Source organism: Labrus mixtus, chromosome 24, assembly GCF_963584025.1.
Source record: "Labrus mixtus chromosome 24, fLabMix1.1, whole genome shotgun sequence".
NCBI lineage: Eukaryota > Metazoa > Chordata > Actinopteri > Labriformes > Labridae > Labrus > Labrus mixtus.
Window position 1 is genome coordinate 3,046,270 of NC_083635.1, and position 72,089 is coordinate 3,118,358.

Consider the following 72,089-nt stretch of genomic DNA (forward strand, 5'->3'; position numbering starts at 1 on the left):
TGTTTTCAAAGTTCAGTGTTTATTTCTGTCCATGCAGACTGAAGAAAAAAGGACTTAAATGTACAAAAACATGGAGGAGTTTGTTTTGGAGTTTGTTCAGTTTGGGGTGACAACACAGGAAGAGCAACGTGAGATGTGAGCATACATTTTCAGCTCTTTGGCAAACTTTAACCCTAAACTGTCATCGGGATTCATCTCTGATGACGAGCTCTGAAAGAGGACAGACGGGTCTCCATCAGAAACACACAGAGGTGGTAATCGGGGTCAGGAAGAGATCAATACAAGGACTGCACTGTGTTAATATCCTGCACGATACTCAGAGAGAGGCGACCCGTCTCGATTTAAAGGTGGTTAATGTCCAAACAACCAGAAGTAAAGAGGTGGAGGAGGGATGAAGGATCTATCCTCCCTTCTCCCCTCGGTCTCCGTCCTGCTCCCTCCGTCTCCTCTCTGCTCCACTGACCACACGGCTCCATCATCATCGCGTCTCCATTCCTATTTTTGTTGTAACAGCGATCAATCATTTCAGCTTTCATCTATTTGCTATTGATGAATGACCAATTATTTGTCTTCTAATTCGCTGAATGATGACCCAAAGAGCAAATCAGACTTTTTTCCCGCTTCTGTTTGATGTGACACGGGACAGCAGTGATTGATTGTGTCCTTAAACTGTTATTACATTTATAATGTGGCGCTCAAATCTGACATCTCACTTAGTCTGGGGTCCCCCCCCTTTAGATAAATAAGATGTTTTATCAGTTAGAGTGGAGGATAATGAAGACACCAGGATTATTCACAGCCTTCACATGAAAAAATTTAAATTAACAGCAGATAAATTCAAGACGGGTAAGGTGTATGGTTTTCTCTTACAGCCTCTCCTAACAGCACCCAACGTGAGCGGCAACTACGAAAACAGCTTGACTCTGTTGTTTTCTATAAGAGGGTCCTAACTGCCCGCGAGCAGTTTAAAAGTCATTTTAAAGTCTTTATTACAAGTTTTAAGAACTTCAATTCAGCTCTAAAAATAAACAAATCATGACTACAAAACACTTGCAGTCCACTTACACACACACAGCTGTCAAAGATAAGTTAGACCCTCTGGTTAAGCTTACTGTGTTCCTCAACGAGTCCACTGAGGCTGCCTCCAGAACATACGAACCAGGTCTTCAGAACTGCAATGGAAAATGTGCATTCAATAGTTTAATGATGTTTATCCTCTAAAATCGTTCTCTATCTTTGTTGGACTTTAACACATGTATTACTGCCACTAATATTTGATCCTTGTTTGCCATCAGAATGTACTTTCAGGTTATTTCTGAAATTCTACTGCTCATGCTCTACTGCTGCTGCTCAGGCGCTGCCTATCATCCTATCAATCAATGACATGTCATGACTTTAACATATTTTGTGTTGATTTAGCGTTCAGTTGCAGAGGAGCTGAACTATAAACCTGGAGGATAATAAAACTGCAAAGATGGCAGTCAGAGTCCAATGAAGAGATGAAACACTATATCCAATTAGGAAAATGTTAATCTTGTTTTTATACAACAGTCTTTATTCACACATACTTGATGTCAGGGGTTCCACATCATTTCATCCCGCAACCCCTGGAGGTGGTTAAGGTAACTTTGGAAACAGCCGATCCAAACACTGTAACACAGAAGAACATAATTTCATATAGTAAGTTATTGTAGGAAAGTCAGGAAGAATACAAGTAATGTCTATGTATAGACTTTAGCAGTGAGTGGACAATACTTGATAAACACACAGGTGTGGTGTGTTCAGGTGTGTGCATTAAAGTGAAGGAGATATATATACACTGTTGCTGCCATGTGTAAAAACTTACATTGATATGGCTTTAATTGAAATTCTACTTTTGTATACATTTTACAATACTATGCGTTTTAGTTTGTTGTTGTTGGTTTTTTTTTTTGTGGGGTCCCGACGACGACCCGACCCACACTTTGGGAACCACTGTTCGAAGCCATTAAACTCAGGGATAAAAACATGTATATTGTGACTGCAGCACGAAGGCCTTTTACTACTTTCAGGACTCATAATGTATAAATTATTATTTTAAAATAAAGTATTAAGTGTATTATGAAGTAATATTTATATGGCCTTTGAATTCAGGACTTGAAAAGTACCAAAGTTTAGCTACACTGTTGCTGCTAAATCGATGACCGTTATCCAAAGTGTAGCATAAGTAGCATTTTCTTTCTACACAAAAAAAACTCCTAAAAATCACATTAAAGAAACTCACCATACTCCATATCGTGTCAGGATCGATATGAATGTTCTTATTCGACGATACATCCCGATAAACTTCATAAAAATAGTACAGTAAATGAAAACAGTAAGTTCATATTTCATGACGCAGCTAATTGTTTGATATGAACAAGTGGTGCACGTTCCTAATACGGTGAGTTCACTGACCCGCATAAAAAACAGTGATGGTGACTACTAGTTCACCTAAATTAGCCTGACGTTTAAAAGATTAAACTGAAATATAAAGGCAAATCGTTTAAATGTATTATGTTTGTGAAGTTCTATGTTAGGACCTGTTATAAATTAAAACTCTCAGCAAGACGTTTTTAGAAACACATAATATTTTATGAAATGTACCGATCTCAAATGAGGAAAAAAAGGTTTTGGGGAAATACTGTCACCTCGTGGCCATATTGATATAACAATCAGCTGAAGGATGAAAGCAACACGGCTGTTTCAGGCATTATTTTAAATTTACATATAATCACTGCCTTCAAATTGCGTAATTACAGCAAGACAACAAAAGACGATAATTAACGTGCTGCAGCTCAGAAATACATTTATTTAAACATCAATAAAAGCCAAATATGAACAATATTTTAATAATGAAAAATAACATCGCGAAAATGTGTTTTTGTTACTATATGCGGAATTAAATACGTAATATTTTATGAAATTATTACTGAAAAAGTCATGCTGCATTAATCACTCAGCTGCTTGTTATATCAAATTTGGCCACGAGGTGGTGGTATTTCCCCAAAACCTTTTTTCCCTCATTTGAGATCAGTACATTTTATAAAACATTACGTATTTAATTCCGCATATAGTGACAAAAACATGTTCTCGCGATGTTATTTTTCATTGTTAAAAAATATTGTTCATATTTGGCTTTTATTGATGTTTAAATAAATGTATTTCTGAGCTGCAGCACCTTTATGTAATTACATCATGTAGCCACAAAATGGCAGTGATTATATATAAAGTAAAAATATTAACAGAAAAAGCCGTGTTGCTTTCATCGTTCAGCTCTCACTGTATGTGGAAATAAATAAGTAATATTTTATTAAATGTACCGGTCTCAAATGAGGAAAGAAGTTTGTGGGGAAATACCACCACCTCGTGGCCAAATTTGATATAACAAGCAGCTGAAGGATAGTTGCCTGCCTTGTACTGTGTGTGACATTGCGTTTACCTCAGCCAATCAGAGGGCGAATAACAGTCAAACCCGGAAGTTGTCATCGCTTGCAGAGCAGTATTCCCGCGAAGATTGAGACCTCATAGTGGATGATAGTGCTTTCTCTGGGTACGTTTCGTTATTTTAACTCTTGTATCCATCCACAGACACACCAGTATTAACTTTGATGTATGATATAAATATGTTTTAATCGCTAAGACAAATCGTGTTAGTTAGCGTGTCGTTCACTTCAGCGTGCAGAAAAAGTGACAACAACAAATGACTCTCTACCTTGTAGATTTATGTTAATGCACTGTATACTAAAACACTGTGACTGATTATGAATTAATACGAGCGGCTGCATGTTTCAGTTCAATGTTACTCCTTAAAGGAATATAACCATATTGAAGTAGTTTTCATTATCTTGGGATGTAATTAAGGACCCTTGAAGTCCTTGCGAAACATAAAATGTCACGTATCCTGACTAAAGCAGCATGTTTTGCGGTTTAGAGTCTCATCACCATGAGCAAGAGGAAAGTGAAGGATGCTCACATGCCAGTAGGAGAATGCATCACACAGGTTTGGCTTGTTTTCTTCCAGCTTGTTTATAGTGACTTAAGTATATGTGTTGATGCTTGTTATGTTGCTGTGATGTCATTTTATTTATAACCAGGTCCAGGAGGTTTTCAGGGAGCGGTTTTGCTGTCAGAAGCTACCTGAACGGCCGGAGGGAGTGGAATCTCAACACAAGTAGGTTTATCTCATCGCTGGTAGTTACAAAGCCTTCACTTTTGTACAGCATTTAATTGGCCTAAATATTTGGGTAAAAAATTAACAATGAAAGATGAACATAATATTTAAACATTGAAATAGACACTGTTGTATGAGCTGTCATCTGGAGTAAAGAGACAATCTGGGGCTAAATATAAGTTCTAGTGACCTAGTTTGGTCTTACCTGGCAGACAGCTCTGTCCCAGTTTGAGCCTGGAAATGCTCCCAGTTCCCAGCTGACTTGAACACAACACGAGCATCCCAGGTGTTGATCTCTTGCAGCAGGTTGTGAAATCCACATCTGACACTAGTTTTAACTGATTAGCTGGAGCTGTAAATCTCCCTTTTTGACATACAACTCATTATTTTACACATCTTGAGGTGCATTGTGGGTTTTGTAGTCAACATGCTGTCTTTTCAGGCACCTTCTGGAGCTGCTGAAGCGGACTGCTGTCCACGGGGAGAGTAACTCGGTGCTAATTGTCGGGCCCAGGGGAGCAGGAAAAACAATGGTGAGTCTCCACAGCTAACGCACACGCTGGAAATGTCCTTAAGGGTAAAAAGAATGACATAGAAGATGATGAATTGTGTTGAAGTGTTTTTAAATCCTGGGAGGCTTGACTTGTCGGATGGTGTTTGTGTTTTTGTGTGTGCAGCTCCTGAAGTGTGTGTTGAGAGACCTCCTGGAGGAAAAAGAAGTGCAGAAAAACCTGCTGCAAGTTCATCTCAACGGTACTGTTCCCCCACCAAACGTCATGTTATTTATGCATAATTTAATGACCTCAATAAATGAAGGAAAGAGTGCAAAAAAACATCAACAAGAAACTGGTTCACCAGGTTCATCTCATTGGTATGGATTCCCAACCAAACCTTATTTAATTTTGACATGATTTTATAATGTGTAAAGGACATTTTTGTCAAAAAAATAAATGGAAAAATCTGTCTCTATAATCTTCACAGAACCGTATCTTTAAGAAACAGTATGTAATTTTTGCTTCATTAAGGATCTAAATGAGTAAAGGGAAACAATGTGCAAAACATCTTTAGTTTAATCTCAATGGCACTGATTCCTAAACTAACCATATGTTCCTTTTTCATAATTGAAGGGCCTAAATACTGGATCTTATTTGTATGATTTCTGCTCGTAGGCCTCCTACAGACTGATGACAGAATAGCGCTGAAAGAAATAACACGGCAACTCAACTTGGAAAATGTAGTTGGTGACAAAGTGTTTGTAAGTCATTTTAAAGACATTTATCAAGAGTTTTGTCATCAATTAAGCGACATAACTGCTACTAAAATCTGCTTCGGTGTTATTTCAGGGCAGTTTTGCAGAGACCCTAGGCTTCCTGCTGGAGGCGCTAAAGAAAGGTGAGAGAATTGGGTGTGTGAAATGTAATCTTCTTAATTTGAGGCCATATTTGAGAGCTGTTTTTTTTTTTTGTTTTCTCATCAGGTGATCGCAGCAGCAGCCGCCCTGTTTTGTTCGTCCTCGATGAGTTCGACCTGTTCGCCCACCACAAGAACCAAACGCTTCTCTACAACCTGTTTGATGTCTCCCAGTCAGCCCAGGCTCCCATCGCTGTGGTGGGCGTCACCTGCAGACTGGTGCGCCTCAATCAATCCAAACCTTTCCTGATGAACTTTTCTTGTTCTGTTGTAGGAAATCTATTTGTGGTTTGTTTTCCATCTAGGATGTTCTGGAGCTGTTGGAGAAGAGAGTGAAGTCCCGGTTCTCGCATCGTCAGATCCACCTGCTCAGCAGTCTGACGTTTCCTCAGTATGCCGAGCGAGTTCGGACCCAGCTCAGCCTGCCGGACGACTTCCCTGACGACAAGTTCGCTCAGGACTGGAACGCTAGTGTGAAGGTGAAAAGAGGAGAAATGGAGCATGCAGTGTACCTAAAAGTCCATATTTGCAACACCTGTGGTCTGTTTTTATTTCTTAGATTGTGTTTTGGTTTCTCTCCTCAGAATTTGTGTGAAGATAAATCAGTTGAAGAAGTTTTGCAGAGACACTTCAACTCCAGCAAAGACTACCGTATGATGCACATGCTGCTGGTAAAAGTTCAACTTATAGTTTATACAATGACATTCATACTTTGTTAACAAGGAAACAACCTCATCAATGGGATCAGATTGTGTCCCTAGGAAATGTTCCTCTTTAAACCTTTTCCTCACCCTTTAACTGTAGCTTCTTTTTTGAACGATAAAGTTTAGGAGCATTAGTTGTTTATTCTGTGTTTGTTTTTTTTCTTAGATGTTGTGTCTGAGTCGTGTGTCCGTAGCCAAACCCAACATCAAACCTGCAGATGTGCTGGAGGCTAGCAAAATGTGTTTCACTGACGCCAAGGCGAACATGCTGCACGGTGAGGATCACATATGAAGAGAGAATTGCTTTTGCACTGTCTCTCCAAAACGTTAACATCTGTTAATGTCACTTTGTGTTTTCTCTGCTCACTCCAGGTTTGTCCATCTTGGAGCTGTGCCTCATCATCGCCATGAAGCACCTCAACGACGTCTACGAGGGAGAGCCGTTCAACCTGCAGATGGTTCACAATGGTACGGATGAGTGAATCAAATTTATTTTAGTAACTCAAAGGAGAAAACAAAAGAATAAAAACACCGGTAAGAGCTTTGAAAAGAAACGTGTAAAGAATGAAAGAGAGCTGTTAAACCCTAAAATAATGTGGAAAAATATACCTCTATAATTTTCAACCTCAAGAAATGCAGAAAAAACAGAAAGAAAAACAGCAGTTTTTTGGTGCTAAAAACCTCAGTTTGTAAAGGAGACAACAGAATAAGAACTATCTATCAACCAGAGAATAAAGTGATGCATTGATGCTCAAATAGTCAAATGTAAACCTTTTACATTTCACCTTCTTCTTTTTTCAGAGTTTAAAAAGTTTCTGCACAGAAAATCGAGCTCCATGTACAACTTCGAGCAGCCAGTCATCATGAAGGTTCGTATTTAGCTCCCATTTAACCCCATGATACTTTGGTTGCTTTTTATCAGAGAGAAAATATATATATATATATATATTTTTATCGATTTTAATTTTAAAATATCCACAATTAAAGACTGGACTGTGGTTTATTTACTCACGTGTCCGCAGGCCTTCGAGCACCTACAGCAGCTGGAGCTGATCCGACCCGTCGACAGCTCCTCGGCCAAAACTCAGAGGGAGTACCAGCTGATGAGACTCATGCTAGACCACAGTCAGATCATGGAGGCCCTGCAGAAGTACCCACAATGCCCCACTGACGTCAAGCAGTGGGCCATGTCGGCGTTCGGCTAGGACTGTGTGTGCACTGGGACTATTTACAAGTTTTGTCTGCTGTTTTCTTTGTCAGCGCTTCAACAACATCACTGGAACTTCAGTTTGTTGCAGAAAAACACAGACCATGTTGAGAAGTGGATCTACAACTACTGCTCGAATCAAGAGCCAAAACTAAACCTGTCTACAGTATGTCACTGTTAAATCTGAAATAGTGGTGTATTTGTTTCTCTCTAAGTTAACAGATTATAAAGACACTTGTGGAGTTGTAATGCAATAAAAATGAGTTTTGTACAACTGTGTGTCTCTTTTTTTTGTATTTCAAATTCACCCAAAAATGAGGCAAATAACAACAAAAAATGTAAAGCTAACATCATACATTTGCAGATAAAAAAGACCCATTTACAATATTCTAGAATATATTTACTAACTGGAACTTAATTTAATTAAAAAGGTCAATAAGCAATTGACTTAAAATGCAAAAAACAGCCATAATTAACTTTTCAAATGGTGATTTAAATACTGTAGACTTCAGAAAAGAAGAATACTGGAGTTACAGGCATGAGGCTGCTGAATGCTGCCATCTAGTGGTAGGACACTGCAATCATCCTCGGTGGAGAATGCAGAAAAGCCACATTGGATGCTGTTTCCATTCTGGATTCAGTTTTGTAATTGAGCAGGGACATCAACCTTTTGCTACTTTCATCATTCATGATGAATAACGCTGACATCAGTTATTTTAGTTCTGTAATATCCTGCACAAAACCCTGCACACATACTGAACATATATGCAGTTAACATACCTATTAATAACACACAGAGGTATCAGGACATTTTTAAGACTTTACAGGATACTTGTTTGTCCAACTTGAGTCCTGCAAAGACCTTCTGGCTTCTATTCATGCACAAGGCATGCAACAATAAATAAACTTCCTAAGACAGCAACAACAATTTTATCTTTGACTTCCAAGAAGGAGACATGTCCTTCAGGATGTTTTTTATGGTCTGCTTGCAAAAGGACACATTTTATCACCTACTTTCACCATGCCTTCCTAGCAAGAAAGTTTCCAATTTTTACCTGAGAAATAAAAGGCTACATAAAATATTCTCTGCTCAAACTCGTGAATTCATTACAAATACTATCCAGTAAAAAGGTACTTTAAAAGACATATGACTCGTCTATTTTAAGAGGATTTATTTGTTAATCTTTAAAATAAATTTAAATATTATAGCAGGTATAATTACTTAACCAATCAGAGTAAATTGCATGTTTTTTATTCCATATTATGTTTTATGTACTTTATCCTAATGGCATTTTATTTCCACACAATTCCCTGAAAAAGATTTCTCACAGGTATGCAATTTAAATATATGAAGTTTTATGTATTTAATTAATAATTATTTGTTATTTACCTGAGTATAAATTGAGTCCTTTATCTGCAAACTTACCAGATTTCCACAAAGTCTCAGCTCAAAGGTCTGTAGTCATAAAAAGAGATAGCCAACTGAAAAAAAGCCAGAAAAACATCAGAATTCACAATCTAAAAACACATTTATTTACATCACGTGGATCACTTCAGCTGATAAAAACCATTAGCAGAGTTGCAGCGCTGACAAGGGATCAGTGTTGTCTCCTCTGTGATAATGTACGCAGGATTTCTTCTGCTAAACTAATAATACTACTTGCTCAAAAAACTCCTGGTGGGATGCTTTTGTTGTAATTCCAGTTTGAAATTCCAGACCTCAGCGTCTTGTCCTATTTCACATTTATTGCCAGTAACACAAAGCATAAAGTCACATGTATCAGGAGTTAAAAACAGAACAAAAACAAGACATCTTTCCTCATTGTAGACACTTTTTTCATCCCACGTCTGCTTCGTGACCAAAAGTGATCTTCCAGCTTTGAAAACCACAAACCCCGCGAGCATCATTATCACGACAGACTGCGTTGGCAGATCCTGGATCAGCGCTGCAACTCAAGAGCCTCGAGAAATGTGGGGTCAAAAATGCTTGTAGTGTTTCTTTTTTTTAGTAGAAATTTCAGGCCTGGCAACCCGACTAATCCTGCTGCCAAGACAGACTTGGCGGGAGGTCATTAGAGTTCAATGTTTCCTCTAAAATTCTTGCCAACAGTTGGAAAAAACAGGAGATTGAGATGCTGGAATGAAATACCTGTAGTGGGTGATTGTTTTATCACATATGGAGTATTGCATGTGCTCTTAAAGAGCTTCAGGGAGTCTTTAAAATGCAACCGTAAGGGGACCTGGACAGGCTCCTTGTGGAATGCTGTGGGCCAAATGTCTGTCAATTTCTCTCTGCCAACACACCGTTAAGTGCTTTCTGGGATACCTTACAAAGTACTCCAATGAGCCTCTAGCTTTTAGCTTACACAAAGCTCAACTTAAAGTGAAGGACGATTTTTTATCTGCAGCTGAGCCAAGTTGAGCCCAGCTGCCGAGTCAAAACACAAGTAAAGTATAAATGAATGTAGAGGAAACACTGAAGTTCAACACGCACTTATAAAGATTCAGCTCAAGAGTATATAGTTGATACAGGTATTTATGTTCTCATGTCTGTACACATCCTAGACTGTTTAAAATAGTGGGGGCGGGGCAACAAGACACAAATGTTTCACTGGTAGTTTATATGCACAGCAATGTGAGGTGCTGGGCTGGAGGACGTCGGGTAGAAAACTGTAAAGCCTGCCTGCTGGAGAAACCCATTCATACACCTTTAAATAACAACGTTCACACTATTCCTGGACTTGAGTTGAGACCAAAAAGGTTGAAGATATTCAAAATCTTAGGGGAAGCTCATCTGTGATTGTTCTACAAAGTGGAGTACGAGATTGTCTCAAACTGCCTCAACTGTTGCAAAAATTCTGAGCAAGAAATTTATTTTAAATTGAGGATCTTAAGCAGAGTTTTTTCTTGGAAATTCAAGTGCTTTATCAAATTTGAAGAAAGGCCAAAAACAAATGAAAAGACTTGTCTTATTTTTTGTGCAACTGGGAACTAAATCTTCCAATTAATCATTAAAGTGCAAAATTTGTCTTAAAGCTCCTGTGAGGAGTTTTTCAACTGGCTGTGAAACTGTCTGATACCATTACTGACGTCTTTATATGTCCTACAATAGGGATCAAGATAATCAGAGATAAAACTGATTAATACTATGTAGTTATTTTTAACACTTGGCGGGGTAGGTGTCAGAAACAGACATTTTTTTTATATTGTTGAATTTCACATTAGACATTTAAAAATAAATAAGGATGAGATTTTCTGTCAGGAAATACTACTTACACATGTACAGGAAAAGATCATAAAACAGATAATACGGTTAGCCTGCTAGTTCATTGCCCTTAAAGTAGTTCAGGTCTTTCTTTCATACAAAGAGGTGTATGAATGGCTCTCCAAGTTTGTCGGTTTTACTGGTTTCTACGACGACAGGGCACAATCACACGAAACCAGCCAAACGCAAAGCCCTCTAAAGTTACACAGGGCCGGGCTCAATCCATCAAAGTACACACAATACTGGAATCCAGAAGTCTGAAGAACATTCATTCTCGGTCGTTTTTGTCCATAGACTGAATAGAAAGAAGCACGTTACAGTTTATATGTTTTCTTTTTGAATTAATGAAAGTATTTCCTGAATTACAACCAAAAACACCCCCCCCCCCCATTCCCTCCCCCCAAAAAAACAACAACAATCGTGCCAACTCTTACAACGTTATTCTGAGTTGCACCTGAGCTCTGATTCCCCAAAAACCTCAGGCCTGTAAATCAAAAAATAAATACAACATATCAATATGCAATATTTAAAAAACAAAATTAAAATGCTACAAGTTAATCGTGTGTGTTTGTGTATATTGAAAGTCACTCCTGCAGCTGATCCTACAGAAGTGTAGGGTAGTTTGCGGCACTGGTTGCATATAACTCGCGAGAACTTAGAAAAGCATAGTACTGAATCCCTGAATGGTATTTGTCGGTTTGGGACAGTTTCATGAGCGCCATTTAAACTCAAGCTGAACATCGATGTGGCTACCAACCAAACACTGGCAGTTTTGTTTCTTCTGTTGTTGTTGCTGTTTGGAGGCAGAATTTAAAAATCCACCTGACTGCAGAAATACTGTCAAGTTTTGCTTTTGAGGGCACAAAAATCAGATAACACTGGTGTTCTTTTTTACCTTTCTGCCTGTTTTTTATGTATTTAAAATTGAATGATCCTTTTCCTCCTTAAAATGAACAACTTTACAAATATTCAGGAAGGAAACAATACATCCAATACATTGGGAAAATGTTTAACTCTAACGAGAAATTACAGAATTGGGAAGTTTCTCCAAGCTTAACAACAAACTGAATAACTTTTGCCACAAATTTGGATCTCTTTTCATGACAGAGGAACTATATTTTGGGTGCATTTGCCATACTCTCTACCCCGAAGAAATCCCTGTGAGTGAGGTAGTGTTAATCAAAGGGCTGCTGGGATTTGCAGTACTGCTGATCTCCCTGCTTCAGGAGAGTCAATGGCGATATTTATGCAAGTATCGTACTCATGCTACAGTAAGCGAATAAGATGATGGCTTCTGCTTCCTACAGGTTTACTGTGTTGTTGTTTTAGCACGTGCTCAAACTTTATTCCAAACTTGTAACTGCTTTCACTTCCTCAGAAATGACCAAATATTCACAGTTTTGGAGGGATTACTGGGGACAATTATGATTCTTAAGCCCCTTTTCGACAGGAGGAACTGTCCCCCAGAACTGGGGACCATTTGAGGAACTATGTGCATTTCGACCACAAGAACCAGGGTCTGAATTCAGTAATGGGGAAAAGATCTGGCCCTAAAAAAAACCATTTTGTAGTTGTCACAGTTGTTGTTTTGGTAGAAAGTGGGCATTTGTCAGGAAAAAACAATAATTTGTGAATGCAAAGCAAAGTTTAGCCTTTAAGGTCTAAAATTTGGAAAAGAAGGAAAAATGATAACAGAATCGCAGGATAGGTGGATACAAAACAAATACCGGTATTCAGCTAAATTTCAGACTCGTGAATTTGTTTTAACCTTTCGCTTTTCTAAATCTCAAGCACTACAGTACGTTTTCTTAAAATGCTAATCATGCTATAGAGAAAGAATAATCATGTATTGCCCTGAATGTGTAAAGTTTCTATATAAATACATTTCTTCATATTTTAAATCTTTCTGACCCTAAAATAATTGATTTTCATCAGCTTGATTTTAAACTAATCATCCTGAAACCGTCCCAAAGCTTGAGGAGAGACTGCAGGTCTGCCGGCACCAGTGTTCAATGTCCCTCAGAAGAAAGAAACGATTTAAAAAAAACGTCATTGTTGCCGTCGCAGCAGTGACAGATACATCCGTTTTGCCTGACATCTACAAGAGTAACTAATGTGGATACGTAGAAATGGCACCAGGATGAAAGAGGGAAAGAAGAGGATCCTCGTCTCAACTCGTGGAGTTTGGTTAGCCGTGTTATTGTTCGTTTAGAGTCGAAGAAGTTTTAAAACCAGTCATTTTAGACATGTGTGAGTGACAGAAAACGGCATGTAAATATAGGTGTTTCAGCACTTTTCAAACCCAGAGCAGGTAGCTTTGAACGCTAGTAACCCTAGCTTTTCAGAACTTTAAGCGTTTAATTCAGAATGCCAGAAAAAACAATTAACCCCAGATATCTCAACCCTTCAATCCTGATAAAAAGACACTATCAACAAAGGCAATTAAGTCTCAAAAACGATTTAAACACAGCAAGATTTAGAGTTTTTCATGCTTCTCAGGAGGATGAAGACGGGTTGGGCTGGTCCAAAAAATGGAAACAAACCCGGCCAGGCTAAGTTAACAATCGCAATCAAATCTGTCTGGTTCTAAAAAATATAGAAGACTCTGTTTTAGTGTTCTTGGGCATGACAGCACGGCTAAACCCTCAACAAGTAGAGATGAGGCGAGGAAAGAGAAAGAAAGAGAGGAAGCGGAAGAATCAGCGAAAGAGGAGGTATTCCAGTCTGAGACAGGTGAGGATGAGGAGGAAGAGGTGGAGGATGTGGTCAGTAGCAAAGATTCCTGAGGTGTATCAAAAGAGACTCTTGATAGTAATACAACAAAAAGAGAGATGTGTGTGTGCGGTCAAATTAAAAAGCAAGCTGGCTCAGCTAAATACAGGTTTAAATCCGTACTAGGGCTGGGTACCCTCAACTCAAATTCAAATCTTCTGCAAATTTGGGTCTATTTTGTTGATTATTTCTTAGCAGAATCAGACCACGCATGATACAAGGAACAAGAAGAACATGATCCAAAAGGTTGACCATCTTTGAGCACTTTAAAAACTTGGTGCTAATACCAAATATTTGAAGGTATGTTTAGATGGTACCCAGCGCCAATCCAGAGAGATATATAAAAAAAAAAAAAAAAATCAGAATAACCAGATCTCACGTGCAAAATGACACCGTTGACAGTTAACACGGCAAACCAAAAAAACTGTAAAAATCACTTTAAACAACCACTTCATCACAGGGGGGGATGTTTCTACCATGATCAGAAGAAAACAAAACTAACCAAAGTTGTTATTCAGTCCCCAAAAAAATCTATAAAAGTGAGACTGAGAAAGGGGAGGGAAAAGGGAGAAACTTGTGTTTTTTATGGCGATGCGTATCGAGGCTTTAGCGGACTACATTACCCATGGGGCTTAGAACGGATAGTGTGGATGTGACGAGCCAAAGTGGTGGAGAAAAAAGTGTGAGCCATGACTTTGAAGAGGGAAATTTAAACTGTGTCCATCTGAAGTGAGGTATACCTGGTTGAAGGAGGTTTATGGTTTTCTTATCGTCGTAATGCTTGAAAATGGACCCCCCCTCCCCTCCCCTCCCCGTCCCCCTCACCCCCCTCCCCCCTTTTAAAATAAGCTTGATTACCAAGTCGTCTGGGTCCATAATACACTATGTACAGCAGCATTACACTATAAACATTCAGAAGCCGTTGCTTATTGGCAGAACGATAGTCGTTTCTTCAGAAAAAAAACGCACACGAGAAAACAGCAAATGTATCCAGAGCCAGGTGCTCGTCTTTTTTTTTTTTCTTTTTTTTTTACAGTAAAATGCACTGAGAGTTCTGTGAAATTTCCCCGCCGGGTCTCCTCTCTCCGTAGAAAACCCGAGCAGAACAGGTCGCCCTCCTGTGTGAGTGTGTGTGTATAAAAACAATACATGATAAAAGTGTTTTGTCCCAGCATGTCGACACTTTCACTCGTTAAAATCCTGAATGGTTTGCTCGGGTTGAGAGTTTTTCTCCAACGTTTAAATCCTCAGGCACACATATCAAAATGAGGTGGATAACAACTGATGTGGTGAGGTGGGCGCAGGGTGTTTCCTGAAGTAGCGGCCCGCACTTAAAGGAACAACAAAAAAGAAAGAGAAAAAAAAAAGGGAAAAGAAAAAAAAAAGAGAAAAAAACCCGGAACGCCAACCAACCAGGGTCGGCCGTTCATCCCCTCGTGCTGATCCGTGTTTCCATGAGCTTGTCAGATGAATCATAAGCTGGACTCCTTGGGTGGGAGGTCCACGTTGGTCACCATGGTGACCACGGTGACAATCTCCTCGGGGCCGATGATGGGGGCTTGGCGCTGCATTTGGCCGATGCGCTCCTCTACGCAGCCGGCAGACAGGCGGGCCTCGGCCTCGTGGTCCCAGCAGTCCTCGATGGTTTCACAGAGCATGGCCAGACCCTGTGAGGGAGAAGAAGATCAATGATGAGTTCAAGTTCACTTTTTCTTTATCAAAGCTTTAAATGAAGACGTAATGACAACAACAGCATCTGGTTGCTCACCGCGTGTTTCTGCCAGCAGTCTCTGAGGCAGGGCCGCAGCTTCTTATGAACGACCACGTCCTGCATGTCCTCCAGAGAAGGATGTTGACCCACCTCCTCCTCGAACGGGAGCATGTACTCGTCCACCGGGCCTGTGAACACACGACAACATGAACAGAATTTAAATGAACCTTGTAATAAAAAACAGAGTGCATGCGCCAAACAGGTTTGATTCCCTCGTCTTACCGTCAGCGGCCGTGCAGCGTGCTGCGAGTTCCCACAGCATGAGGCCGAAGGCGTACATGTCGATGCGCAGGAAGGAGTCTCGCTGGAAGTTGATGGCACCTTCAAGGACTTCAGGAGCCATGTAGCGGCGTGTTCCCACCTGCAGGATTAAAAAAAATCACAGCGCAAAGGTCAGCTACGGGACAGAAACATGAAGAGAAAAACAAGCAGGAGCAGAGAGGACGAGGAAAGTCATGACACAGATCACAGACCGGCTGAGACGGCAGAAAAACGATCACAGGAGGGGTTTGTTGCTTAGTTTGCAGATACATACAAACACCGAATCAGTTCTAAGGACAAAATGTCAGTGTTTTTATTACTAATACCGGGGAATGATTCGATATGTTTGGATATATATTGGTACAGTGCTGCAGTAAGACTTACTAAGTCCTGGTTTCAACAATATTTTCCAACATCCCTACAACACAACAGCTCTTAGTTTTTTTGTTCAGCAGAAACAAGGCAGGAACTTTGAAGAAACGGGTGATCAACAGTACCGTACCTGTCCATGAGTGTCTCCTGCTGATTTTCCTGCTTCAAACTTCAGAGCGAGGCCAAAGTCGGCGATGCAGGCTGTCAGGTTATTCTTCAACAACACATTCTTACTCTTAATGTCCCTGAGACACAAAAAGAAACAACAACACTTTAGGTATCTGTAGCACTCATGTAGCGTCAACATGACTGTGATGTGTTGATATTTGGAGAGCAAACCTGTGAGCGATGGAGGGCTTGTGTCCGTCTTTGTGGCCCGGGATGTCTTCGTGGAGGTAGGCGAGGCCGCGGGCTGCCGTCGAAGTGATGAGGCACAGCTCGTTCCATGACACCACGTTAGCCTTCAGGTAGTCGGTGAGGGAGCCCTGCAGAAAGACACAAAGACAGGAAAAAACAAGTCTGAATATGGAGCTTTCCTTTTTCATTTTTCATAAAGACTGTTGGACACAAAAAACTGGGAGGCTTCAAACTGCTTTAAAGGAATCAAAAATGTATGAGGAATAGCATGAAATAAATTCAATACGAAGTGTTTTCAGTCACTAAAAATCCATCTCTTTAACATAAACACGTTTGTTATATCAGAGCTACAAAATAGTGCCAAGATAAAAGATCATAAATACATTATGTGTTTAATGTGTTTAATTTATTTGTGAATTCACGGTGAAATTACCCACTCAACACATCTAGAAATGTCAAGAAAGTGATTCAGCAGTAAAAACCAAAGGCAGGAATATATTTAATGCTTCATAACAGTATAGAGATGTGCAGGAGCGGGTACGGTTTCCATGGTAACAGCAGCATCCTTAATGGATGGATGGAGAGCTTGTGGGAAGTATTGTATTTCACAGGGGACTTGGCATTAAAAGAAATGCGGTTGAAATAAGGTAAACTACACCGAGAGAAATCCAAACTGTGCGCGACCGTATGGGTCAATATTGGCACAATATTTATTTAAACAGAGATTTTAAAGCATTACATTTCATTAAGGTTGATATACAGCAATTAAAACATATTCTGTATCCACTTTAAAGTCTGTGTTTGTCACATACTTCATGTACATGTATTGTTTTTAATGAAATAATCATCAGTCTACTCATTCTTTTGGTGCCAGCTGCCTTAAAACGTCCTTGTATGCATTTAAAGATGATATAAATAAATACAAATAAAATGAGGAGAAATGGATACCAGATGTTCCAGCTACTTCCGCTCCGTCCCTCCTCCTTATACAACATCTCTGTTCTTACGTAACCTATGTCAATATAATACAAGGTCACTTCAGCTGAGGCCAAAGGCACATGTAGTTACTGGAGTGGCCACTAGAGAGCAGTCAGCACTCATTGATAAAGAAAAGTAGTCAACGTGATCAGTTTGGTTGTCCTGGATTTGGATGAATGCTTTCAATTGTATTTGTTACACCTGGGTATTTTTGTATTTTTTGTGCAGTGATAGTAGTAAATAATAAAGCAACAAAAGAGACGCCTTAAAGCAAACCCATGACAGTTATTAATATCTTTGTATGGTCTAATAAATGAAAAGATTAAGTTGTTTTGGAGAGGCTTGTATTCCATGAAAACAAGCCACTGCTTGTTAGCGATACATAAAGCTGCTGCGATGCATCAAACACAGAGGCATAAATCAGCTGTCAAGGAGACGCTGAACTCTGCAATCACTGCTCCAGCTGGGTTACACAACCTCAGCTTCAGTCCAAACCGACTCTGACACCTGCTCTGAAAAACACTGGCCGGAAGGAGAGGCTTTTTGTAGGTTAAATTTGATGTTATGTATCCTCTAAAGGCTACAAAATGATTACAAAGCATGCTCGACAAGGCACTTAGCTGTACGACCTTTCCTAAAAACGCTCTAAAATAAATTCCTTTAGTGTTATTTCTTTCTGGAGAGCTGCTACAAATCAGAGGAGCACTTGTGGAGCTGCTGCAGGGTTAAGTGGCTTTCTAAGAGTTGAATCGTCGGGTTAAAGCCTCGCCGGCACACCCAGCACAGCCTTTAATTTTTCAACCTTTATTCATGCAGGGATGGCTTTCTTAAGCACTGGGATTCAAATTTTTGGCCCTGGCTAAGAAATTCAAGCAAGTGAAGCATAAAAGAATCACTCCACTTCTTCTGTAATGACCCTCGAAACACACAGAGGCACTTAAAGCCCCTAAAATGCTACAAAGACTGGTGGAGAAGAGGGTAAGTGAAGCACGACCGGGCGAAGAAAGCCACTTTCTCAGGATAAACAAGGTTTTAAAAGGAAAGATCAGCATGTAGTATAGTGTAATTATGGATTAGCTCTTAAGGAAACGCACAGAATCAATACAGTGTGGAGGTCTCATGCAGTCTCGCTGTCTGTCCTGGAGGTATTTATCTCTGTGTACAATGAGAATATACACATCCATGCTGTACATGTGTTTATATGGACACAAACAACCTGATTCAATAATACAGGTTTTAAACACGCTGGAATTCGGAGGAACGCTTATTCCTTTCAACTAATCTCTTACTGTCTGAATGTTGAACATTTAAAAACAAACTTCTGTTCATCTACAGGAACGTTTGAATTGTTTCGCTCTGTTTAAGTTTTTATTTCATTCCTCGTCAGCAACAGTTTCCCTCTCTCGTCTTTCTGTCAGCCGCAGATTCTTTACGGGAGAATTATCTGCAGAGGTCCCCCTCCTCTCCAGAACAAAGAATCTCAGTGATTGATTGATAAAAACACTGAATAAAGCTGCTTAAATTAAAGAAACGTGTCTTATAAGTCCAGCTGTTAGAATGAGTATCAGAAAGGAACACCTAGTAATTAAGGGAATACTAATCATATTTCACTTTGTAGAGAGTAAAATGGAGTTTGATGCAGCTCGTTATTGAGCCTTAAATAAACGGTGAAAAGCATTAAACAACATCCTCATGACTCAAAAGTTAACTTCTTGTTATAAAACAAACTTTAAATCATGAATCAATAAATAGAAGTTCTGCAGGTTGCTGGAGGTATGTAGCTCAATCCGTGACAGCGTACCTTGTCGTGGTAGGCGGTGATGAGCCACAGTTCCAGGTCCAGGTTGTTGTTCCTCTTCTCCACGCCGATGAAGTGGAGGATGTTGTCGTGCTTCATGCCGCACACGCTGTAGATCTCGTACTCGTTCTGCCAAGACAGCTTGTCCTACACGGGAGCAGAGAGACAGACGCAGGTTCTGTTATGAAGCTGTCCAATTAACTGCAGCATCTTGTTTGGCTTCATGAAGACAACAAAGGTGATGCAAAGGATTGTTAGAATTTATTAAAGGGGAATTCTTGCTGTGGTACTTTGATTCATCTGGCACACGTATTAAAGCATCGGCAGTAGTGGCTGCAATCGTGGGAGCAAAGCACATCCAGACAAAGTGTTTGTTTTGGCCACGGACAGGCTTAGTTTGTTATCTTAACTGTCACAGATAGGATTCCTACTAAAAATCGCCCTTTTTTGACGTAGGAATGATGTCTAATTTTTAAGCAGAAACAGCAGTCATATAGCTCTCTTTGAAGCCATCATACTCCATCCAGATACAAGTTATTCTACCAACTTCAACACTGGATGTGCTGATCTTCTGCTGCCTCGATTTGTTAGATCAATCCAGAACCAATGTAATATTTGTGACACAAAATAAAATAAACAAATCCCTAATGGCAGCGACAGACTGTTATGTTCTGGACAGTAAAATGAATCTTCTTATCAATGCATTTAAGTGATGTGCAGAGAGGGTTGTAACAGCTGTATGTGGTCTTACAGAAAGGTCAATCTCAACAGGGATCTCTTTCACAAACAACCTGAAGCTATCAGCATAAAAAAGTGCTTTAAGTGGATCTATTTAGAGCCACAACAGGGCCCATGTTTAAACATTTCTGAATGTTTAAAGAAGGTAAACTAGCTCATGATCATCAGGTTGTAATGTTTTTTAACCTCATATTTATCTTGTACTTTGTCTTCATTTGCTTGTTCGGACATTTCAAATACTCTCACCGATCTACAAACTTCAGCAGAGAGTCAGAAGTAAAACAAAAGCATTCAGAAAACTACCTGAATGGGGAAGATCTTCACGGCCACATAATCGCTCAGCAGCTGGGCTTTCCAAACACACCCAAAGCGCCCCCTGGCTTTCACCTCGATCAGCTGCAGAGGTTTGTGTCCCATGAGGGGGGATGGGGGTGAGGGCCCGGGATCCTGGAGAGGGGGAGAAAAACAACAGAGAGAGAGGACAGTGTTATTCTTTATTCTTTTTTTGCAGGGCATTAAAATAGCAATGGCTTACAGTGAAGGTGACCGGGCTTTTTGGCTCAGAGACAGCGTGCCTGAGGAGCTTAGGCCAGCAGAATCACGACCATCTTCACATCTTAAATCACGACTTACAAATTACTTTCATAGACCCGCTTTTATGTGATGATGCTTTCATAATATTTTTGCCAAAATGCTGTTTTTAGCCTGTTTATATTTCATGCGCTGCCTTTTTTTTTGGACTTGTTTTATTTGCTTTATGGGTCTGTTGTTTGCTTTATTCGATTGTTAAAGCACTTTGGAAAGTTAAGGAAGTGCTGCATGTTTAATATTATTATTACTGTGTCGTTTTTTGGCAGAGAAGACAAAGCATAGCAAGCAGGGTTTTTAGATGAAATCATTTTAAATTCAATTAAACTTCCAGGGCTGCACTTGCTCGGGGGTTTTACAGAAGCGGGACTGTCGCTGGACGGTTGCCAGTTTGAATCCAGTGAGCTGCTGAGGGGGAAAAAAAAGGTTGTGTAGCAAGGCAAATAAAGAAGAATGAACATGAAGAAGGGTTGATTTAAAAGAAGAAATGGTTTGGATGAAGATGTCGTGTCCAACTCTGGCAGGTCAAACCTCATGCGTGCGCTCTGTGCTCATGCTAATCCCGTATAAACAAAAGAGAAAGCGAGGAAGGCGAGTGCTCCAAATCTAAAGTAGGTTAAACACAGCTGGTGATCGGGATTAAGCTGATCACTTTCACATGTGACTTCACAGGGAAGGACAGAGGGCGAGTGAGAATAGAGCGACCCAAAAAGAGAGAGAGAGAGAGAAGGTTAAACAGAAGCATGCAGCGAGCGAGGGAGGGAGTCACATTTCCACAAAGGATGAAAGGTAGAGGAGAAAGACGAGCGCATGACGGATGGCCTTTGATGAAACCAGATATGCTGCTGTAAAATCCTCGACTTTACCTCCGTGACTCTGCTGTCAGTAAAAAAAAAAAAAAAAAAAAAAAAAAAAAAAAAAGAAAAGCTTTCCTCTCTGCAACGCCGAAGATGTTCATGTTTTTACTTGAACTGCAGGCTTACATAGTGCCTGATAAGCTGGAGCAGGTTTTAAGACCCCGAGGCCCACAGGATCCACTCAAATACTGAGACAATATATCAAAAGCTCTTGTCAATTCACTGACTTCCTATCAAAAATGCCCCCGCTTTGAGTTACAAGGATCTCCACTATTTCTCATGAAGGATACCACTTAATAAAGGAAACAACATTTTGCTCACATGAATGATAAATAAAAAAATGTTCATTTCTGCACACTTGGGTTAACTGTGCTCAGTCTACCGTCAAGGTTTTGGCACCCACATTTTCTTAAAGACAAATAATGGTGATTTACACAGTGATAAATGAGCCAAGGCGAAGTTACAGGGCAGAGTCAAAACGCTTTTAACAGCATGAGTAATAAAAACAGGAAAAAGTGGTTTCAGTTTTACCGCCTGTCCTGACAAGATTACTGTGGCTGCAGAAGCAGATCGAGATCATTTATCAGCATTTATGGCTTTGATTTTGATCAATTTGAAATTGTGTGCCTGGTCATGAACTTTAGTTTCAGAGCACACAGAAAGAACCAGCTACTGTTACAATGAAAAGAGAAAGGTGTCTAAGAACATGTAAGACTTTTAACATACTGATATTTAAGTCTGCTCTGTTAAAAAAAAAGGAGATGACCTTAAATCAACTTCAGAAATAGGAAAAGGAAAGTTTTCATCAGGATTCCATTTGCATGGAAGTGCAAGATCCTAGAATAAAATACAAATACGTGAATGATAGTTCTCTCCATTTAACAAATATCTGAATCATAGTCTCTTGAATGGCTAATGAAACACTCTGATATACTGCTGTTCAATAAGGGCCTTCACCTCAACGGGCAGCCTCATAACCCTGCTAAATGGCTCTAGACTCTGAGCTATATCAACATGTATTGTATGTTGTGTTATTTGCTGCCTCTGAATGACCAAATGTCTCCCAGTTTCATCCAGGCTAATCTGGTATTGAGCTGAGCTTGTATTAGTGCATGTTACTGTCGTAGCAGCTGCAGATATGTACTCTTTAAGAAGCTTTGGAGGAATAAAGATGAAACTTTTCTGTTGTGTTTTTGGGTTGAATTATGGAGCAGGGTGTCTCACATTGAGAGGGGGGAACAGAGGATTGGAGTGTGTTTACTTAGAGCCGCTTCCCTCTAACACAGAGCTGTGAGGCAGACCTGCTGTCTCTGCACGCTGCTTTCACACCGAATGGCAGCCAAACGGGGGAAAATTACCCACAATGGCGCTGAGGTTGGATTACAGAGCAACCCAACTATCCCGAGTTGGCACCTCGAGAAACATCTTTGAAAAACACATTGTAGGAACCAGAATAATGAACGTATGGCTTCACAGAATGGTTTCACTACACGTGTTTGAAATGCTGTTTTGTATATAAGTGGATTTTTCAAATTGGAGGATGATTTGATTTAAAAACTTGCATGTTTCAACTCAAAGTCAAGGCAGTCATCCATCCAAAAAGAAAGCAAATGATTACAGGACCCTTTTCTTTCTTTACGTCTGCATTGTATCTGAAACTCTTGTGTTTCTCGGGGCTTTGGCCTGACGAGACGGCCCAGCTCAGCCCAGCCCAGAGCGGCTTGGTCTCCCTCGGGAGACATCGGATCCCTCGTCCGATCACAGGGCGCCGTGGCCTCAAACGGGGGCGCATTACACTTCGTCAGCAGACCACAGGAAACAGGAAAACAGAATCTGCTGCTTCACGCCGTTCTTCTCAACCTTAAACCATCTCCTGTTGCCTAATCAGGTTTCACCTTCATCATTTGCATCAGAGCAGGTCTTTAAAGGTACTGGTTGGTTTGTCCTGCATGTAGCTGATGCTTGATGTAAGAGTAAAAAAGATTCAGCTTCTAACCATCAAACTTTAAAACACAAAGACTTGCTGATGTGACCTTAAAGAGAGAGTTATGTTTCTTAAGTTTCCGACTTTTGAGACACTTTTTAGTGATGTCTGCAGCCCTTCTTGTGCTCCACTGTGATATATTTCCAGCCAAAGCCCATTTGCAAAAGGCTTATACTCCTCTTCTACTTAAGTAATTTACACTCTCTGACTTGAAACATGTTCCAGGTAAGTGGCAATTCTCCTACTTATGCAAAATGTATCTGCACTCCTCCTCAGTCTGCTTTTAAGATGGAAAAAGCAGGCCGCGATTTCAGTTTCAAACACTCCTGCTCTGTTTCCCTGCACACGGAGAACGTGGTGAGCCATAGGTCTGAGCAGATACTGTTCTGGAAACTGGGTCAGATTACACACAATACGCTACAAAACATTTAAAGGTGGACATTCATACAAAAAAAGGGGGCTGCATTCGGAGCTGTGTTGGCCACTTTCCACCATGCACAATACATTTCCAGCAGGGAGCAACAAAGAAAACCATCCATGCAACAAACCCAGGCAGAAAAAAATCAAAATAACAGACAGATATGTGCTGAAAAAGCATTAAAGAAAGCAAAATGGTGGTCTGGGATTGAAGTGGAGGATTCATACCAAGCTCTGAACCCAAGAAAGGGGAGAAAGCTAACAGTGTTTCAACTTCAATTGAACTGCTCTTACCTCCACCATAATGTGAAAGGCGTGCTTGTCGAAAAGGAACATAAGAAGCAAACAGAGAAATTATTGTCTGTCAGTTAGAGGATGAAATAGAGGCAGGTAAATGGAAGGAGATGATGGCTCGTCCCTGAGCAACCTTTTGTTCCTCCTCGCACTCCAGACCAGAGGAGGGCAAAGCTATGGTTGGGACACATGGATGGTCGTAGAGCTGTTAACAAGCATGACATCTAAGGTCAGATGGTTCATTTTTAGGAATGAGAGAGCAACTGAAAATGAAATGACAAATCTTTAAAAAAGGAACAGAAAATGTTTTCCTGGATCACAGAGAAAGCAAACAAACACAAATACAAAGTTCAGAGCAGAAGCCCCACTGATGACAGGAGAATAAAAATGTTCCCACCAAACACACAGAAATGTTGAGTGAAGACGGTGAACGAGAGTCTCAGCCGAGGAGATTAACAAAGAGCTCAGACTGTGCAGAATCAGACACACAAATGTTCACAACCAAGGGTAATGTAGTCCGGCTGTTAGAAACTAAATGCTTTCAGATAATGCTACAAACTCAAAGTTCAAAATCCAAACAAGTTTAGTCTATAAAAAAAGAGTGTTTTTAAACTATACCTTTGTTTGTTTACTGCTCAATAGTATCCTAAAGTAACAAAGATCCTAAAAAAGAAAAAGATTTTCGGCTAAAGAAAGACAAGGAGCAAAATTTCAGTACCAACTCAAGAGAATAAAAAAAAACTGTTGAAGTGACATTTACGTCATAAACCAGCTGCTAAAAAAAACAATCCATGCTTTGTATAATTTCCTTAACAACAGGTTGTGAAAAATGTATTTGTTGCATCTATGAGTTAAAAAACACCCAGACAAACAAGATGTAAGTCGCTTCATTGTGAAACAATTCATGTGATTTTGTCAGAATTTACTGGTGAGATGGATCAAGAAAAGAAATCAGGGTCCAGGTTTTCTTTCTTTTAAATGATGAGACTTGTGTTTTAGTGCTCCGTGTGAAAGCTGTGGGTCTGTGTACTCAGACACAATCAATTCCAGTTTGCCTCCACTTCACGCTGCGCTGTGAATAACCGAGAGTTGGTGGAAAATATGCAGCTCACGATGGACTGTGATTATGACATAATGACAGCGTGCCATAAAGCCACTCTGCTGCCTGTAGTTTTCTGTACTTAAACATGAATATAACCTTTTGAAGTCGCCTTAATAAGTTAAGTATGTGTGCACAGACATCAGACATGCATTTCTTTCAACACTGAGCCCGCCTTCTTCTTTATGAACTCCACTTCCTCTCAGGACTAACGTAAAGCTGACGACTGTATGTGAAAGTACAACAGGAGCTCTCTTCACCACCGTGCTTTCCTTTCTTCCTTCAGAGCCTCTCGTCGTAAAATTAAAACAACAGAGCCGCCGTAATGGATCCGTTAATGATCATTAAGTGGAAACAATTACTTTTGCATCATGAAGACTGCATGTTTCATTAGCTTGCAAAGAAAAGAATGGCTGCAGCTTAATGTCATTTTCTTTTGCCCATCTATAAGATTGTTTTCTGCAGAGAACGCTGCTGAAAATAGTACAGCATGATGATAGTCTTTTACGCTTCTTAATCTTTTTTTTTTTTTTTTTTTTTTTTTTTTAAATCAAGCATCCATTCATCTTTATCTGATGCTTGAGCTTTTTGCTAATTTTGCCTTTGTGAAACATTAACTTCACATGCTGCATTAAAAACCTCAAAAACAAGTTTCACAAAGTTTGAGGTGCTTCTTAGCACATACTTTATTTGAATGGTATATACTCCTTCATATACAATGTGTCTGATTACAGACATTATCATATACACTGCACTACTCTAAAAGTTCCAGTAGAAGTAATATAAAATTACCTAGAAGACTTTCTTCATGTACACGTACGTCATGCTGTGAGAATGGTTTAGTACCTATGCTTAGATATATGTCACAACATGTGTTTTTCATTATACATTAATATATATCATTCATGTTTTGAAAATGTCCCTGCCGTTTCATTTACATTAATGACATGCGCCTAGAATCCCAAAAACAGAAGCCGAAACAGATCCTAAATGGGCATTGTGCGCGTGTCGCCCCTTTATTCTCTGCTCAGACTGCAGCTGCTTGTTTAATGACTTAATCACATTCAAACTCCTTTTAATTAAAGCTTTAGATTAAATGTGCACAGTGTGATGCACAGTGCTGCCCGTTGGAAAGAGGCAGCAGTGGAGTTGGCACCAGCATTGAGAAACTGGTTCATTAGTACCAACACCTATGATGAACAGCTCTAATGGCTTCCTGTACACTCAGGATGCTTTGAAAGCTAACCAGCTACAGGTGTGGGTAATTTGTTTCTGTCACATTAAAAATACATGACTAAGTAGTACGGTGCATTATACACTGATGAATGCGGCGCACTATAGAAACAAGTAGGATAAAGCATTTATTCTGGACTTAATGTAGAAGATATGTCCTCTGCTTTTGAAGTTTGACTGCATTGCTGAAACTAGATATGAAACCTAAGAGCTGGATGGTCATGCCACTGACGCCTCTCAAAAAAAGAATCTGTCAAAGTGTTTTCACAGCGTTAAAAAGTGATTTACAAAAAGCTGTTGGAAGAGGAGAACAATGTTTCAAACCGGGGCTCTAGTTTTTTCAAAGGTCATACCAGCTTTAAATGACAAAAATGTAGAAAAATGTTTATTACTGCTCCATTAACGAGCTTGTTTTGTGTCACTGACTGGATAATATTGTTATTAAAACTCCCAAAAAGACTAAAAAAGGATCCCTAAAGAGATCAACTGTATTCATGAAGGTAAGATCCTTTTCTGAAACCAGAGAGAGACGTTGCATCGCTCTCTTCAAAGTAACCAAACACCTTCTACAAAAACAGACATTTTACTTTTATTTTGGTAAACTAGAGCTGATTTGTTTTACTGCTGCCTTGGTAGTTCTTTGTGTCAGTGTGTGACTTTAATTCCTGAACTAGTTTCTAAAAAAAAAAAAAAAAAACATTGTTTTGGACTACATAACAGAAAAAGAGTGTTTGATGAAGGCAGTGTGAGAAGAGCAACTGCTGAAGGTAAAATCTCTGTTTTTGTCTATGGAGTCTGTTAGCTACAAAGAGAAGGATGTAACAGCATCTTACTCTTTGACATGTGAGGTCCATCTCCCTGGAAAAAAATGTTAGACACAAAGAATGACAATCCAAGCCTGTAAGTGGAAAAAATAAATAAAGTACAGATAGTGGAAGAATTTAGATTTTGCACATTTGCCCAAGAGGATTACATTGCAGCCATTACAGCCAGTTTTAAGGCTGCTGGGTGAAGCAATCAGCTGGAGCAACTGCACACTTATTAAACATTTAAACACCATAATATGTAAAAACAATTGATTGTTTTTCACTGAGATCTAGAAGAGAAAATCTATACCACTCATGTCAGTGTGTTAAGTGTTAAATGAGTGTTGATTTCACACCATGAGTCCCTTTTTAACAGCGCATGTCAGAGATATCTTATTGAGAAAACAAAGTCATGATATGTGTTTTTCTATATATGTGATTTCACCAGGCAGGTGCTGCACAACCTGTGGTGTTTTGTTTTTTTTAACTCTCCACAGTGCAACATTTGCTAGAAGTCGTCCTCAGTGACTTTCTAAGAGCGAGCTGTTTGAGTGATTGTCGGGAGTCACCTCTGCCTTTTTTTTTTAATAGAGCCTGTGGTGCAACACAAAAACACATTCTTTAACAACAATACGGAAAAATAAATAAATAAAGAAGTCGAAGATAGAAATAAATCCCTCCACATCTCCCCTCCTGCTGCATCCATCTCTCTGCTCTCGATGGGATTCCTCCATCTCCTATATTGAAAAACCTGCTTTAGTCAAGTACAAACCAAGCTGCAGACACCATGTTTCAGACCCTGATTGTTTGATTTAGCCTCCTTCATGAGGCAGCCAGGTGGGGTTTACTGCATCATCTCCTTACAGAAAAGCATACAAGCTGACTTTTAACTACATTCCTGTACGCGTGACCTCCTTTCCATCTCGTGTCCTTGTACACCTACTCATTCATGCACTAATACACTCCTGCAGCACACACACAGAAACACACAGCCGGCATGACTTCATTTGTTCCATCCTGGCTATTTCATTTCATTTTCTCCCCCTTGTGATTTTATGAATATTTCAGCTGTTTGTTTTTTTCCATTGTGTCATCGTCAGTTATCTGATCGTCTTTGCTCATGATCTTGTTTGGTTTTTGCGTATGTTATTTATTCATTTATATAATGTTTCCACGTTAGATGTTTCCCAGCAGTTGTCTTTCCAATGCACATTAGCATTTGTTTCCTGACTGTATTGTATCACTGTCTCTTTATCTTCTCCCTTCTATGCTTTAGCGCTGTGCAAATACAATAACTAAGTTGAGAGAATTGCATGTCTCTGTTCACTCTCCTCCCACGCGCTCCCCTCCTCCCTCCCACCCACCCACCCGCCCACCACCATCCATCCTCTGAGGCAGAGCTCTGAGCGCCTCTGTGTTTAGTTTTGTTTGCCTATATAAAGCCTCATCAATAATGCAGAGGCCCCTGACTCCTCTTCCATACTGTGGAGGCTCTGCATGGGTTTTCTTTTTCCCCTGCTGCCGAGAAGCAGAGAATGTACGCTTGCTCTTCTGCTCAAACCGCTTCAGAATCCAAGATTAAGAAAGAAAAAAAATAACTATGTGAATCAGGATTTTGGAGATGCAAAATACAAAACTGGAGAACCCTAACCCTAATGCTGGAAATGTTTGGGAGGTTTACAAACATAATGAAACTCGCAGATTGTGAAAAATGTGAAAATAAAGGTTTCTTTCCGACTAATTAGATATGGAGTACAAGAGAAAATAATGATGTGAGTAAGAGCGGCATGATAAAAGGTGAACGAGTACACATTGAAATGTAGGTCAGAAGTAATTATTCTGATCCAAGCAGCACAATGTGCACTTCAAATTTAAAGATTTAAAGATACACTTGAACATTTAGGTGTGATTTAAAGCCTATCTGACACAATATGAACCATCAGAATTCCAGTCATTTCCAGACACTCGAGTCTGGTGTTTTAAAAGCCAGACTATCAAATGCTTTCTCACAAAGAGACTCTTGGAAAAATGGGAAAGAGACAGAACCAGGGCTTTTCTTCATGTGTATGAAAATGAAAAAGAAAACACTCAAAACGGAATTAACCCAATGCAAAAGTCTCGTCATAGTGTATCCAATGTGGGGGGGCCATAGCTTGGTCCCTCTGCTGACAGAGGCTGGAAAGGCAAGGCTGCTACAACCCAGTGAGAAACTAGATCAGTGGTTCTGCTTTTTAAAAGGTGCAATAAGATGATTGCCTCGTGTAGATAAAGGGGAATGAAAAAACTAAGTCTGGCTGAGCTGAGTCTGAGCATTATTTGAGAAACTATTTGAGATTTTCAACCTTGCAGAACAAGGATTCTTTGCACGCTGGAGGTAACGTTGAACTACGTGTTATTTCTTTGTTTATTTCTCAGCTTTTGTTCCATGCAGGAAACCTGTGCGTTTTACATTTCCCCTTTGTTTGCAATTAAAAGATGAAATGGGATGCAGTGGCAACCGCGACTGAACAGACAAAAAGAGAAACTCTAACTGCTTCAACAGCAACTTTGAAGAAAAGGGACACCGCTGTCCCTGCTGCCACTTTGATTGACAGGTGACCTCTGGAAACTCACTGCAGTGATGAGCGTTGTGAAGCAAAGATGGGGACAAAAGAGTGAGCAATAAGTGTTCATTTAGTAACCTCAGAAAGACTTACATGTGTGGGGACGAGGGCAGCTGGGTAAGCCAGTTTGTGATGCCTCCACATCCAGAAGGAGAAGAGGACGACGGCGGCCAAACCGATGATGGGAACCAAGGAGTAGAGAAGGGTGCTGAAGAGCTGAGGCTTCTGGGAAAATGGGTTGGAAGTGGCTGCGGGGAGGGGATGAGAGGTGAGTGGAAAACAGGGATTAGTAAATCTTTTTAGACACCAAAATTAAGCAATAAAATATAAAAAGCAGAAAACAGAAAGATTAAAAAGAAAGATGAAAAATAGCATGCCTGATTGCTCTGACTTTGTGCAACATCATCTCTAAGTGCTGCAGCAACCGTGCTCACAGCTTACTGCCACTGTGCTTGGGGATCATATCATTGCACGCACGCACACATTCTCACACACGCACACACGCAGCAGGATTAGCAAATCCATCTCGTGACATAACGTAATCCGCCTGCCAAAAATAACGGAGCTCTGAACTGTGTCCGACCCCTGCAGGAGGCGCTGGGTGACGCCTGCTGGCTCAGCCTGTCCTCCCATCACAAGGTGTGACAGTCTGATTCGGCAGTGCTGTCAGAACGCCGACCACGAGGGGCCGGTGGGGTTTGCACCAGCTGCATCATGGGACTCTCGGGGTGTTTGTGAAAAGTTTTTCTCTGCAGGATGTCTGCAGGTTTCAAGAAGTCAGATTTTAAAGGAATGCAAACAGACAACTTAGCTGTGAAGTGACGAGTTCAAGGACAACAGAGTTGCAATTTGTTGGTGAATGCATGCAAACTGTTCTGTGGCGGTCAATGCAGGGACACATTTTTGCAATCAAATTAGCCATGAAAGTATCCTCTACAGATGAGCTCACTCTGAAATCCATCTTTAAAGAAAACCGGGAGCCTTCTTTGTATTGTCATGAGTATTTAAATACTGTTTCATGTTCAGTATTGAGTGTTAGTGCAGTGCTAACTCTTTAAGATCACTTGGATGTTAGCCTACTATCAATTATACAAACTTAAGTGAAAGAAAACTGAACGCTAATGCATTGGCAGCTACACATATATCATTCCAAGGCTTTGTAACAGTGGTGGACAGGAAGCTTAGTTATGGACACAATCACAAGCAAATACATTTTGAATGACAACGTTTTCAATCTCGGGCTGTAATTGGATGTTTATAACATTTGGTTCATTTGTTTTTCTCCCTTTTGCTTCCTCAAAACATTTAAATATTTGTTGACACCTGGAAGCTCAGCAGCTGGCAAATATCCAGAACACAAGTGCCTCACATCTCACATCTCTTTGTTGAGGGGCGGTTTCCTCAAAGTAAAGCACGGATGATGTGTTAATGACCTGTTTGGTTTGAATAGTTAAATATACATCAAACTCACTAGAAAGTTTCAACAACACATACTGCACTTTGTGGATGATATAACAAAGAGTCTTTAACCTGCTCTTTTGTAAAGTATCTTACGTACATTTAAATAGAGGCAGAAATATTAGAATAAGGAGAAGACCAAGAAGAATACAAGGAGGGAGATGAAGAAGCAATGAAGTCGAAGACAACAAAATAAAAAAAAACATCTTTTGGTACAGCTGAAATATAGACCTGACTGTAATATTTAGAGGAAGATATCAGCGTGTGTTTGAGAACATGTTGGACTGTACATACTGTAGGCGGTCGAGTGGTGCGGGTCGCTCTGTGGGGGCGGTTCAGGAGCGTACAGGAACTTCTCGTTGCACATGTTGCCTTCACAACAACAGAAGAAGACGTCCGGACTCTCCTTCTTCTCCACACATTCGTTACTGCAGAGGACATGGGGGGTGGAAATTAGAAACAAGGCGCACACACACCAAAAACACTCTTCTGTATCGGCACCCTGCAAAAAGCATGGAGGCAATTTGATTTTTGTAAGTGCAAAAAGAAACGTCATCGGTAAGAAACACTCATACAAATAGAGCGAAATGTGCTTCTTCTTCTGCACTCACTGCTGAAGACATGATGTATTCTAAAAGCACACACACACGTTTGGACCACTTACACACAAACACACACTCCTCTCCATCCCTTCTCTGCTGCAGAAGATGTGAAAGAAAAACATTTATAAAATAACTCCCACACATCACCAATACACACACATGCAAATAAACACACATGTGCACTAACCATCACACACACACACACACACACACACACACACACACACACACACACACACACACACACACACACACACACACACACACACACACACACACACACACACACACACACACACACACACACACACACACACACACACACACACACACACACACACACACACACACACACACACACACACACACACACACACACACACACACACACACACACACACACACACACACACACACACGCTTTCACACTTGCACAGTCATCAGATAAAAGCCAAAGGAAGTGGCAGCCGCCCTCGACTCGCTCTGGACTCTCCAGGGAGGCGAGGCGGCGCCGTCTGAGCAGAGGTACCCAAACTGTGCTGGCTGCAGAATCTACAGCAACTTTATCGCTCAGGAATCAAAGACAAACACGAGCAGAACCGGCTCCAACCGGCGTCTGATGCTGGGTTGATGTTCCAGCAAGGAACAAACTATAATAAAACTATCTATTAATATCTGTTTGCTGATACCGGCCTGGACACATACATCAGGCTGAATCAGCTTGAAGCAGAGATTCACAGAGAACTTTAGATTTCTGACAACTTTGAGAATTAGAAATGTTGTAAGAGTCTTTTACACAGAGGGACAAACACTGCGCCTAAAGTGTTTTTTAAATGTATTCAGAGTCGTGCCGTCTCTCACTTTTTCATGTTTGAGAGACGTGTGCAGCTGCTTTCTGTCCTGAATGAATGTACAGATTTTTGTAACAAGGACTTAAACCTCCATCCAAAGTGTAGAACGGATCATTTGCTTGTTCCCCAGCAGCAGATGAATACATCGGCAACCGAGTTTGAAGTGGAGACGATGATATCACAAATTAAACAATATATTCAGGTTATTCAACTTTTTCAGTTTTTTTGAATAGACACCTCCAACGCTTTTATAATGCAGAAAGAAATCTGAAGGCCACGAAGAGACAAAAGCTTTTGAGAAACCTTCAATATAAAGAAGATTGTCAACAGTAAGGGAGGGTTTTTAAACTTAAAGTAGGCAGTATTCTAACTACGTATGGTAGTTAAGACACGATGCAGAACATTTGGGTTGCATTATTAACACTATTTTTTCTTGTATTGGTGAGACAGTATTCAAACAGTGGACAAATATTCAGACCTTCAAACAAAGAAAACCAAAAATTAGACAATGAATGGATATTTTAAGAATTGTTTCTGATTATTTAAGAGAGCGAAAAGAGCAGAAATCAGATTGGCTCCTCAAAAATAGAGCTATATAAATAATGACAATTGAGATACAATTGAAATCAAAAGAGGCAGTGATAAGTAGAGTATCCTTTAGTTCATGCGTACCTGTCGTAGCAGTTGACGTCGTCAAGCCAGCAGCCCTGCTTGACGATCTCTATGGTGCCGGACACGTTCTTCCACGTGGCGAAGCAGTGCCGCCGCTTGTCTTTGTCGCCAAAGCACGGCTCGATGCCGCTGCGGTTGGTGCGTTCCTTCTCCCAGCTGGAGTTGTAGTAGGCGCACTCCTGAGTCTCCGAGCGTCCCAGGATGGCACCTGCAGAGGACAAACAGGACATCTCTTTAATTTTTCCATCAAATTGAAGAGACAAAAATCGATGCTCTGTTGACTTTTACTACAGGAGAAAGCTGTTACTCTACCAAGGTAAATGCTCAACAACTTGTGGAAGCAGCTTTTGAATTTAAAGATTTACAAGCCACTGAAGCAAGGAGATATACATTTTATTTTCCTCCAAAGAAGACCATTTATTTTTCTATCAATAACTTGTGGTAGGAAATATCTTAGCCACCTAAGAGTATGAAATAAAGTAAAGTCAAAAAACATTTAGGGCTCATGAAATTCACCTCCCTGGTCCTTTTTTTTAACAAAGTGATTCAGGAGAGTCAATACACCTATGAAAAGTGAAAGCTTTTCAAACATGAACAATAAAAACCAGCAGGGCATGACAGAGAAAAGTTACAGAGGGAAGCAGAAAATCCTGTTCAAGAGTGAGTCAATAGTTTTTCCTCCCTGCCAAAATAAAAAAGACTCTGATTTCCTGCTGGTGAATGCAGGCAGCAGCTTTTTTGCAAACTGATATCCAGGGGAAAACACTGCATGACAGCTTGTCAGTTTAGCATTGCTGCTGCCGCCTCTCATCACCTGTCAGAGAGTTAGTCCACTTTGGACTGCTGACGGGACTGAAGATGGTCGGCCTAGCGTCTGCTTTCTTCGATGGTGATGCAAACCAAACGGTCCAGACTCAAAGGAAGCCAGGATTTGCCTTCTATGGTTTTTCTATTTTTTATTTTCCACTCACACAACTGCTCAAAATCCCACTTAATCAGCCAGCTTCTTCCTCTCATATTGTGAACCTATTACTTAACTTGTTTGTGTGAAAAACACATCATCACACTCTGGAAAAGGAGTGTGTGTGTGTGTCAAAGGGTTATCAACTTCATTAGGCCTCTGGCATTAGTCAGAAATGTGTTCAGAGTCAGGCGATGTTCTCAATGCATGCAGCAGTCTAACATGTCTGTAAATATGTATCAACATGTTCCATTAAGTCTTTTAAAAGCATTCAATCTCTATTATTATAGTGATTGATGATTTCAAAAAGCACTGAAGCTTCAAAAAGATCTTCAGTCATATGTTCAACCCAAAGCTGCTGCAAAGGAAAGAGAGAGCACACTGTCTAGTGTCTACCCAAACTATTTAAATGTATTTTATGTTCTGTTTCTGAAGGGTTACGCTGGCTTTTTGTTGCAGTTCAATTCTTTGTATGAAACCCTCTTAGGCAGATGTAATTGGACTATTAGCAGAACGTGTTTCACAAAAAGGCTCTCGTATTTATGTGTTTATCGCTGTTTAATGAACTTTCAGGTCCTTTCTTTTTACATTCTTCCAGCCTGAAATCATTTGCAATCTTGCAACCTTTCCCATTTTTATTTATTGGTTCTTTAAATGTCCCCAAATGCTCCGTAATTTAACAGAAAAGTGCAGGACAAATAAAGAATAATATTCCCATTTATATGGTGATTATCCATTCTCCTCTGCCAGAAAAAGGAGTTTGTCCTGCATCGCCCTGACAGTGTCGTCTCAAGTCACAGCAGAAGCTTTCAGATATTAGGCCTCAGCTTGTTTTTTGGAGGCCACCTTTAGGAAGACCATGTATTCTTCAATAAAATGGCTGCTTACGTAAAGCCAGCTAATGCAGACGCGGGGCCCTGAAAGCACCACAGGTCTCTTTTCAGCAACATTAACAGCTACAGATGGAAAAGAGAGAAGGAGAGCAGCTACTTCACTGGCAGGCCAGGTCACTGTGGCTCACAGCAGCTCTGACAGCATTTTTTTCCCTCTCTCGTCAAAATCCATTTTCCCATGAAGCCCCTGAACTATTTCGCAGCAACAGGTGCCGCTGTGAACTGTTGGCGTAGAGATCCAGAGCGCAAGGCCGAAACGAAAAAGAGAGGGCTGTGAAAAAACAGTCCTGATTTTGGAGCAGATAGTTTTAAAAATGTCGAGGAAACTGATATTCATTAAACCAAACTTCATACACACATGGCAGAAAAGAAAAAAACACAGGTATGTGTATTATTTCATGTTGTGAAAAAAATAGTTTGCCCACGCTAATGAGCACAGAAAACTCCACGGGGAAGATCATTTAATGTGTGGTTCATGCAGTTTTAATATCGGTCCTCGCTTACACTTTAGAAAACGCAAACAAATCCCATTCTCGATTTGTTTTGAATTCTCCATTTAATTCCTTTCAATAAAAACATATTTGAAAACTACCAAGTTATGAAAGCGAAATGAAAGCGTTTTAAATCCCTCACGATCGAGCAAAGAAAAAATAATCCCTTTGCTTCCTTGCTTTTTCATGAAAAAAGCGGTGCCGAGATGCCCTTTGGTGTGACACTGCTTGCAGAAGGATACAGTGTGAAGAGGACTTGTTGGAAAGACACTCGTAATGAAATAATGCAAACAATATTCATGGCACTGATTTGTACGAGCCTTGAGATATCCCATCATGCATTTCAGGTGTTGTGTTCCTCCAGAGGAGTTAAGAAAATTAACAGTGACGAATGATTATATTTCCCCACCACAGATCAGCTCACGGCAACAAAAGATAAGGAACCAGTTCTGATGTTTTTCCTGGACGTTGTCCCCAGATAACCTTCTCTGCTGTGATGCTCTGTATCCCATGATGGATGCTGTGTCTCGGTCTAAAACGAGGTGTATAATCCTCGCCTGTGTTTGCTAAGTTTATCTACTCCATCAAGTCCTTCAGCAGTTTCAACATCCGATGTACAGTGCCAGTGTTCCTTTTACTCGTCCTGGATGGGCAGGAATGTGACGTCCCCTTTGTGTGATAATTACGAGGAGGTATGTGCAGGACGCTTTGGACGCTGCATGGAGGTGCTTGTTTTGAACGAGTGATGTAGGGGTAAGAAAAGTATCGCTAAGACCAAGATACAAAAAAAGGGAGTCCGAAGTTAGAGATAATTTAAGATTCTAAATCTGGTGCCGTTGATGGAAACGTGTGTAAATTAAAATACAGACATAGAGAATAATGAAATTAGGTCAATATGGATGTCTTAACATGTGATGATGGCGGAGCTTTGTTGTGGCGCTGTAGCAGAACTTCACTGTAAAAAGGGCTTCAGACTAACTGTTGCAGGCATCTCTACTTCGAGACAGGTGCTTGGCTTGACTGGCTGCATCCACAGAAATATTTGCCCTTGCTATGAGATGAATTATTGTCTGCTATCATTTATAATGCCTGACATTGTTGATTCAACATGTTGTTTTAAGTTCTGCAGTGGCCCACACGTAGCTCCTCCCTCTTCCATTTAAAGCTTTGATTGTGTGGATGTAAAGAAAAGGCACTAAGGCAAACTTAACTCACATAAAGTGACAGTCAACTAATGTACTTTTGAGTATGAAAGCAAGACTTAAAGCCGTCCTTTTCTCTTCCTTTGCCAAGGCAAGCTGCAACACCTCATCAGTTCCATTGATAACGCCTCCCTAACGTATCACACTGTGTGAGAAAAAGTTGCCAGCCCTGTGAACTGCAAATACAGTCCTGCGTTGTAAATACAGCCGTGGAGAGCACAAATCAATCACTTCTCTGAATTGAAGCGACTGCCTATAGAGCCGTGTGCCAAAGGTGGGCAAAGAGCTGCGTGGCAGTATGGCGGATATGAAGGATAGAAAGCAGAGGAATCAATCTTCTGACTAAGTCTCAGCTCAGAGTTCACTAAAGCGGATAATGTCACAGAGTGCAGAGCCTACACGGAGCGATTGTGCAAGGACATACAATAGGACTTCCACCCACGAGCACACATCCAGGCAATAAAGAGAGAGAAGGCTCTTTGTCTAAGGAAGATATTTCACGCATGGAAATGTCAAACAAGAGTGGCACAGGCTCGCTTTGTTTGCTGTAATAAGGTTGTTGTAGAGAAAGATCACAAAAGAAAGTGTGCTTGGATGAATATGGCTGCATAATGTTCAAGCAGGGTCATTTTTTTAGAAATGATGTAACATATATATAATTCACAACAAGCTCAAAGGAAAGCATCACAGGGTGTCTAAGTTAAAGAATGGAAACAAATGGAACAAAAGAGAAAAGATGGAGGGAAAATGAAGAGCTAAAAGAAGTTCACTCTTAATCAACATGTCTTGTTAATTAAAAATAATGACAGACCCTGAAGAGGGTCAGCTCACATGGGGCTAAATTAGCAAGAAAAAGGTCTGTTGAACAATATATGCCTCCATGCTTCAATTCTGAGAAACTTCAACATTAAACCAAAGAGTTTTTGTCATGTTTAATTGATCGCCTCCCTCAAAAAAGGAAATCTTTGTCCTTTGAACATTCGCTCTCAAAGGACAGACCCCAATCAGTCAAATCACAACACCTTTCCCCCTCTTCACACTTTCTTTTCTTCTCTTGGAAAAATGTTTTCTCTGTTATACAAGAGATTTATCAAGGTTAACCGAGACCTACTTTAGCTGCGGACATTTCTGCAACGCCTCCCACTGCAAAACGTCTGAAAACACCCGACCCACTTCTCGATCCACTGGGGTTTTATTCAGAAAAACGACTTCTCTACCCCTCGCTTGCAGCCTGTTGCCTCTGAAAACTAACTCTGACATTTACATTTTTTTACTCTTCAGGTATAAAGCTGATAATCTCTACATGGAAATTCAGAGAAATATACAGAGAAGGGTTTAAGATGTTCCTGCAGCCAAAGAGTGATCAGATAAAGGAATTAGACGGGAGTTTTTAAAGAGCAATTAGGCTGCAAACAGGAGATGTGATTCACCAGAGATAGTGTAATATGAAGATGGAGAAGATGTTTGCTTGGCAGAGACGCTGCGACGGGAGGAAATGACTGATTATCTGCAGCCCGCTCTGAAAACTCAATCTTTTGTGTGACGGCCAAGGAGGTCACGCTAGGTAGAGTCGATTCAGAGCAGCTGAATCTGAGAGTTACAGTGGGACGCCGTGACACGGTGAACACAACGAGAGGGCGAGGCTTTCCTCTTTGATAGCGAGATGCATAGTGATAGACCTGAAGGCTGACAGCCAACTCGCCGCTGGCCTCTATTCACCTGAGGCTTAAAAAGGAAAGTGGATCAGAGGAATTGATTCAAGCTTTCAAAGATTAAGTGTTGGAAAAATGATGTGTGGAGGGGAGATTTGCAGCAATGCTACGGATAATTTACAGACTCGGAGTGAGAAAATGAGATACAAAGGTTGCTTTAAAGCCTCATTCAAGTGAACAGAATGTGCATGCTTGAAGAAGTCATTGAAATTAATGTTTTTAAACTGTAATAAAGGCTGAAGCAGATTGACTTTGGTAGGTAGGATCATATTAGGCTTTTCAATATCTCATGTTTGACTTGTATGATGTTCACCTGATGTCATTTCTAAGTGACTCTTTATGGTTTTTTGGAATATAACTTCAGTGGACAGGGGGTTTTAATCAGCTTGTAAGCTTTATTTAGCAGATTAGCTAGTAGCATCCAAAGCCCGTCCAAAAGCAGCAGAGACTGACTGATTTATAATAAGATAACAATTTGTACTGCCTTTAACTTCCAGCATCATTGGTTTTGGAGAGAAGAAGATCTTAGCTCTTGGTAAAAAAAACTTTGTGAACACAGAATACTAAAGGAAACCTAACCTGTTTAGAAAGAGCAAAAAGGCGACAAACAATGGCTCCTTCTTAAGTCCAGACAGGTTGAAAAAAACAGTGTTATCAAGAAATCGGTGTATCCAGAGTTTGTACTGGTTTAAATCAGTAAATCTGTGTTTGTTTGGCAGAGATTCTAGTGACGCAAGTGCACTCAGGATTTTCCAGATTGATCATTTGGACTTCTAGGAAGCAGCCTTTATTTGTTAAATTCTAAAGTCAAACAAAGTCAAAGGTTTTGAAATTGTCTGCCTGAAACTTGAGTATTGAAAGGTGAGCCTATCATTACTTTTTAATACAGTGATAATAACTTTTAGAAATCCAGATTGGTCTTAACATGTCCTGAGACTAAAAATAATTCCAAACAGTAAGAGAAGCAGCATAACTGAACATTTCGTTTTGTCCCTACAGAGCAAGAAAGCTTTCTTTTTCAGAGATGACTTTAATATCCAGAGATATAAAGTCTGAATCTTTTCTGTGAGTTTGTTGTCAATTATTTCTTAAATTGGGGAAGATAACTTTAAGAAATTTGTCCCCTAAGCATTTTCTTTTAAGAGACAGTAAGAAGCCCGAGCTGAGTAAAAGCTCAAATTCACTTTCTTACTCAAATGACACGCTCTCTCTTAAACACCACCTCCTATCGAAAACAGGAGCCAGACTTCCTCAGGGGAAACAAAAATCACAAGAGAGAGCTACATCGAGTCCTGTGTGTGTGTGTGTGTGTGCAAACATGTCTCTTTATCAGCAAAGTGAGAGGGCCACAAGGTAGGAGAGGAGGTTTTGGTCTGATGTGCAGCCGGTTGGAAGAAGTGAGTTGCATGCTCGGTGGGAAATGACCACCACCAACACGCTGCCAAATGTTGTAGAAATATTCAACGTAGCCACTTTGGAAGGTAGCCAGTGGACGCCCAGGGATATTGTTCTCTTTACTCCAAAACTTAAGCCAATGTGTGTTTCATTGAGGTGTCCTTTAGTAGTGATGTTTAACAGCAGCACTAACACCTGCAAGAGAGGCTGCATTAAAGCCTCACAGTTTTCTATATAAATATATCTTTATGTAAATAAATGTACACTTGGCTCCTTTCCATTAGCAGCTGTGTTAACACCACAATGAAAATGATTCGACCTTTACTGTGTTTAAGAAAGCTTCGATGAAAACAGGCAGTAAAGCCCTTGTGTTTCTGGTTTCATTTACAGATTATCTCTGTGCCGTGCAGCAAAGCTTAGCGTCAAAGATGCAAAATAAAAAAACTACAAAAATGTAGATTTACTGCATTCAAATCTGACATTTAAGGCTCAAAAAACTGTCCTTTGTGCATGTTTCTTAGATGGGTGGTCGCTGAGGAATCCAGGACCTACTATCTCATTTCCTCTCAGGCTGGTCGCAGAGGCCGTCTGTGCAGCACTCTGCGCTGAAGCCTCATAATGAAGTGGCATTTTGGCGGGCCAGGCCTGCACCGAAGTAGGTAAACAAGTCATTCATCACGGCCTTTTTTTGTGTGGCTGCCAGGAGTGGGGATTGTTCGTTATGATGGAATTTGTTGTAAGGATCAACTTATCATCTGCATCCGGTCTTAGATGAAATAGACTCCAGGTGATGTATGGATGCTTGGGGCGCTAGTTTCTGGTTTGTGTGGGAATGGGAGCGACCAGAGGTAAAAACAAATGTGAGCAATGATTTTAGAACTGTGTTGAATAAAGAAGTGAGGTCAAGCTGCTGTCTGCAAGCAATACTTGATGTTTCTGTTGCTGAAATGTGACACTACTCCAAACTTAACTGACCCAAGACAAGACTAAATAAGTACAGCATTAGCATGTGTTGAACTGTGACAGCTCTTGCAATGTTCTTTGAAATGCAATCGTAAAGGCTTAATGCACGATTACAATAAAAATGTGATTAAATGTGCAGCTCTAGCTAGGACGAGGATTTTATGATTATATGGTTGATTATTTTTTATTCTAAATATATTGAAGAATTCCCTAAAAACCAAAGAGAGCCACAAAACCCTAAGAAAGCCATGACACTTTCTGATCCAGACAGGCGACGTACAGACGGCAAGCCTACAAAGACAAGGCTGTTGTACCAATAGAGACAAAGTAAACAAATCCCCCTGATCGGAATATGTTGGACTTTTTTATGTCTAAGGTACATGTTACTAAAGACCACATCGGGAGCTTTTCATAGCTTAGCCTACATTTGATTCTACAAACAGGGACCATGCTGCACATATAAGAATTATTATTGAAAGGTACCTCCTTCAACCCTACTTAAATCTCCAGCCATTTAAAACACCATGCCTCCAATGTGTTTACCTGCAGAAGCATTTGAAATGGAGGAAATCAGTTGTTAAAACGTCTGTTTCTAGCAGGTTTGTAAAAACCGCTTTATAATTTAATTCACATTATTACAAAAAATAAATCAGTTATTAACTTATCCAATGCCATAAAGCTTTTTCCCCCTGAAAACGTGGGCACTGCTGGTTAGAGATTCATCCCATCACTTGCCTTGAGGGCAGCTCCTGGCCAGCTTGGATAAAGACTTTTTTCTACCATTTATAGCTGTTTAAGTATCACAGGCATAAGGCAGCAGGGGCAGCATGGTAGACCACAGGCCCACGGACAGGTCACCACCTAACGTACACTTCTTTAGAGCTGGCGGCAGATTCTCAAGTCCCATGGCACTAAATCTGAAAAAACGTTAGCTGAAGTGCTTAATCAGAGCTTCTGTGATGTGAGAGATTTATCATCAGATGGTAATAATCATGAAAAATGATTATAGCAGAGATGTAGGGGAAAGATAAAAGCACAGATGGGGTTTGTTCTTTGGATGAAATGATGTATTTCAGGGAGGAATGTTGTATAATTATATTAGTTTCATATTTTCTCCTGCAGGAGTGGTAATCTTGTTGCAGCAGCTGAATGAATAGAGAGGTAACACAGCCAGACGGTATTTTACAGTAGACGGGGTTTAGCCGGAGCCCTGCTTTAATGCCCAATCAGATGGTGTCGTGACATGGCAGGGGTGGTCGGGTTGGCTTGGGTGAGCTGGTCACAAAGACTGCACTCTTTCCGCGGGGGCAGGAGAGCGGGGGCATGGTGGCGAGGTGGTGGGGGCATTAAAAACCACAGCACTCAGCAACTGAATCCAATCCCTTTAATCCCCGCTGGTATGCCCGAGCGTCAAGCGCCCATTGGTCTCCGCCTCAATTAGCGCTGATGGAGCTGGTTGCTGGACAGGTCAGGATGAGGAGGAGGAGGAGGAGAGTGCCTGGGTGGACTGGACCATTTTGCACAAGGAGCACATACCAGCCAGTGTTCCTCGTGCTTGACGCAGTCAGCCAATGCATACCGGACATTCTTTACAGGACATTTAAAACTCCTCGTTATCTCTCCTAGAAGGACCTGCAAAAACCCCCACCTCTCCTCTATTCTCTCTGTGCTTGGATTGTTTGGATTTGTTTGAAGGGTGTGTTAAGTGCCACTTGGGCTTAAAGCTCTACGGTGTATTGAGTTTGCAGCGATATTGCAATATCACAAAGCCAGCAGCATGAGCATTTCAATTCATTTTTATAAAACAAGCAATCAATGAAGGGAGAATGGAGGGAGTGAGCCAGTGAGGGAGGGAGACTGGCAGACGAGCTATTATATATATGAGGAGATTGGTCCTTTGTGAGTTGAGTCCAGTTCAGCCAGAGATATTTCCCATAATCCACTGCAGTAAAGCTATTGGATGGGCCTCAAGCACCCATCACAAGGTAATGCAGGCTTGCAGTAAAACCTTCAGAGAAACAGTATCACAATTCATATTGCAGAGCCCCTTACAGTCAGTGTAATCAAAATACGCTATCGTGTTCGCCTCCTGCAGCTCTGCTTACGCTACAAAAACCAAAATAGGAGAGCTTAAAGTGTACAAAAATACACTGTGTGGTCAAGGTTAGCCCACACTAGATCACAGGCTACTGCGTGTAACTAATAGACCTGCCCGTTCTGAGTCATCTCACGTGGCCCCTCCAAGACATGTTGTCTGCCATTCAATTATGTTCTGTTTGCACTCGCCAGGTTCGCATTTGTACAAGACATACCAATAAACGACGGGAGTCAATAAACCCCCCCCTCCTTGTTCTTTCATCCATGCAGCCATCAGACGACCTCGCTGACTCCTGGCTTCATCTTTATATTTAGTGTAAACTAATGACGCATACTGTCACAGGGCCCCTCACGGCCAAAATAAATGTGTATTTTTAATTGGGATTTTATTACATGTGCAGTAAGAGAAGAATTCTGACTCCGCCTGATGCAGAGGATAACTATAATAAATATCTACAAAGCTCTAAGTGTTCTATGTATCAATACCAAAGATGACTCAGTGATTACCAGGAAATCACTGCCATTACAAAACTCATTCCCATCAATACTGCTTGAGGGGGAGGAATCTACCCAACCATTAAGAGTTTCAAGACTGAACAAATCCCCTCTTCACCTCGCTGTCAATTCAACACAGAGGTTTGAGATACAAGTGAGCCACCAGTGTCAAAAACAAGAGTTTAATCCTCTGAGCTCTGCAGTAAAAATGATCTTGTAGCTCCACAGCAGCTATTTTGATTTTTTATTGTGATGTCATTTCTGTAGGAGTATTTTCAAAAGCATCATATCTGTGTGAAACTTCAGCTAAAAAGTTAGGCAAGTCTGCAAATCATAACGATTGACTTAAATATTGAAAATCTGTCAAATATATTTTTTTAAATCAACCTGTTTTCCAAAAGTTTTGCTTGCTGAATCAATGCTGCAACAAATACTCATTTGCATTACCAAATCATCTGCAGTTATTTCTTATTTATATACAAGCTGTGAGTGTTTCAATACAAATGAGTTATTTTCTAATATATCAGTGCAGAAATGTTTTTTATACTGTATGCATGTCTTTTTCACTCCTACGCAGCAACCAACAGTAGAGATTTTAATCTCGTTGAATCCTATCACACAATGACATGGCTTTCAATTACACTCAGAGTATTTTAATTGTTATTATTTAGTCTATATAGTTTTTCAGCACACAAACCAATTCGGATCCAAAAGTATCCGAGTGAAGAAACAGGAAACAAAATAACACTGCAGAGGTTTTTAGAGCTTGAGTGCAAAGGCATTACGGTTGTTATTAGTACAGCAGATAAAAGTACCCAAACTTCTAACAGTGGCTACATTTAAACTCTGCTCAAGGTATATTAAATTGCTTGCCGTATCTTCAAATGCTTCATGCCTTTTAAACTGGCTCAAACATATGGCCATGCAAGTTCAGATCTTGCTGTTGTGATTTTTTACTTTAGACTGATTTAAATACTATCGTGCAAAGAACAACTGAACTTCAGCTACCTTGAAGCTGCCAGCACAATATTTTACTCCAATTAACATCTCACTTAACATGCAAAATGATGTCATCAACAAACCTGAGCAGTGATAATTCAAAAGACAAAAGCCTCAGATATCTGTTGCAGAAAGAGTGACTGCTCTCGCTGGTATGGATTTCATTTTGGATCAATTCAAACAAGATGATGTAATGGAACCTTTTCATAGAGTTAAAAGCCTTGTATTCAAGAAGCACTGATAAGCATTATATTATTTCAGTCTACAGCAGGATTTCCGTTCTGATTTACAAGCTTATTCCTCATTCAATTTCTATGAATGTGTTATTTGTGTTGCTAACAGGATTAGAAATGTCACACCAAAGACCTGTTGATGATTCCTTTTGTTCACATGGCAGCATCCTAAATGACATTTGAGGTTTATTAGACGGTAACACAAAGTGACGGCAACAATAATGGCAGGATGATGAACCCGCACTATCACGAGCGAACAGTGATCACCCTGGCCCCGCCGAGTCCCCGAGAACCCATTACCCTTTAGTGGTTTGGTGATAAGAGGTTACAGCGACCTTCATGACAGTGAGGAATCTTGGCAAGAGATGGACAAAGACGAAGAGGAAGAGGAGGACGGGAGGAAGGAGGGAGCGTAAAGCAGGCGAGGACCCTTGAGAGAGCCTGAAACAAGAGCATGATGAATGTACAGCTCGCAGTTTTTAATCAAGGATCAAAGCAGGGCCTCGCCGTCTGAGCAGCCAGCCTGTCTAGACTGAAACTCTCCCAAGCACATAAAGCAACATCTGCAGGATGCATTAATTACAGTAAAGGACTGATCTGGACTAGTCTCTGGGGTACCAACACTTCAAGTGGTCAGGACTCAGATCAAATAGTCCCGCCTGTACTGTATGTCCACGTTTAGCTTACATATTGCAGAAACACACCGACAGCTGCTTAAAGGTGGTTGTGTTTCTTTCCACCTTCTGCTCCCAGTCTCCCTATCATTAGTTTTAATTTGAGTCAGTAATGCTTACAGGGACTATTCATCGACTTCCCATTACAGAGGTGCGCTCCGTCTGCATTTACATTTTAGGCTTTTAGCTGATGCTCTTACACGGCATGACTTACAATAAGCTGAGCAGGTAGGATTCTGCGCGAGGACGTGCTGACAGGACGAGTGCCTGTAGCGGATGTTAAACATGTGACCTTTTTGGTTACAAAGTGAGCTCTTGTCCGCCCTGTTGACCCACCTTCTCCTACATACAATTAACTTATTCATACATATTTTAGAGTCCAAATGACAAAAAGGTTTTGGAGTTTCTCCAGTAGGCTTCACAAGCTGACAGCCTTCAAATGGACTGTGAAGGCTGCAACATAATCCATCAGGACAATTGTTTTGGATCAAAGTACGTCCACTTATAGGGCTTGTTTTTGCAGCTGACAGGCTCACATTGTTATTCCAAGTGTCACACAACATTACAGAAAGGATCCTGATGGAACTTTTATAAAACATTATCTAATAATATCTCAGAATATTTGTGTAACGCTCAGTGACAAATAACAAACTCAGTGGTCGAAGAAGCAGACCAACTTGTTCGTGTGGTAAAACTCTGTAAGCCTTTTGGGCAAATGCAGGTTCTTGCAGCTATTTGCCATTTAAACCCAAAAAGGTTTAAAAATAATGCAAATCCCCATCAGAAGGCTGGGTGCAAAAGGTCAGGAGAATTGTGCTCTGAAAATAATGGAGTCTGATTATGTAGTGACTGATAGCTATATCGCAGGACTAACCATGATCATTATTTTATACGAGAAGAGAGAAGCTCAAACTGTCATCTTCTGTCTTCTTCAAAGCCTACACCTCTGCTTCCTCGCAGGAGGTGATGCTGAATTAAATATGTATGTTATTTTAGTCTCTTCACTGCCTCTACGCTGCAGTTAAAAAAAGATTCTCAGCCTTACAGCGTTTGCAAATAATCCTTTGCATGTGCTTTGCCCTGCTCGAAGATTTATTGCATCAGAAGGTGTCAGCGTCAGAGAAAGTACACTAAAGTGGCTTTCATATGATTTCCTCTAATTACTTAACCTCTGTGGTGCTTTTTTTTTCAGTGGATTGTCCTGTGTGGCAATGCTCAGTCCAATGATACCAGGAGCAGGTTGGAACAAATCGCTGCTGCAGGAGAAAATCCCCTCAATAGCAATTATGGAGTTTAGATGGCTTATAATTGTAGTGAAAGTTTAGATAGTCATTCATGTGGCGAGTGTTTAAGAGGCCTAGGGCCTGAGACTTCAAACCTGTCATAACAGCATTGTGTAATGTCTAAAAGGTTACCTGCTGTGCCTTTCACACATAATAAACAAGACTAATTAAGTCAACACAAGTCTTCACCAACAAGTAGACTTAATGATCCTACTGAACTTTTCAAAGGTCATCTTCATTGTATTTACTCTCCAATATTATGGACTCTTTTTTTCCTATAATGGCATTCCAAAAAAACAAAAAAAAACTAAATTAAGTTGACTAGTTCATCGTTAAAGAACTTTCAACCTTTGTTTGGGGGCAACAGTCAGCTCTAAAGAAAGGCTTGGTAATACAAAAAATTCTAATAATTCACCCTGACCATTGATAACATTAACATTCTTTGCATGAGCAAAGAAAGTACTAAAATAACAATGCACAAAGGTGTGATGTGAGGAAACTACTGACCGAAGTGGTGGCAGTCAGTTAGCAGCCCCTCCCATTTGTCATCTGGTGTGTAAAAACATTACAGAAATACAGATTTTTAATTTACTTTCACTTCAGAAATGCACATTAAACACATCAAAACTGCAAATGCCTCAATATTTAAGCCAACCCTGTGCACAATCATGTACAAAGTCTCTTACTCTGCATATATGCAATAAGACTCTTATACTTTTCCACAAAGTGCAGCAAAACTATCCATGTTTCTGCAGGGCGTTTAGCTAACCAGAGTCTTAATATATCCATTGCCACAACTGCGTCAGAATTTCCCCTGCTGAACTTAATAACAAGCTGTTTCTGGTCCCAGTTTTCCTTCCATGCAGTACAACCTGGTGCTTGTTTTGATGATGTTAAAGCTCAGAATGATACACGACCCTGGAAGGAAGTAGTCAGGCTAGTTGAGCCCGATGGGAAAAAGAAGCTACATCTGGCTTTAACAAATACACCTGTGCTTTTGTAGCCTAATGCATAATGCAAGAGCACATATTAGAAATACATAGGGGGAGAAAATGGGACAGAGCAGGTTGTGGGCCTGTGACTGGTGACTGCAGCAGGAGGGTGCAGGATGGTTGCGAAGGAGGGTTTAGTCAAGGTTAAAATGGTTTGAATGTAGGGATGAATATTTCCATTGTTTTCTATTTGGATTCAATGTTTTACAAGCCGAGTAATGGCCCCCATTTATTTACTCCTTTTCAACTCTCAACTCAGTGCACTTGGGAAGGTTTTGTACGATTAAAAGAGTGAATAATCAACTCATCCACTCAGAGTGAACATGAGTTTTAGCCATTAGGACACTTTGTTACAGTAGTTACTTCAGTGCTGGATTTTAAATTAGTGTAACCTTTTTTTTTCCTCTTCTGCTCTTCGTGTTTTGAGGCTTTTTGTTTAACCTCAGCACACTCGTCCTCTAATCATCAACAGTTTCAAAGGGAAACATCTGTAACTTGTCTGAACACGCAGGTTTTATTGAATTTAACTCAAATGATTTATTGAATACGAGACACAAGACAAAAACACGTTTATCAATATGAAAGCACGTGTTTGTTTGGTAATTATCTTAAAGGTCAGATCGGTTTTGTGTCTTGCATTTGTTCCTATTTCATCATCTGAAAGGAAATGAAGAGTTTGAGGTGGGAAACATAAAAAACTAAAGATTTGAAATGTGATCTTCTAATTTGATAAAATACAGCCAGGGGGGAAGATTTCTATCCTCTACGTAGAAAACAAAGGCGAGGCTTGACTGAAAAAAGAAAGAAAATTAACGATACTTTGAAACATTCAGCACCAGGTAGCGCTTGGTGACAGAGAGACTGAATCTAGTGAAGTCAACTAACTCGCTCCCACTTACTGCAACTGATAATTGTTCCTCACGTCAGTGATCATGTCAGCGAGGCAGAACACTGAGACCATGCGCGGGTGATCGACCGATCCCAGACAGATGAGTTTTATATGTTGCATGGCTGAAACTGAATCATCAAATCTGGAGAAGAATCTAGAGCTGCCACATCCTCACCATATTGATGTAACCGTACACGGGTGTGCAAGAGGATCAATGTCTGTTAAACTGCTGCAATGTACAAAAAAGGAGGTTAAATGTGAAAGCAGAGCACGAAACAAGACTTATCCATCTATCAGCGTCTTTAGTGGATACATGCAGAAATCTAAACAGACATTTTTCCTCCCCATAATCAAGGAAACATGACTGAACACCACGAATGACCTCTGCAGCCTGCGAATGATTGATGGAGCTGCACTCCCATCACGTCAGACAGAGAGGAGGAAGAGGACGGGGGCTTGTTGCTTCAACTTAGACTAATTTAGACTCGTTAACTCATTAGAGAATATGAGACCGTCATGGGGGTCAAACAGTCACATGGAACTAGCCATAGAAGGTATAGAGCTGATATTGTTGCTTTCAGGAAGATTTGTCGACGGTGTATTTGTCTTTGAGGTTGCCGACATGTTAGCACACGGGTACAGGACCTGACACTGCTCTTGTTGCAGCACTTCAAGCTCAGCCAAAGAGCATTAAAGAAATGTACATTTTTACTGTTAAGTTGCTTTATTCTGTGTTTGAAGACGTTTTAATTGTCCAATTCGTTTGTATGATAGAAAGCTTTAGCACATGTTTATGAATCTAAAAGTTCATAAAATAATTGTCTCTTAAGAATCCTGTCATTTCATGATCAAGTTTTATTTTGTTACAAATTTTGAAATGGTTGAAAAAGATCCCGATTTAAATAAATTCATTGTGTATTGCACAGCTCTGTTTAAACATGCAACAAATCAGGAAGCAGCACAGTAAATATTTACAGATTAGCAGTTCAAGCTCACACGTGATCGGAGGCAGAGGTCGACCTGAGTTCAACATCCGCCCGCTGCAGCGTCACATTATCAGATCAGTGCAAGAGAAATGTCATCCTCCAGTTCAGCAGAGGCCTGTTCTTTGTTTTATTACTATTAATGCAATGAAAGCAGCAAAATTGACAAGGAGTCCGTTCACTATCCTGTCACATCTACGCTCAAGCAGACAACCTTGACCTGCCATGTGTGCGAGCAGAGTTTAGACATGCCAGCAGGGATCAAAACACGGGGCAGCTGCTGGATGCAACAATAAAGCAGGTCACATTTCACATTCCTGCCTGTTGGACAACTTCTCTTCCTCAATATGGCACATATAACAAAAGCATGCTACGTCTGTTTTCAAGCCTAAATCAAACAACACTGATTTAGATAGATGATTAGACTACAGCGGGAACATTTTACATTTAAGGTGTAGATTTGCACTTTTAGCCATCTTTGGAGCAATAAATGATTGATTACAATCAAGCCAATCAAAGCTGTGAGTCAATTATTCTGTGAGATGGTGGACACAAAGCAAACTATTACAATCACTGATCCGGCTTTCTGTCAATTTACAAGTATATAAATGTCATATATTTGGTGGTTTCAGCTCCTTCAATGTGAGAATAATGATGTTTTTCAAACTTACAATGTAGTTATCTGGATCTATGAAAGCAGAACTTTGGCCTCAGGAAATGTAAATGTTACTCTTCATGCTTTTTGGACGTTTTAAGGTCAGAAAACTAAACCATTCTTGCAGAATAAATCAACAGGGACATTAAGTTATTTGCTGCTCCAGTTTCAATCGAGTAAAAAGTTTAACCTTGTTTGATTTCACAGGTTCATATCTTTGTAGGCTGAAAGGAGTTGTTGGTGTCTGGATAAAGCAGCTAATGTATCATTCTGTCCCTCTCTGTGTATCTGTTTGTATTTTCAAGCTTAGAATAAAAATCTCAACACAATCTTGGCATGTTGCAGTGAAATAGAAAACTCTGGGCTGAGTGCCCTGTCTTTATCACAGGTTTCTTGGTGTCATCTTGAGCTTTGCCAACTCTACCAGTATTTCAGAAAGTATTCCAGCTCAAGAATGAAGCATTTCTTTCCCCACTTCAGACAATAATGAGCAAGTGGAAAAATCACCTGCTGCGCTTTGCTACACACACGGCACCTGGCTTAGCCTCCAACCAACCCAAAGTATTACCGTATTTGAGACACCTTTTCATTTCTACTTAAAGAGATCCCTGGGCTCGCCGGTAAAGACGATTCTACTGCAGCTACAGATTGTACTTTAACGTCTGCATGAGCTTTTATTAACATGCACAGAAGCTGGGTTGTTCACTTCCAAACAGCAGAGTCAAACCAGTTTGCAAAGTTGCACAATCACGTTAACAATCCTTCAGAAGACTTTGCATTCTGAAAGAAACTTAAAACCCTTCTTAATAGACAACAATAAGAGGAAGTCCAGCCCGTAGGTGTGATTTTTCTCCTCTTATGCAATGAAATCTTTCCAAATGCCCGTATCTCCTGTCAACCACAATCCACTTCAACCAGCAGATAAAACAAAGTGAAACTAATGCTGCGTGTTGTTATCAGATCTGACATGTTGTTAATCATAGCCCTGCAATAAAGGGAAGTTAAGAGCACTGAGTTACTATTTGTCACCTTCCTGGTATGTGATGAAGTAAACATCATAGCAGATTTAGGTATTATGATACTTGAATTAGCTTCCCACCGGCATTCAGACTTTGTTTACCCCTGAGAGGAGGACCGCCTGCTCCGACAGGACCAGTCCAGTGTCATGTGATGCTACACCGTCTTATTTGGGGAGGTTGAACGGGTTCACTGAGGGCGTAAGGTCCTCCAAAGATCACAAAGGAGCAACTCAATGATTGAAATAAGCGCTGAACCTGCTGGTGATTTTCAGGACTAACTGAAAAATTATGTGGTCTAAAAAATTATCAGCATAATTTCCAAGAGCTGAAAGTGAAGAATTAACTCGTCCAACCAACAAACAAACCCAAAAACATTTTATCACTATAATAAATGAAAGGAAAGCAGAGCATCATTACATTCAGGAAGCTAGAACCAAATAATGTCTCACAGTCTAAGTCATAAAATTATGTAAAAATAGTTGTAAACGTTTGTTTTTCAGTAAACTTTTGATGACAGTGCTTCCTAAATTTAATAATTTCTGATATAAAACAAACAGACGTTTGAACATAATAAGCCTCAAAATGATTCCAACTTTTCACAGAGATGTTAGATTGCATTTCCTTACGGCTGTATTTCTGAAGTCAATAATATAACTTGACAGATCTGCTGGTAGAGCTGTTTGCACATAAATGACTTTTTTAATCCTCCCACCTTGTTACTAACATCTGATCCGACTGCTTTCCTCCTTATTGTCACCTCACTGACTTCTTTTGCATCATTGTGAATCATTCCCTGGGATATGATCGTTAGACATGTTTCCTTTTCTTCTGTTGAATTTTACCAATCCAGAGTTATAAGAATGACTGGATGTGCTGCAAAAATAAAGGTTAACCACAACTACAAATAGTTTACCCACTTCCTTCTGTCTAACCCCAAATTTCCAATAACCTTAAGAGCCCAAATATTTGTGTATACTTGACCTATATTGTTTGTGACCTCATATAATAAAAGATAGAAGCTTTCAAAGACATACTTTATATAGTTTTCTAAACTTAATTGAGGATATTTGTCTTTTTGTATTCCCAGTTATGGTTTTAGACATAAACAGATGTAAATTATTACATAATAGTCCATATCAGAAGAGAACAGTAAGGTAAAAACATTCCTCCTCACACATTCCCATGTTTCTCTTCATTCTCCAATTAAATCCTGCTGAAAGAGACCAATTTGCACCGGTAGGAGCCCCTCAGGGACCCCTTGAGGTCCCCATGCCCCGTCTTGAACTCACTGTACAATGGGTGTCAATGCACATCTACGTGCACACATGGAGAATGCACAGAAAAAGCAACAATAATGAGGCGTAACGGCAGAGTGAGGTTTCCCCCCTTCTTCCCACAGGCTTGCATTGCATTGCATTTCTTTGCATTCTCCACATGCAACAACCAGCTATGCATTGCCCTCTGCAGAGGTAACAATAAGCATTGAATTGAATTCTCCACAGCTGACAATAAACCATGCATAACCCCCCTCCACACCCACCTGAAGAGCAGGAGATGAGGAAAACGGCGAAGGCCAGTTTGGTGGCGTCTCCCATTTTCCATCCGAATCTGATCCTCTGACTGGAAAGAGAATAAAAAAACAAACAAACAAAAAACAACAAAATCTAAAAAAGTCAAAGAGTCAAATTAAATGTCTTGTTGCTCCAGAGAGCACTGTCTTTGCAAAAAGGACATTTTAAAATGTCAAAATCGAGCCTGAATCCAGAATATCCCAGGTAATGCTAGCCTTACTAGTCCAAAAAAGGAGAAGCGAAGAAGAGGAGGGTGATGATGATGAAGAAGATGGTGGTATTTCCAGGTTTACACACAAACACTTGACTTCTTGGCACCCGAGCCGGAGCTGTCATTCACTTGCCAGGTTTGCAGCATTGTTATGAACCTACGTGTTCACCTGTGCCTGGAGGTGTTTAACCTGCTCTTTTCAAACCAGCGGAGAGGACAGCCGAGCCACAGCCGGGCAGGGCTAACATCCATCGGACTGGAAATCAAGCGCACTCCGCCGTCCTCCAATCAAACGTATCCTCGGAAAAAGCCCCTTTGCATAGCTTTAAAACGTCAAAAAGGCGAAGCGTTTAGCATCCACAGTCGCCTACAGTGGAAAGTGGATGTCCAAGTCTTGTATTTATGCTGTTATATTCCGCGTGGAAGCTTTAGTTTCTTCCCGACTCTCCGGCGGGGCTGCCCGGCTACAACCACAGCTCCGTCCGCTCCAACAGGGAAACAAGCGAGGCTCCCTCCGGTCTCCGTTCAGCCTCCAAAGTAAGCCAAACAGCCTTCTTCCGTCGAAATAACTTCTACGAGCAAGTGGAAACAGTATCATATGTTAGCAATAACCTCTAAAGCTGCTGTTAATCCGTGTAGCTCAAGCAGCTATCGAGTTTAGGACGAGCTGGTTTTTCCCAAGTCCGTCTCCTTCTCGCCTCCTCTGGTCGGGACAATTCAAGATGGCGTCACTGTGGCGCGTCAAGCCAGCCGAATTGCTAAACGCGTAACTGCAGTTTCCGGTGAGGTGTTTCAAAATAAAACTTTGCAAGAAGGGTCCATCGCTGAAGGTACGTTGCATTTAATTATGTTTTATAAATAAGGAAAAGAGTATATCATTATGCAAGTGTTTTCCAATGGGCTTTAATTATGTTCACTGTTTATAAGAGTAATTATCAAGATGACATGGGACTTATTTAAATATTTGTATGAGCTTTCACACATTTCAATAAAAATCCAGTACAACCATTAATGAACATTTATATGTTCATTAATTATTGCGTTTATTGAATTGAGAAAGTGCATGTGCTGGAATCCTCACAATAGCTTAATACCATCTCTAGTCCTAAGGCAGGTACTTACATAAAATAGAACAATTATGAACTAGGCTAAATTACAATATTCTTCGGAGTTGTAACTATCTTAGCTAGATTTGAAAATAAATAAATCGATGTATCCCGAAAAATACATAATTGACTAAAAATCCCGTACTGATTTTATTGTTTTCATTAATTGGATTTGCAGTGCATCTACATTTCACTTGATAATGACATTCATGCAATGATATGATATGCTGGCCAGGCTAATGGTAACATTTTATTGCATTTATTAATGCAATAAATACATTTTTAAGTCACAAACAAAAATGTTCAATTTGCTGCAGTTTGTGTTGAGACATTTTTAGTTTGCATTGGCAGTGTTTTATTTTTATTTTGAAAGCGGAATCGTACTCTTCCGGTTGTATTTTGGTGAACGTTCTCGAGCTTGATGAAACTACTTTACGAGTTAGGGATTGTTTTTAATTCGGGAGGAGTGCTCGTTTTTACTATAGCGTGTGCCGTTTAAGTCAGTTTAAGTCAGACTGGCATCTTCCTAAAATAACAAATAAATAACTAGATCCAATGTTTTCCAGCTTTTGTTAAAGATAAATCCGTACATAAAAATCTACAATCTGTTACTCTCCGTTAACATTTTACATTGTGTCATGAAGAATATTTGCATCTTTCAATGTAAATATACAGTAAATGCAGAAAACACTTATGTTAGGGATCCTAAACCGCATCCATATCAAATACTGATCTTTGACGAGGTTCAAACCATAAAATGTATCCTGTTTTAAAAAGGCAGCATACTCATAACATATAGCCTGTCACTGTATGTAGGTCACCACATATTGCACCTACATATAGCACCATGCTGCAGTATGTACTATACTGTCACATATCACCTTTCAACATGTGTTGGGTGCTCACTAATAAATGCTGAGGATACCATGAAGTACAGATATAGGCTTGGCCTGTTCCCAAATCTTCGTGACACTAATCTCTCTAATAGCCTGGAGCAGATCTCCAACCATAAGCGCTGCTAAACGATTAGGTGGTCAAAGGTCTCAGGGGATTTCTCTGCCAAGCTGGAAGCTGAGTCACCTGTTCGATATTTGAGCGTTTGGCTTTCATCCTCAGCAAAACACACAATCCTGACCGTTGGGGTAGGGTTGGAGCTTGAGGCCCGGGGTGAGGGGTTCGATTCCTGTAAAGAGATAACTTCTCGAAACTTGATTTTGACCTTTCACCACAATCAAACTCTCTGGAAAAATCCCATCAGTGTCCTGGAAGTGTTTGCAATTTTCCCTCAGGTTACTCACTGGCAAATACAAGAAGCATGAATCAAAAAACTTGGACTTTCGTGGTTTACCAAATCAGTGTTTAATCAGATTACCTTTCATTGTTACATTTCTTTGTCTTGCGTCACAAACAATTAGCTAATTGAATTATAGGAATTTAAAGTGAACCTCCCACGGCCTCTTGATTTAATTAAAGTTGCATGATCAACATAATTCACCTGCAAAATGACCCCAAAGCATCAGGATTTTAGTAATCAGGGCTCTGACTTCATTATATTTTTGTTTGACAGAAGAGACCCTTTTTATTACCGTCGGGAAGCTATAAATAAAAGTTATAAATCAGTGTTGTAACTGTGAGACAGCAGCACAAACAGCTGTTAATCATACTTTTGTTTTTGTAAAGACCTTCACTGTCAAATATCGCAGCACAAGGAGACTTCAGGGAATGTCAAAATCCAAATCTGATGATTAAACGAGTTATTATACGTGTAGTAACTGTTTGTATTTTTCATGTGATATAAAGAGCAGTTAAATGTGTCAATAGATCAAGTAAAATGTACATAACTTAATACATTATGCATTAAAAAGCCGATATCAGTCCCTTTAGATTGATAACATGTATTATTAGATCTTAAATACCATTTGTATTATAGTTAAAATGTATGGAATGTAATTTTTTGTTTTATAGGTTTTCTAAAAAAATATTTTTGGAGAAATATTCCAAAATGCATTTTGGTTGATTTTTAATTCCAGTTTGTTTAGAAAAAAAATACATTTTGTAAACTGTAACAGGTCATTGTTAGCGTCCTGTCTTGGTGAATCAGGGTTTGCAGCTTTGAGGATGTAGCCTCAGTCATTAGAATAACTCTGTTAATACAAGCGAAACCTAAAGCTTTATTAGGACATAAAATAGACACAGTCATGTCTCTCTCAGCCTCTGTGATGCATCTTCATGTCGTCACCCACTCCTCTTTGTCTGCGTTTTCTCCGAGGTCACAGATATGTTGTCATCAGCAGTGAGTGACGCAGGTGAAGGTAGTTAACCATAAAGTGACGTCCTTTCCTATTTTATACTTCTCTGTCAGGCGGATTATAGGTGCGCCCTGACATTTCTTGATTTAAAGTTGAAAGAAAGATTTAATTCAAGCATTTAAAAAAAAAGAAGAAGTTTAGATGCATTATGTTGTATCAAACAGCTTAAAATCACAGAGCTGACATCATTAACATGCAGGCATAAATCAGCAGTCATCTTAAGCAGCTCAAAGAACACACTTATATTTATTTTATCACCTTGAGGCTGCACACAGTCCTTTCTTATTTTACGAGCCTGGTTGATGATGTGTTTCAGTCCACTGGAGAAAGTGGCACACTGCCTCATGTTTGAGGTGTTAAAGCTGTGGTTAAACTCAATGGATGTTTTTATTGATATGTGTCTGATTGTTAAAGACAAAGCTTATAAAGCACATTAATGAAAACTTCATCTGACACGAGTTTGTTTTTTGGTCTGTGTTAAATGTTGGAAAACAAAAGGATTAAATCTGGTTCCACCCTTAACCAAACCATTGTTTGTCTCAAAGGAAAGCGAGTCACCTCTTCAATATTTTACACGTTTTGATTCATATTTAATACTCAAAAGAACTTTAAACAATGAGGAATTAGGACAAAGGTGCTAAGATGAACATCTAGCGAGGTCTCAATGCATTTGTTTGGTATTTGAGTTGAGGTATAAATAGGTGTTATAATGATGTACTGTATGCGAGCATGTACATGTCTGGGGAAAACAGATTAAAAAGAACAAAAGGCCGGCTTAGAAACATAAAAGGAAGGTTAATACTATCGAGAAAAGAACAGAAGTGCTCTCAGAAGTCTTTCATGTTAAACAAAGTCCTTACACACTCCACTTCTCAGAATGTGGACATTAAAGGGGCCAGTATCCTCTGTCAGACGTGCTTGTAGGATGGAGAATAAGCTTTGGAAACCCCTCCCCCCAACAGCTTCCAACATCAGATTAGTGGAAATGTGTCCTTAAAGACCCGTTTCCACCAAACTCAGTGCAGTACCCCAGGAACAAGCACCTACACGTTCCTTAATTTATGGTCTGTTTTCACATTTCCACAGCGGACAGTTATCTCAAAAGTAGACAGGATTATAACTGGATTGTAGTAGTACACTTTGAAACCAACAATCTAAGTTTAAACTCAATTCTTGTTGCTGTGAAGGGTTGATAAAGCAATCTGAGATTCTCTTTTGTTCCCTTTTTGCTCAAATATTTGTGCCACTTTTCTTGTTAACAACCAAGTGCAAAAGGTAGAATGTCTTCCAGGAGAGACTGACTGACAGAAGGGCCCTTTTTTGATTCAAGCAACATGCGTCTACCTTGTCAGACAAATGAGTAGAAAAAAAACAAACAAAAAACAGGCACACATTAGTAAGCATCCCGCTATGATTCAGGGATGACTTGCATTACGCTCATGTGGAGATGCCAGGTTGGGTTGTGTGTGTGCTTGTCTTCCTTTGAGTGGGGAAGATCTCCAGTTCTGGTACTGGAGATTTACCGGCCTACTAATCCCATTACTCAACTATCAGATGCCAAATCCCCTCTAATGGCATTACACGTGCCAGAATTACGTATGATGATGCTCGCTAATGAGAGCTCAGCAGATATACCTTACTGGAACCAGTGGCCCTTGCTCCAGAGCATCCCCGTGGCTCTGCGGCTTAATGGACTCAGTATTGAGTGTCGAGGGAAGTCAAATTTATCGACAAAGTGCTTTTAACAAAAAGCAGGTTGCTGCAAAGTGCAGCGCAGAGCAACAAAGGATGTAAATACGTCTAAAACTGCACACACACGCTTCAAAACGTTAATGTTGAGGTTAGAGATGATGATGATGATGATGATGATGTGTGAGTGCGATGAAGAGGGAAGCAGGGAAACACCGGCGTGAGTGGAGATGCAGTCATGAATGATAGATGGAAGGATGGAGTTTCCCAAACCTCAAATCAGGCGGTCGCTTCTCAAGATGTCTTTTAGTCATCATTTAGTGGTGGTCCAAGAGGCTGAGATAAAAGTCTTGAGAAATATATATAAGCCTGTAATTAGTGGATCTGTGGTTCAGCTGGAATGAGTCAAAACTGTCCAGAGGGACAATCAATAGTGGAACATAAAGCATTTTATTTGTATCATATTGTACCGTCTTGTCTAGTCACGTCTCATCTCGTCCCTTATCGTATCATATCTTATTGCAACGCAACGCATCATATCAACTCTTACAGCATTGTATTTTTCTTTATCACATCGTATTGTATCCTATCAAACATATCATGTAGCATTGTATTGTATCTTATCGTATTGTACTTTGGTTAAAACTGCAATATTATAATATAAATAAACATAATTAAAGGAAGTCCTAATTAATCTCATTTAAAGTCAGTGTGTAGAGCTAAATGTACAATTTTTAGGAGCTCAGTTTGTGCCTGTAGTCCATTTTACTCTGCTTGATACATCTACTATACTACTCTATTCCAAAGGGATTGGAAAAGTTCAAACATTAGCTTGGAAACAACTGTACTAAAATATATGAGAAATATTAATCTTAGTCCTCCCAGCACATTTTAAATTGGCCGTAAAGATTTGATCCCATTCAGCCAGTGGAGCCGGAATGAGGTTCAACGCTGAAGTTGGGATAAGATCTGGCTCACAGTCGGCGTTCCAGTTCATACTGAAGGTGTTTCTATGCAGGTCAATCAAGTTTGTCCACATTGAACTTGTACAATATGTTGCGGAAATTATTCCAAGATGCACCTTATTTGGCAGGAAGAAGCAGAAAACTGAGAGCAAAAAAGTACAATATGAAACAGATTTAACCAGTGATTTAAAGAGGCTGTTTTACAAAACTGTAGAGAAAAAGACACAGGCGTGCACATGAGCAGAAATAGCATCAAAAAGAGAAGGGAAATACATTTTCTACTGCATGCATCCACCAGGCAACAGTCCAATATTGAACCTTATGTGCCAAATGTTCTTCTCGAGAGTCTTTAGCATCTCAGCAAGAGAGCAATTTGTATCTTTTCAGCAATGCACGAGAGGCACATGTGATTAAAAACTATCAGCAGGTATTTCAGAGGCCAGGTTATGACTCTCCGGCTAAAATCAAAGCCTCTCCTTCTGCTCTTAAAGCGCCCGGGCAAATGATTTATACGCCTGCTTTGGGCTTGTCGCGATGCCACTCAGAGCGATTTATCTTGTCTTGGCTCCGGCTTGCTGTAGCCAGAGCCAGCCAACCCTCCCTCCCTCCTTTCTGTTGTTTCAGCATGAATGATCTTTTCCATTGACAGCTTTGTTCATCCCTGCAGGCAGATCTGCACCTGTAACCAAAGCCCGGTGGATACCGGCCTAATTACCGTTCTCATCTGGCACCCAGCTGCCTTCCTTATCCTCGCACGAACCCTGCAAAGAAGAGGAGGTATTAGTGAGTTAAAAATGAGCCTTCATCGCTTGTAGCTGCGGTTTATATCTCCACTGAAGCGCAGACTAAGCCAAGCAGAAGGAGTTTTAAAGGTCAGCTGGATGCAGCCAAAGAAAGAAAGAGCAAATCCACTGTTACATTATCAATCGTTGCCGTCGGTTCACGCTTATGTCATGCAGGCAGGTATCACTGTCTTCCTAATCCCCAGCGTGCCAGCAGAGATCTGCAGCAGCTACTGTTTTTACACCCTGACATGCAAGAGCTGTCAGCAGCAGAGCCACGAAACATGGGACTTTGGAGGTCAACTGGAGGGAGATTTAAGCGACTTGAGCACGAAAGCCTCGAGATGTGGCTTGAAATAGTACAATATGTACATGAAATCTAAGCTTAGTCCTATCAGCATCCACATAAAATGATCATAGGTATTGGAAAACCTTGTCAAAATACAGCTCATTGTGCTTTCCAGTCCTTTTCTCAAGACAATGTGGGTGTTGACCAACATATTTAATCACACAATGCTCTATAAGCTTTGTTCAGCACGCAATCTCTGTAATCAAAAATCTGCAACAAATGAAGAGAAGCCGAGAAGGGACATGATTTTGGGTGCCAGTAGTGTTCTTTTTAAATTTGCATCCAGATATCTATTGGTGTTTTATGCATTATGTAAGCAGGAACCATCGACAGACCACTTTGCAATGCAGTCACTTCACAGCTGCAGCCCTGCATATTCACTCCCAGATGATGCTAATGCTAGCTCCTTTTAATGCTCTTTTAATGCTGCTGTTTTTTAATTGGCACATTTTCACACATGCAGTCAAAGACACATTTCTGCTTTGCCTGCAAAAGTAGTATCTCTATTCTAATGCTTGGTGTGAAAGCTAGAAAAGCTTCCATGTGATTATTGTCTCTTAAAGAGCTTTTAATGTGTGCTTGTGAAGTGTGTTCTCTTTATCTGTGGCTTATATGTTGTTGTCTTTATGACCTGTGTGTAATGCTGCAGTGTTTGTTAGTTTGTTCTTACTGTTCTGTCTTGATCTTACTTTCTTTTTTAACAAATGTTCAGTTTCTTTGAGTTCCTGGAAAGCGCTTTATGAATAAATGTATTATTGTTATGATTGCCTTACAGCATTTATTTCAAACTTTTGGTAATAATTATACAAGGTTTACGATGCCTGATTCAAACCCAGTATCTGACAGTCTTTCAGAAACTTACATGACAATAGTTCATTCAGATGGCGCCTACCTTTCAGTGCTTAAAGATGACTATGCTTATGTATGTATGACCTAAATTACACACTTTAAAAGGCTGTTGTTGATTTGTGTTTCCAGCTGCTTTAACAGAAATAGAAAATCACTGCACGGCGGATGTATAAGAGAGCATTTAAACTGGTTGCATACCAGTATGTAGCTGTATATGGGGCATGTAGGCGTAAAAAAGAGCATGCAACTTTCTCTGCTTCAGTAAAGGTCACATAAACAATACATCCTGTGTGTTGGAGTGAATATTTCTCTCCTGGATGGATGTATTGAAGCAGAGCAGATGATGACGCATGCTGCAGAGATGCACATTGTACCGTATATACTCCACGGAGGACAAACTTATTGTGCTGCTTTAAAGCTCCGGGATCAGATGCTTTTCATTAATTCTGTACAGAGCTCAAAGCACTCGTATCAAGGCCTGCCGCCGCTGCATTTAAATGCAAATCTTGACCTTTGCAGGCTGTCAGATGTATCCTATACATCTCTGAGTTTCTTCCCTCTCGTTCTTCTGCACTAAAGAGTTGTTTTTCGGTCAGATTTCTTTCTGGATTATGTTTCAGTGCAGTCATTTCAAGCCGCAAAGCTGCAGCACGAATCCTCTGAGCTATGATCACTCGTTCTGAAAATGAAGTTTGATGTTTCTGGGTTGACTTTAGGAGCACTTGAGCACCAATCTACCTCTCCTGACTTGTTCTTTTCTCTCTCAGGAGGGATACCAGGGTGTGACGCCGCGCTGACAGCTCTAAATTTAATACGAACACGACCAAAATACGCGTCGGCATGACCAGGCTAGTTTGAAAATAACACCGCGTTAAAGCTGAGGCGACCGCATGCTCTGAGCATGACGTGACTGTTATGTAATCTCACAATGAGAGGAAGATATTTAGGGAATGTAACTCAATACCCCAAATCTTAAATAGACAGGTTGTTGCCAACCTTCATGAAGGCAACTGTAAAGGCAACATGTATACATTTCAAATTAAGAGACCCAAGTTCCTTGGAGGGTGGAATCATTAATAAAAGCAGATTAAAAACTAAATCACTCCACCTAAACCCACTTTTTGATTCAGAAAACGTCCTCCAGTCGCTGAATCTATATTTGTACCTCTTAATTAACATAACATCCAGACTGTCATTAAATAATCACAGCATTTAAAAGATTTAATTAAAAGGTTTCAGACTTTTCCGAGAGGCAACAGCATATTTAATAAAGTGATGTTTAATTCTGATTCAATTGTGAAAAGAAAGGTTATCTCTGCTTCCAGGATTATGTAATTAACCTGTTAACTGCATTCCAGTATGGATCAAACTTCAGTATTTATAGCTCTGTGAGGAAAAGATAAAGCTTGTTTAATAATGTTTTATTTTAAATCCTAAGAATCTTATTGTAAACTTCCTTCACAGCAGATATTTTGGCCTTTTGCAGACAGTCAGAATTGTTATTGGCTGTTTTTAATGGTTACTGCTACTGCATTCAGCTCAGTAAAACCAGAGCAGACAAAAGACAAAAGAGAGCTAAATTGAAGGAAAACAAATTTTAAATAGAGAAAATAAGGAGACAGAAAAAAGACAAAGTGGAAAAGAAAAATGCAAAAAGTCTCGATGCTGACGCCTCAAAATGTTTTAAGATAACACATTAATTATAAAAAACATACTGAAGTGCAAACTAAGGTGCAGACGACTTCACAGAGTGCCCAGCCTGACCCTGGCCGTGAAAGCACAGGTGAACATTAATGATGGTTCTGTTCCAGCTGCTTTAATCATGATATTAGCACACCTGTGTTTTATAAATAAAAGTGTTTGCTGGGGGAAAAAAGTATGCAGCTTTTAGTTTTCTTGAATAAAAAATGACCAGTGTTTAAAACATACAACTGCTGTTGGAAAATGCATGAAAATTGTCAAAAATGAAAAATGAAAATTTTGAGCTTTTCTAAAGAGAAACAAATGAGTTCTGCACAATAACGAACAGACCTGAAGCAATATTTTGTGCAATCATTATTTTTAATCTTTTTTTTAATTCGGCATTCTCCATCTATGGCCTCCTGAGATAAAACATCTCTGTAATCCTGCACCAGATGGCTCCGCTCTGCCACCCCCACTCCCACAATGCACTGGGGCCCCATGTGGGCGTTTAACACAGGCAACAACATGGCCTCTGCATACACATATGGCTCACCTGTTCTACTATATACAGTCATATTTACATAGCCATCCCCAGTGTGTGTTTGTGTTTTTAAAATCAGAAGAAAAGCATTGACTCAACAATATATTTGTGTCGAGTCATATTTTATTTAAATTATCCAAAAATACGAGATGTTTTACATGGACATTTAGATTCAGAGTATCTCGGTGCATCTTGAAATGTTCTCATCCTATGCTTTAAAATCAAGCATGCATTCATGATGTGGTTTTTAAGCATTTATCCCTCATTTCCATCCGTTCTGTAAGCAGCAAAGTGGGTTTAATAAGTACAAAAAGAATAGTATGACCCCTCGAAAGTCCCACATGTCTTATAAGGAAATAAAGGAGAATAAAGACAAGATTTTTTAAAAGATGGAACTAACTCTGCAGACACACATATGGTGTTTGCATAATGGTAAAATAAAATACAAAAAAGTGGGGAAAGTTAAGCAGAACTCTCCGACTTAAAGCCACAAAACACAAAAACAAGGCAGTGAGTAATTGTGGGGCTTTGCGATATGGTTTTAAGTAGAAACCATTTCAATGTAGACTGTCCAAGATAGTCGAGTAATTAAATACCAGTTGCGGTCTTTGTAGCACTCATTTTGTTGCTTTTATGGATAAAGGGATAGGAACACACCAAGGCTGGAAGAACAACTTACCACTTATAAAATCTTACATCAACTTCCCCCAAAGTTACAAAAAAATAACCTGAAATAGTCTGTTGACCTGATTGTCCTAACAAGAGGTGAAATGTGCAGGGTAATCATTTGTGTCATGGTCTTTGCACACATTTCTTGCTGAAAATTCTGGACATTACATCCCCTCTCTTTCCTGCATGTATGCAAACACACAATATTAAGTTTGTGTGTGTGTGTTACTTTCATGGTCATCATTTTATGCCCCCTGAGATCTTTGTTCATTAAAGTTGTTAACAGGGCGATATTGCCAAAGATTCTCTGGCTTTAGCTTCTATAATATGAGATATTTCTTCATCCCTGTGGTGAAGTGAGCATGTTGGTCAAACTAAAGACATTTGAAGGCTTCTTGGAGTTTCTTGGAAATACAGTCTTAAGGATTAGTTACTTACACTTGTTAATACCCCCGGGATTAGTCAACAATGAAAACAATCCCTTGTTTTAGCTGTAGTTTCCTGTGAATTTGGTATGAATGGCCACTTTTTTGCATCTTTTGAGCGATTAAAATCCTCAATGAGCAAACATGTAAAGATTAAAACAAAAAGTGCTGCGGCGGTTTTGGAGTTAAAGTCCACAGCCTCTCACTCGGCTGCTCTCTCATAGAGATTTTCTTGTGCTGGACGGAGCAGCTTCACCTTGTTTTGGAACCAAACTCCTCACTTGGAATTTTTCTGATAGAGCTGAGGAGGAGGAGGGTGGGGGTTCTCGGTCTAGAGACGGTGACATCAGCTGTGCTTTTTTGGCGCCACTTATCTCTGCAGGATCTCCCTGCTGCCCTGGCATTTCCTGAAGCGGGCCACACACTATCAGACAATTAAAAAAAACACTCAGGGAACCTTAAGGGGAGATTTTCCTTATTGGGAAATCATAGAGAAACTGCAGAGTTGTATCATATTGTCTCACAAAACTTGGATTTATGCAGAATAAATAATAAAGAATCAGAACAGTAATGATCATAAATGCTTTATGCATGCAACTTTACTGCCGAGAATTGTCTGATCATTTTGATTTGCATGTCAAAAGATGCAAAGATTTTATAGTTAGGGTGCATGCTCTGACTCATTTATTGCCACATTTCTTTCTGCATGTTGTTAGGGTTTGATGAAAAACTTCTTATCTCAAACATCCACTTCTTTGTAATGTTGTGACCTCTTTGTGTTTTTATGTTCAGCCAGTTTTTCAGGTTCAAAAACGTTTGAATTAACACGAAATGTATCAACAAACGCAAAAAACAAGTCCCTTTAGGTGATGAAAAAACAATCACATTTGAGCCATATGCATCCTAGAATAAGTGAAAGTAAAACTGGAATAAATCCATAAAAATGTGACACTGCGATGAGGTGATGTGTTTGCTTTTCTCAAAGGAATGGACAATATCTGCAAGATTAAATACCAGATCTTTACATTTTGAGATTTTGTTTATAAATGGACATTAGAGCCTTGAAATCCACCTGCAAAAAGTTATTGTATCATCCTTGAATCAACTGAATATAAACGAGAAAGAGAAACAGGGTGCTATTATTAAATGGGCGGTATAAAGGTGATGAACGGCACAACAAACATGGATATAGATTCTCACCCTGTGTCGTGTTTCCTTTGTGTCCAATCTTGTCTAGGTGATCTATTTTTTATTTTCTAAATCTATTTTTTAGTATCTATTTTTTTTTGTACATTCTTAATTTTTTATTTTATTTTTTATTTAAATTGTACTGTGTTCACTTTTTGTCTGCAATCTTTGCTCTTTGCTGCTGTAACAATGTAAATTTCCCCATTGTGGGATAAATAAAGGATTATCTTATCTTATCTTGTCTTTAAAATATTTCAAAAATAAAATGAATGCATTTTCATGTGCAGATTTTATGTCTTTGAATACGAGAAGGAGTTCATTAAGCACTAAAATCAGACAATACAACACTTCAATCTGTGTTTTCTGTGCTCAAGTGATTTATACGTGCAATATCGTATCGGCCATGTTTATGGAGGAGGTGTGATGGTGAAGTTAGGCACCTGAAACTGCTTTGTTATGGTGAAAGAGAATCATGGAAACGATCTTCATTTAACAGGAATGTTGTTGTTGCACAAACAGACGACCTCGACATCTTCTGCAAGATCTGCGTGTTCCTTAAGACGGCATGCAGGAACAACATGTGTGTTTGTTTGCTTTGGAGGTCCACATGAGTTGGATTCAGCCATTTTCAAGATAATACTCTGTGGCTTTGTTTAACTCTCGATTCTGATAAGTCAATTTGAGCTTCATTTATTTATTTGTTCCAGAAGTTGTTGCTATAAACACAGAGTCTCCGGAGGACTGAATCCAGTCACATCAATCCATTCAGTTTAGTACATTTACCTTCAGCCCAATTACTTTGAAAAAAAAAGAAAGTAGAAGAAGAATGCAGCACTGCAAAAGCAAAAGATTTAAAAGTCAAGCAAAGCAGCACAACAGATACATCTTTAAAAAAAATCACAAGTAGACACAAACAAAACACAGTTTGAGATATGTACGTCTTTAATCGCTGATTCATGAAATGAAAATGTCAACAGACTTTGACAGTTAACAGGCAGAAAAACTCAATCTTGCTGCACGTCCCAGTCAATAAAAACGTTCAGTTTAATGTGTATTATATCAGCTGAAAAGGCTCGAACATTTTAACAACCATAAAGGTTTTAGATGAAGAACTTTAAAGTTTTCAAATCAATAAAATGAATTCCCAAGCAATATATCTATTTTGTGTTAAATAATTGATTTTTTTAGTAAACCTGTCTAAGTGGCAATCTGATTGGGTTGTATTTGTTTTTGTTTTCCACCTTTGTGTGTGAATCTCATTTGATTGGTTTCACCTGTCTCATCAGAGTCACCTGTCCCTCATCAGCCCTCCTTTCTTGTGTAGTTCTTCTGACTTTGGTGTGTTGACAAGTTTTAAGTTGAAATATTGAGAAACATGGCTGTTTTATAAAAATGTAATCTAATTGAAAACTGAAACGGAACAAGTTTTTTGACCAACAGCATTTACTTTGGTTTGTGATGTGTTTGTTGTCATAGTGAGCCGAGTTTTTCTCTGACTTTTGTCACTTTTGTGTTCTTCAGATTTTAGGTAGCTACATGAAAAATGTCCCCCGATGGAAACACATTACTGTAGGGTTAGTCCGGGAGTTTGTCTTAGTGCTTTGTTGAGATCATCAATGGAACATTTTTCTCCACATTGGTTTAAATTCCAAGCTTGATATTGATGCAACTTCACCCCATCGTTTCAATCGAAGAGTCTGATAAAGACAAGTTTCCTTAAACCCCAGCTGAACTTGTGTTTTTTAGAGTGCATTGGCTCTAAATTCCTGCAGAAACAAGCTATGCCGAGTTGGCAGGGGGGACATGTTCTTCTGCGACAAATTGGCTCTATTGAAGTTGCTTGCACGTTTACAAGCTGTATCTCAGGAGGAGAACGTAACACGGACACATAAACTACCTCTCTCATTTACACTTGTTTATTTCCTTTGGCTTGTTTACTGCTGCACATGCTGACACTTTAAATACTTATTCTTTATCCACCGCTTTCTGGAGCTTTGAGATGGTTTAAGGAAGATTTTTGAGTGTGCAGAATAATGACTCCTAAACACCCTGACTCACATCTCTTCATTAGTGGAAATCACAAACGTGAACATGCACGTAAACTGATAACACAGAACTTCAAATAAATACAGAGATGAACTTCACTGCACAGTGAGACAATTCAAACCCCTCACATGCTCCCGCAGTGCTGCCAGGACAGCTTGCCATTAGCCCAGGGTTGTCCGACTACAGACGATGTTTCAAATCTCTCGCACCATCTGCTCCTCGGCTATCGAAAGGAGGAAGAGTGTGCCTTCCTCTTCCTCCTACTACTCCTTGTCCTCAGCCATCCGGTGAGGAGGTGTGAAATAGCTCTAGGACAAAATACCTCTGAAATTTTGGAGAAAGTAGGGATTTTGCTAAAGTTGGTGCTTATTTTGCGTGTGTTCTAAGAGGAATTATCATCAATTCTTAACCATTTTTTTATCAAATGTAAAGCTATTCCTGAGCTTTTGTTGCAATGTTGCAGTATTAGTATATCCTATTGTTGTGGCATCGCCAAGACAACCCTCCTAAAGTAGAACATTTTGAACGCTGACAACAGGACACTTAAAACAAAAGACCGTTAACAAAAAATATATTTGCAGATTGTAGTGCGATAGAATGAGTAACAATAGCTGTTAAATGCTGGAAATTTATGGATTTTATTTGTCAGAGAGGAATCTTAAAAAAAAGCTTTCAACCTGGACTCTATTGACAAATGATTGTTAAAAACAATGCATATGATAAAAGAGGCTGCATTGACAATAAATGTTCTCTGAATTAGAATAAGTGGACTTTATATTTATTTGTTGTTCAGATGCAGCTACATGAAGGCCTGTGCATCCATCCTCTTCCTCCTTCAAGGTTGCAGATTGAAAAATGAGATGTGGACGCCTTGTGCAGAATATAAAGCAGAGGACATGATGCATCACGCCAAGAGCTGACAGAAATACTACATGAATCATATGTGGTGATATTACACAATGTACTTCAGCTCCTTTTTTTTCTCCTTCTTTCTCTCAGCGCGTCGCATTCTCAAACGGCCTTGCTGACGCAAGAGCGCTTTGGTGTCGCTTTATCAATTCCTACTCAGGAATAATTATGTCCTAGCATTATCCAATGATGAGGAACAATTATGGGAATCATTGTCAGTGTATTTCTTTAGTTTGCTTCAATCAAAAGCTTCATGTTTCTGTGTAAAAGAACTGATAATAACTATAAAGACAGCATAAAAAGTTCTATAAGATGCTTTTGAAGAAACTTCAAGGACAATCTTTTTTGTTAGATCATCAGTGTCTGCTGTGAAGTCTCATTTATTTCCTTTACCTTCCAGAAACTTTGAATCTAACAAGACCTGGACGAGTTTAAACATTCAAAGCATCCATCTATGCTGCCATTAATGCCTCTTTCCACTGCCAAAAACTTCTACCTCTTGCCTGGGGATAACAGGTCTTTCTTGTAAGTCCACAAGTACCAATCCAGACTGCCAACACGCACAGACACCAGTCAATCTTTTGTGAAAAAGGCTGTAAACATGTTCAATCTTCTGCAAAGTTGGTTGTATTACACTGGAGTCTATTGACTTACTCATGGATTCAGTCTCAAGTGGCCATTCCTGGAACTGCAGTTATTTGCATTACGACTCTGGCTCAATTTTTCAACCCCTGAGGTTCAAACAGTTCAAACTGTTGTTGCAGTCTGAAACAAGTCGCAGAATCAAAGCAGCAACTTCTATCCAAGTTTACAAGTGATTTTTCTGCATTTTCAGGTTAATTTTCTGTGTTACTTCTTAAATTTGTCCAAATGGAAGAACATAGAGCATGAGGTGCTGAAACTGCAAATGCATCATGGAGGTATGAGATGCTTTCAAAGCACGCTCAGTAATTAATTCACATTCACATAGTTTCTCCAAAGCTTAAAAAATGTAGATATGTTTGATTACACTCTTAAATTTAGTTTAGTTTTGGAGGAGAGAATCTATCATTTAAGTCCATGTTTACAGAGTTTCCCCATCAAGATTAATTAACAGAACAAATTCCTGATCTATTGAGATTCGGTTAAAATTATTTATTTTTCTTATGCCTTATAGGGCGACTAAGAAACTTTTCCATTCTCTCATCCTGTATGCTGACGACATCCTCTTTTTAGCGTCTAAATTCTACACCCAGACGTCTTTTTTTTCTCATGCAGAGTGGTTTGTCTCTCCATCAGCCTCTTTTCAATCCATTTTCTTTCTTCCATTTTCATTTTCTTTGGATGCAAATGTCTCCTTCTCTCCCTCTCTAAGTATTTACCTGTGTCTTTAAGCCATCTATCAGCCGCACGTATCCATCTCCGTGAATAATTTATTAATGCAAACCTCTCTCTCTCTCTCTTTGCTCTTTCAATCTTATTTCCCTTTCCTTTTGTTCCAAATAAATGCAGACCTTTCTGCCCTTTTCTTGCTCTTTTTTTCTCCCCAGTTAATTACCGCTCTTTCTCCATGGACGTCTCTCTCTCTCTTTCACGTCTCTGCAGCAGCTTTTGTCCGTCTTGTTTTTTCTCTTTTGTTGATGGATGCAGGCCTCCGTCTCATTTCTTTAGCTGATCAAACCTGTCTCATTTTTCTCTCTTCCAGACTCATTTTCTATCCGTCTTCTCTGACGTGCATGTCTATCCCTCATCATCATTTTTTTTCTCTAAACACAAAACAGCACAATGTTTACTCTCCTCTCGTGTACCCTTTACCTCCGTTTGCTTCCTGATGTTCTTCCCCTTTTATTTTTTTTCCATTTACCATGTTGCTTTCCATATTTATACCCAGTTATATGTGTAATCTTATTTTTTAATGAATTCTGTTCATAAAGCCTCCAGCTTGGTTGAGCTCTTCTTACTGAAATTAGTTTGGTTTACAGACCATGGAGCGTGTGGTTAAGCTGCATCTGAACCAGTATGAATGAGAAGTTTTTAATGGTCTTCTGCAGCTTGCTATTCCTCTGGCCATTTGTGTAAATCTAATGTAAAAGAAAAAAGGTACAATTGCCATCACGTATCAGCAGGCTTGGTGTATCCAGGAGAAACAGTCCGTGTTAACAGCAAAGAGCAGGTGGAGCATCATAATAATGACATACAGTACATGCTGCAGTTTGACATTATTCCAACAATCATTTATTTATCTATGAACGGATATCTGAATAAAAGTGAAGCTAACAGTCAATCATAAGATCAAACACCAAAGCCAATGAACATTTAGATCCCCTGACTTACTTTCAATGTATGTTTTTTCTCTCACAATATTTAGTCTTATCATAGCAACCACATCAAGTATCTTTGTCTAAAGCTTTCACCCAAAGCTATTGAGTCCTTTTAAAGGTATATAACTGTTATATTATAAAACAACTATAGTTTTTATCAAGCAGAAAAAAAAGTGCATTTGTAAAGGCTTTTATGCAACAATGGTGAAGTACAGAGTCTTCTAGGATGAAATGAAAGACTGTGTCTCATGAGAACAGCAGAAAAATCAGACAAATGAAAACTGTAACACGCTCTGTCCTCTCCATCTTTCTTCCAGGATGCTCAGCCTCATGTTATGTCTGACTCAGTTGTATAATATCTCACCTCAGATGGAACGCTCTGTCCTGGACCGACCCCTCAAAGCTCACACTGAACAGTACATCCACCAGCACCACTATAAGCATGTGTGTTTGTGTCTTTTTTCTTGTTGTATGCATTGGTTTGCATCCATTCCTAGTTGCCCCATCTTAAGGAGGTTGTGTGCCCTTTTTACAGGATGTAAGAAGCGTTAAAAAACGACTTTGTGCAGGAAGTAGATCAACAACATGGAACTATTCTGCTTCCAACAACTTACAAATTACATAATCAGAGAAAATGTCACCCAACAATTCATTTTCTAATGTCTCTCTTTTCTCACAGCGAGCCCAGAATGTGTGAGTCTCCTGTGAAGCAGAGTCTGCCAAACATTTCAGCTTCCTGTTACACATGAAATTAGCAAATAGGAAGCTGAAAAATTAACTTTTTTCTGCACCTTCTCCTGCACTAAAACACAGCTGAAGTGATGTATAAGTAAGGCCTGCTGTTTGTGTGAATGTGTTAAAACCTGCACAAGGAAGAAAAAGGTGATACTCAGAGATTTTGCAGCTGAGTTTGGTGCATTTGAGTACAAACACTGCAAAGCGCCCATGGTGCTGCTGGCTTTGTTCTGAAGATCCGACCAGGACAGGTGCCAGCACACACGCTGATCAACATTTCTCTGCAGCGCGTCCAACCACAGTTAATGTGACAGTTTCAGTGTTTTATAACACTCCAACAAAGAGAGGACGAATTCATTAAAAAAACATTGTGGCTAATTGCTTCAAAGTGATGAAGAAAGTGACTTCTGAAAGTTTTCACATTATACTTTTCTGTCCTCAAAATCTAACTCTGATTTCAGCTACTAAATTGGACGTATTGCCAGCAGATCATCCGGCTAACAGTAAAAGCAAGCGGCAGCTTCAGGTGTTGAAAAA

General features: G+C 39.8%; 2 protein-coding genes across 3 annotated transcripts; one reads left to right on the forward strand and one right to left on the reverse strand.

Annotated features, from left to right (window-relative positions):
• The first annotated feature begins 3,465 nt into the window (after positions 1 to 3,465).
• orc4 (origin recognition complex, subunit 4) lies at positions 3,466 to 7,787 on the forward strand. The gene is made up of 14 exons (XM_061033009.1): positions 3,466 to 3,571; positions 3,953 to 4,021; positions 4,116 to 4,192; positions 4,635 to 4,725; positions 4,870 to 4,945; positions 5,362 to 5,447; positions 5,536 to 5,584; positions 5,670 to 5,821; positions 5,908 to 6,081; positions 6,187 to 6,273; positions 6,473 to 6,581; positions 6,679 to 6,774; positions 7,108 to 7,175; positions 7,329 to 7,787. Exons 2-14 carry the CDS (start codon positions 3,965 to 3,967, stop codon positions 7,509 to 7,511), a joined length of 1,305 nt encoding a protein of 434 aa, XP_060888992.1. The 5' UTR covers positions 3,466 to 3,571; positions 3,953 to 3,964; the 3' UTR covers positions 7,512 to 7,787.
• Positions 7,788 to 9,023: 1,236 nt separating this feature from the next.
• Positions 9,024 to 53,732, reverse strand: LOC132959800 (activin receptor type-2A-like). Of its 2 annotated transcripts, XM_061033007.1 has the most exons (12): positions 52,766 to 53,732; positions 33,290 to 33,497; positions 31,459 to 31,592; positions 29,800 to 29,954; positions 23,966 to 23,989; positions 20,129 to 20,272; positions 19,091 to 19,234; positions 16,294 to 16,439; positions 16,085 to 16,199; positions 15,544 to 15,682; positions 15,319 to 15,449; positions 9,024 to 15,217 (listed from the first exon to the last, which is right to left on the reverse strand). In XM_061033007.1, the coding sequence occupies exons 1-12, from the start codon at positions 52,818 to 52,820 to the stop codon at positions 15,023 to 15,025; spliced, it is 1,590 nt and encodes a 529-aa protein (XP_060888990.1). In that variant the 5' UTR covers positions 52,821 to 53,732; the 3' UTR covers positions 9,024 to 15,022. The 2 variants fall into 2 exon arrangements, with proteins under 2 accessions (XP_060888990.1, XP_060888991.1); XM_061033008.1 differs by lacking the exon at positions 23,966 to 23,989.
• Between the last annotated feature and the right edge of the window lie 18,357 nt (positions 53,733 to 72,089).

Excerpts from the sequence above, each read along its gene's own strand:
- orc4 (XM_061033009.1), top strand. The coding sequence starts at position 3,965 with ATGAGCAAGAGGAAAGTGAAGGATGCTCACATGCCAGTAGGAGAATGC. Across the intron at positions 4,946-5,361 it reads GCTGCAAGTTCATCTCAACG|GCCTCCTACAGACTGATGAC; the intron begins GTACTGTTCCCC and ends TTCTGCTCGTAG. Across the intron at positions 6,775-7,107 it reads CCTGCAGATGGTTCACAATG|AGTTTAAAAAGTTTCTGCAC; the intron begins GTACGGATGAGT and ends TTCTTTTTTCAG.
- LOC132959800 (XM_061033007.1), bottom strand. The coding sequence starts at position 52,820 with ATGGGAGACGCCACCAAACTGGCCTTCGCCGTTTTCCTCATCTCCTGC. Across the intron at positions 16,440-19,090 it reads TCACCGCCTACCACGACAAG|GGCTCCCTCACCGACTACCT; the intron begins GTACGCTGTCAC and ends GTCTTTCTGCAG. Across the intron at positions 16,200-16,293 it reads AAGCCCTCCATCGCTCACAG|GGACATTAAGAGTAAGAATG; the intron begins GTTTGCTCTCCA and ends TTTGTGTCTCAG.